Source organism: Haemaphysalis longicornis, unplaced genomic scaffold (assembly GCF_048455015.1).
Source record: "Haemaphysalis longicornis isolate Haplotype H1 unplaced genomic scaffold, Haemaphysalis longicornis Haplotype H1 scaffold_303, whole genome shotgun sequence".
Classification (NCBI taxonomy): Eukaryota; Metazoa; Arthropoda; class Arachnida; order Ixodida; family Ixodidae; genus Haemaphysalis; species Haemaphysalis longicornis.
Genome location: NW_027526337.1, coordinates 86,994 through 159,082, shown reverse-complemented (window position 1 = coordinate 159,082; position 72,089 = coordinate 86,994). Strand labels below are relative to the sequence as shown.

General features: G+C 47.5%; 2 protein-coding genes across 4 annotated transcripts in view; both read left to right on the top strand.

Annotated features, from left to right (window-relative positions):
* Window positions 1-20,239, top strand: part of LOC144177765 (uncharacterized) — a 26,587-nt gene extending 6,348 nt beyond the window's left edge. For 2 of the 3 annotated variants that reach the window (XR_013323846.1, XM_077705335.1), the window contains 3 exons: window positions 4,455-4,584; window positions 11,336-11,717; window positions 18,734-20,239. Coding sequence is in view for 1 of the 3 variants with exons in the window: in XM_077705335.1 (XP_077561461.1) it covers window positions 4,455-4,584; window positions 11,336-11,717; window positions 18,734-19,021 (800 nt within the window). In the remaining 2 variants the exon portion in view is untranslated. The remainder of the gene's footprint in view (window positions 1-4,454; window positions 4,585-11,335; window positions 11,718-18,733) is intronic. The other variant, XR_013323847.1, reaches the window with a different exon arrangement.
* A 14,908-nt stretch (window positions 20,240-35,147) lies between these two features.
* Window positions 35,148-55,577, top strand: LOC144177763 (uncharacterized). The gene is made up of 5 exons (XM_077705334.1): window positions 35,148-35,621; window positions 41,326-41,356; window positions 44,056-44,194; window positions 48,706-49,087; window positions 55,253-55,577. The coding sequence occupies exons 1-5, from the start codon at window positions 35,574-35,576 to the stop codon at window positions 55,547-55,549; spliced, it is 897 nt and encodes a 298-aa protein (XP_077561460.1). The 5' UTR covers window positions 35,148-35,573; the 3' UTR covers window positions 55,550-55,577.
* Window positions 55,578-72,089: the final 16,512 nt, after the last annotated feature.

Below are 72,089 nucleotides of genomic sequence, written 5' to 3'. Positions count from 1 at the left end.
ACGGAAGAGACGAGCCATACATTGCACCCTTCCAAGAGATACACAACGGACGCACGGGAACTATCCAGCTCCATCAAAGAACTTGTAGCTTTCCTATACAAAAGGGTGTCCGGGCCGGGGACACAATATCCCATCCATTTATTCACAGCCTGTCTGGAGAATGTGTTCAGAAACATTAGGTGGATGACAGAAGGGGTCAGAATTAATGGGGAATATCTCAGCCCCCTACGGCTTGCAGATGACATTGTACTGTTCATTCAAAGCAGCAGAGATCTGCAGAGCATGCTTTGCCAATTGTACTCGAAAAGTATGGCCGCAGGCTTGAAAATCAACACACACAAATCGAAAGTAATGTTCAGTCAGTATGCAAAAACACGAGACTTTAAGGTAGGCAATCAAGTGCTAGAAACAGTAGGCGAGTACGTGTACCTCGGGGAAATCATGTCTTCTGATTCAGACCATCACAAAAAGGTTACCCACTCAATTTGCATAGGGTGGGCGGCTTTCGGTAAGAATTCAGATATCCTAACTAGCAAGCTCCCTCTGTTCTTCAAAAAGATGGTATTTAACCAGTGCGTTCTTTAGTAATGACGTACGGGACACAACCGTGAGGTCTCACTGAAACTTTAAAGAAAACTTAGATCGGCCCAACGGGCTATGGATACAATAATGCTATGGGTCACGCTGAGGGATAGGAAACCAGCCGTGTGGATTAGGGAATAGACTAGGGTGGAAGACATTCTAGTTCAATTTAAACAAAGGAAATGGGCTTGAGTGGGGCATGTCATGTGCATCGGGGACAATAGGCGGATCATCCGTTTAACAGAGTGGCTGCCAGTAGACCGTAAACGCAGTGGGGGTCGGCCAAGAACTCGATGGAGGGATGAGGTAAGAAAACTTGGGGGGGAAAGCGTGGACTCAGCTAGCACCCTACAGGCGTGGTTGGAGATCTTTGAGAGAAGCTTTCCTCCTGCAGTGGACACAACCAGGCTGATGATGATGATGACTATCCATTCCCCCAAAGCACTGGAAGAGCGGGCTGACCAGCTCGCGGCTTGGGTACCAGGAATTCATGCTCAATCGGGCGCAAGCCTCAACGGCCCCCGCGGCTTTCTGGAATGGGAAGATGCCACCCACTTTTTTTTCCTTCATTATCAGCTCGAATATGGTCACGTGGGCGTGTTCTTTTTCTATTTATATGTCCCTTCCTTGACAGTAAAATTCAGTTGAAACTATCGCCGGTCTTTGTCTAGTACGTCCTTCGTCTTCTTTACGCGCTTAACGGTGATCTAAATAGAGTACCAAGTATCTCATACCCATACGTTGTCAAATAGAAGTTTTTCCTCCTCTTCCTTCTCGTCCTCTGACGCACTAGGCACTCATTAGTTGCTGCGTGCGCAAGCCCCTGTTCAAAATTTACCTTCGCAAAGACTGATTTGCCCGTAAATGCCGCAACACAGTAGCAAAAAAGAAACTTTTCCTGACCACGGAGGTAGCCTAATGGCGTGCAAGTTTGAGCGAGGTATAGGCGCAAAGGGGACTAGGGCGAACGAAAAAACAGCCCCAAGTATGTGTGATTCCGTTCGGCCTAGTCCTTTTGGCGTTGTGCAAGATGCGAAACCACAGTCCGCAGATAAGGTGTAAAGACAAATGGTCGACCATTAATTTATTTTTGGTGAGTTCCCAACCCACCACAAATTTCAAGTAACTCTATATAGTGCAATAATAGACCTCTCTACCATATGAGATACCTTCACCCGTTCGGGGTTTTCATAGATCATGCAACGAATAACGGCGATTAGGTATACACATGAGTGTCATTAAAAAAGGTGGCCTTGCTCTAGCTTTTTTAATATCGTAGGAAAACGGAAAAAAGCTTAGCTTGATCGGGGAGGCTAACACAAACAATTGATGCCACCTCTCCCTCCCACCCCTAAGCAAAACAGCACAGCTCGGAAAGAAATACAGTGGAACCCCGATAATACGACTTTCAAAGGACCGCGAGAAAGCGTCGTATGACCGGGATGCCGTACGACCGGGGTGCGGGTATATGCCAGCCTAGTAGACGATCTCACGCGACAGGTAGGCTAAGAACTTATTTAAATTACTATATGTTGTGCATTCTCACGTGATTTGCGAAACTTTAGCTGAAATCCCAAGTTAAAAAAAATTCCCCCGCATTTCCCCGAGGGGGAGAATGTGAAAGTGCGAATGCACGGTTGTCGGCCCGCTTGCGGCGCTTGCGCTCGGCCCCCGCAGCCCACCGCCTCGCCGCCTTCTCTTCCATCTCTTCCATCGGGTTTGTAGTATCACGTGTACACCACGCAGTTATCAAGCCGCTATAACGCCGCTGAGTCGCCAACGCACGCCGCTGACGACGTAGTTTGAATGCGTTAAAGATATAAGGCGCGTTACTCACACTGATATCAGCGTGGCGTCCGTGGCTTAGTCGGTAGAGCGTCGCGCTGCGGCCGCACAGTCCTCTGATCGAAACCTGGCGCCGGATGCTGTTTCTTTTTTAAATATAAAGGAGCACTGCGGACGCCGCCGCCGGCGGTGGATGGTTTGGGGTCGCTTATAAAGTGCATTCGCACTTAAAAGGCAGTGCCTATGTTGCGCCCCCCTCTCTTCCATGCGTCCGAGCTAGCCCGCCAGCGAAGCGCCGCGCACTAAGCGATACCTGTGCCGTCCGGCGCTATTTTTAACCCACCAGCCCAGCGCCTTGCGCGCGCGAGCTAAGGCCGACATGTCGAGCAAATTAAGAGGAGAAAAGGAGAGTGTGAAACTGCCAACGCCAAGCGAAACGAACAATAGTACAAGGCGGAGATGGAAAAAAACGGCATTCTCCTAGAGGGTGGAGACACCCTTTGAGGGGTCCCGTGCGTGCTATTGGTTCAAAGTGTTCAACACATAGCTGTTTTCGTTTCCTTGAAGATCCATCAACGCGAAATGGATGATTCAAACTTCGCGAGCAAACCGTGTTGCGGCGAAAAATATAGCGCGGTCTTGCTAGAGGGACTTGCTCTGGCGGCTAGCGATTCACCCAAAACGGCGGTGTCACGCGCGTGAATTGAGACACTGTACCAAAGAAAGGAGCGGAGTGACAACACGGCTCTGAAAGGCACTGATAAGCATAGAGCAGAGTAGGGAGAAAGAGCGTCGTGAAAGGAAGGAGCTGGATCGAACGGAAAGTGGGGGGGGACACCGGCTGTTCGGTCTTCGCCGTGGGGCTGCATCCTAAGTGTTTTCGCGTTCGTCGGTGGCTCGATGGGAGCTTCAAATTCGCGGTCCGCCTGCAACCTGAACTTTGACTTGTCGCGGTTGGCGCGTTGGCGTAGTGCTGCCGGTGGGGCCGTCGAAGGTTAACTCCCGCTCACGAGTTGCCGCCTGCTTGCTTGCGTCTGTTCAGCAAGGGGTCTGGCCCGCATGCGGACCTTTGCACATCAAGCAGCGTCAAGCGGGGGTTAATAATAAAGAATGTGGGGACGAGGCGGTGAAGTGGTGTAAAAGATGGGGAAAACGCCGGTTAATCTGTGCCATGGTCCGTCGTATGAAGCGGACCGCATGCACCCGGGCGTCATATCATCGGGGTTTTTAATGCATTATTTCTATAGGGAGTTTGCCGGGACCGGTGTGATCCGTCGTAAGAATCGGGTCGTCGTAAGCCCGGGGGACGTACCAGCGGGGTTCCACTGCATCTGCAGAAATTCAGAGAATTGTCCACTAATGCGTAGATTCTTACGCCGCTTGTCTGAGTTCTTTACAGCCAAATATGGCTATGAGTAACGAAAGACGTTCCATTTCTTTATTCTTTTTAACTTATGTTTTTTTGACAATGATGTAAATTTACACCATTATAGGCGATAAAGTGTCTTTACTTCGCCAATGACGATTTTTTTGGAAATGGAAGGGAACAGAAACAGAAACGGAAACAGAGTTCGTCCGTTTACGATATTTTTTTAATATATTTTGAACCTGATTTTGCGAACTGTTTTCGTTTATCTTCAGTTTATGGGGAGAGATGTATAAGTTGCATATTTTTTATTTTGTCAGATCATTTCTGTGAAAATTCTGTTCCGCAATTCTTTTAAATTTCTTTTTCTTTCGAAATTCTGTCTGACCAATTATATCCATTTATGCTACTATAAGAATGAACGGTGTTACCTCCACCAAATCTGAATTTTTGTTGAAATGCAGGGCTTTAAACGGTCCTGGCTGTGCGGGGAAATCGGCAAAAAATGCTACGCTTTAAAAGTGGTGCCAGCGCTCTTTTTTCGGATTTCTCGAAAACGAAAATTAAAGCGAGGAAAACTGCCGTGTGGAGCGAACGTTTCACTTATAGTCGCCATTCGAGCTGCAGCCATAGCCGTCAAAGCCGGCCACGTGCCAGCTCTGTACACAGACAGGCTTCCAATACCACCAATTTATGTGGAAGACGTTTCTTTCGCTTGCAGAAATTTTCAACCTGGACGATGCAATCCAGCGGTATGCTAAAAACCAAGCGAAAATCCGGGGCCTGAGGTTGGACTGGGTAGAGTGCTGGTACAACAACTCATTTATGAAATCAAAACCGGTTCTGAAACCGTGAGTATGGCTAAAAGAAAATGCCAAATCACTGCTCTTTTAGTACTGAACAACCGCGGAGATCAGTTTTAACAGACGCTCCTAATTGACGAACACGTAATTTTTCGGACACCTTTCAGGCGATGGGACTCTTATTGACACGTCGGCAACCATTTTTAACTGCGGAGCTGTGTCAGGGCAAGTTCCATTCATGCCCAGCGTCGCTCAGAACTCGGCGCAGCGAAGTGGACAGGAGGAAAGTGATAGGACAAGGAGTGTGAGGAAAACTGGAAAAGAGGCTAGCAGCCGACGAAACCGTGTTGGGAGCGCGCGCCTCAAGGGAAAAAAAAAAAAAAAAAGAAAGAAGGAAAAAAAAAAAAAAAAAAGAAAACGCGCTTCCCGTAGTCGGAATCGAACCGGGGCCTCTCGCGTTATGAAATCGGCGTCTATCCGATTGGCTGTAATTTTTAAAGACGAGAGTCTTGCTCCGGCTACTTCAAACCCAGAAATTTTCGTCTGTCTGTATGTCTGCCTGTCTGCGACTCAATTCAGCCACCCGACCAAAGCAAAATGGACACTGCGCAATAGTCTTATATACTCACAGCCAAATGTAAATGTCCAAGCTCGGTTTATATGTTCATACTTGTCAACTTTGTTGAACAAGAACAAGAGATTGCGCAAATATAAGACAGGAAAGTAGTACACAAGGGATATTTACACTGTTTCTTTATTTAAAAAATTCATGAAAGCTTCGTTTTTCGATAGCAAATGATAAAACCGCCGCCTGCTGTTACCCACGCCATCTCCCGGAGTCATATGAGAAATCACGCGGCAACAGCAACGAAATGTTCCACTAGCTAGGTGCCACGTTCTGCTTGGAACGCACGTGGAGCACGGCAACGCGGTTCTATGAACCTTAAAATCGGCCGCCTCGATTCCCGGGCGTCTCCGCCGTACTGCAGCGCTGGCATCGAGGAAGGCTGCCTGTAGCAGTGGAATGCGGTAAATTCATATCGCCTTGAGCAAAACCTTTAGTGTGTTTACCTTGGGATGAGCGTGGCGGAACAGGAACAGCATGAGAGGTGAGCGGGAAAGCAAAGGGGGGCATATCCTTGGCGAATGTCTACAGACTATCGTCTTTTGACGACATTTTCAACGAAAGGAGCAAATACGCGCCCAATTTTTTTCTTTATTACATGGAAGGCTAGGCCAATAAACTTTAAAGTCACACCCTAACTACAATAACAGCACGTTCACTGACATATATTTTAAAAGTCAGGCAGGCACACACACGCCTCAAGAAGATGGAACCAGTCCGGCGGCTGCGATTGTGCCACATATATACTTGCAAGCGCATTCAGGCCGATTTAGAGATGTGCAAGAGAAATCCGAGCAGGAAAAGAAAACATTTATCAACTTGATGTGAAAATGAATAGTGCTGTTACGTTATACAGTGCATTTTATATGTTTAGTAAAGGGGTGTGGGCACGTTTAGCACCGACGGTTCCGCTCGTCCATGCTGTTGGCATCGCTGACATGTGTCTACCAGGTGTCTATTGTCGGCGGAGAGCGCGCGGGTTGGCAGAGACCGCGCGAGCGCGCACGCGCTGCTCCCTTCAAAATACTCGCAGTTGCAACTAGCGCCTCCTCGAGGCTGTGTAAGAAACTTTCATTGTGACAACACCTTGGGGCTCTCATTGGCTGCGGCCACACGATGATCGCAACGACCGTACGATTGCATCTTGCTCGCCAGTCGTACGTCGTGAGCCTCCTACGACGAGCGTACCACGCCAAAACCGGTCCTAACGATCAGTCGTAACGATCAGTCGCATGCCAATCGCATGCCCTAGTCGTGCATGTGCCTTGCGCTTTACGTCCCCTGAAACAATCTATAAACGCAAATAGGGCGATTGTAATGATTATGATGACGGCACGCAAAAAATTTGTCTACCTCCTGCAGAAAAATTGGCGACGAATTATATTTAAGGCTGTGTCTAGAGTGCCGTCCAACGGTACTTTAAGCACTCCACTATATCGACATCCACCGGCGTTTCATAAGAAAAATGCCGCATTTGGCGCTACGTCGCTCTACCTGACGTAAAGCAAGGTAACCTAACCTAGACTAACACAAGGGAATCACTTAAATCACCAAAAGATAACTTAAACCGTGAAAATTATATTCAATTTTATGCTGAAAAAAAAAACATTGAAGAGGCAAGAGCCGGCCTCGAACCACCGTCCTTGGCATCAAAACGCCCAGACGGAACCCTTACACCAGAACCACTTTTTTTTTCTTTATTGCAACACCAGAACGACATACGCTTCGGGCCGTGCCTAGTCCAAAATATTCGAATGACGTCGGACGACAGTATAGCCATGCCTTCAGCGCTGAGCTAGAGCGCCGTCGGACGGCACTCTTGACACTGCGTTTATTTAATAAAGAAGGTCTTGGGTTCGGGCTAGTTGATATTCCATAATTTACAGCTACAGCGCACGAAAAAAGGAAATAGACAAAGGACAAGAACAAGCGCTAAATGATAGTGCTTGCGTGTTCTTTTTTCGTGCGCTGTAGCTGCAAATTACATTCTATCAATCGCAGTGCTCAGAGTGCCGGCTGGCCGCCCTACAGCTCAATGCTGAAGCCATGCCTGGGGTTCCGTCTGACAGAATTCTTATTTTTAAGGCTGGGTTGGCACCATGAGGAATGTATGGTATAGTTGTGAAGGGGAAACGACGTAGCTTCGCATCACAAAGGGTAGTGCAGCGTGTTGGTAAAACTAGAAAGCGCTTTTAATGACTAAGCTCCACTGAGTACACGGAGAGTCAAAAATGGCGACAAAGCTGGGGCAAAAGTATACCGGCATAAGGGCCTCCGTCCATCTCTTCTTTCAGTCCTCTCTCGCGCTAACGTTAGCGGGATTGACCACACAGTCATTGTAATTAGAGAGCCTGTGGCTTTCGCCACTGGAGTGCTGGAAATATGGTTCCACCGTTCCACCCTTAACTCTACCCCCTCCCCCTCCACCTTTGTTGCGAATAAAGTTTACTACTACTACTACTACTACTACTACTACTACTACTACTACTACTACTACTACTACTACTACTACTACTACTACTACTACAGTCAAACCCGTTTATAGCGAACTGCAATATGCACCACGATTAGTTCGATATATCCAATAGTTCGATATAGCCGAACCCACCTATAACGAGCTTATTGTTACGAGTTCGCAATCCGCAGGAGCTCCCCCCCCCCCCCTCACTAACTCCGCCATCCGTGTATGCAGAAACGAACACAGTACAGTAGCCGTTACCATACCAAAATAATCCATTTATTGCAAGTAATAAAGCTACCTTCCGCCTTAACTGCCCACGTTGCAAAAAAAAGCGGTGATTTTTGTTTTCACTTTCGTTTTGGCGGCTTCAAATAGCCTAAATTCTCTACAGGAAACATTGTTTGCACCAGTTTGAGTCCGCGTCCTCTAAAAATCTAAGAAGCATTGGCGGAGCACATCGACTGCCGAAAGCGCTTCATTATAAGCGTCGGACGGATTTCACTCGCGACATCATCGGGAACGCTGGCGAGCTCTTCCCACAGTTTACCGATGCTGCTGTCTTGGTCCGGACTCGGTGACAGGGCGGGTTTCGCCGTGAGTCCCTCGCGTCGGAAACAGTTACGGAAAGTATTGGGCGTCACGTCGCTCCGTGCGCGGCGCAATGCCTCAGTCGCGGCTCTTGCTTCGTGGTCGCGGCCAATCCACATCTCAATCGCCGCTACGAGATCATGCATTTCAAAGGCGGCCATTCTAGGCGCCCAGAGTTCGATATATCGGATGTGAACTTCGTTATAAGGAATATGTTTCCCATGTATTTCCGTAACTGAATTATTTTTGTTCGATATATACCATAATTCGCTCTGTCCGGGTTCGCTATAGCCGGGTTTGACTGTACTACCACCACTACTACTATTACTACTGCTGCTACTACTACTACTACTACTACGACTACTACTGCTACTACTACTACTATTACTACTACTGCTACTACTACTACTACTACTACTACTACTACTACTACTACTACTACTACTACTACTACTACTACTACTACTACTACTGCTGCTCCAATGGTCCTGGGACCTCTGTGGTTGCCTTTTTCTAGCTTTGATTAATATTTTGGTGCTTTCGGGTGGTTTGTAGCTCTCGGAGATCTAAATTATTGGTTCTGTTCGTTAGTGTGATTAGATCACGTTAGTATGGGAAGGTCGAATCATTGTAAGACGCAGAGTTGTGCAAGAACACATAGCCAGACGTCATTTAATCACAGTGAGTAACGTGTCGTTGAATGGCGATCTAAACACAGCGCTTATAACTTAGTAACAAACATGAAAGCGGTCTGCATACACATGAAGCCACCCGGTTCCAACAACGTGCAGACTAAGTTCTTCATATTCGTTAATTTATTATTACAAGAAGTACAGGGTGAACCATCAGTGATTAACTAAAAAAAGCAATTACTTAAATACACGCTTACGAATTTATATGCGTTGCATAAATTGCTAGCAAGCGTGAGTAGGCTGGATCATATTTCATAAAGTAATGGCATCTACTCACGCCAATAGTAAGCAACTGCACAGTAGCAGACAAGGTATTTGAACGCTGCGACAGGGCAGTGTTCGTCAAAACCGCGAAACGAATAACTCTTTTGTATAGATGGTACCCACAAAAACAAGACTAGCGTGCGGGCCGAAGTTTTCGATTTCGCACTTAAAGGGGCCCTGAAACGCATTTTGAGCACACTAAATGAAGTAGCGCAATCGTTAGATTGGGTCGTCAAGGTCATCTGGGCCAAGTTTTACTCTTTTACGCGCAGCGGACACCTCACACTTTTGTTGCAAAGTTTGTCGCTTTTTTCTCACCCTTTCCTTCGTGTTTTTGGACGCCGCCATCTTCACATGTCTACATCATCGATTCCCAGATGTTCGTCATGAGCTAGACATCCTGCTATTGGGCGGCTTTTTCACGCACTTCCGGCAAAGAGATGAGTCGTCTGCTCAGCGTCGACTCGCCGGCTGATCTGCCAGGGGAGTGTCGGAGTGCTTGAACATTTTACGACAAACGAAACAAGTGTAAACAAGCGCTTAACCGTTCGTATTGAATGCAACACGGCCATAACACGACATGGATATTCTCTTACCAGAGTACGTTCCCTAAAGAAAGCGTTGAAGCCCCGTGGCACTTCTTTCGTGCAATCGCAGAGAACGCCCTGAGCCGAATGCCCGGGTTTGACGGATACATTTTTTTCCACTTCAAAACAATCCAGAGATGCGTTTCGAACGAACACAACGTCACAACATGCGTTGCAAGTCTGAACCGCGATTGACAGACGATGGGTTGCCTCCTCCTGCCCGCCGTAAATTCGGCACTCACCTCGCGCGCGGTTTGCGGGGACGAACAGCAAGTCACTTAACTCTGGCGCGCAAGCCGAGATGGCTTTTAGCCACGCACACTGCACATACCCCATGCGAGGTTGAGTCGTACGTCGCTCGAGAAAGATAATCCAGACCATGGGAAGCCCTATCCACCCGCAGAAGCACAACGTCGCATTTCATCGCGAAACAAAGGCGTCCACAACACACACACCATCGCCTCCTGTAATGCCAAACGCATCTCACACTTCCTAATGAGAGTGAGTGGTACGCCTGCAGTGCCCACATGTCGCGAGGTGGGGCCCCGAGCTGAACCGGGATCACGCAACCGTAACTGACTTCTGGGGCAGTTTGTGCCTTGTTGCCAAGGCAACCGATGTTTGAGATCGTCAAAGAAAGGCGCTCGCTCCAGCGCTAGAAAGCTCAGAGCCGCGCCGGAGCATGTTTTGCCAACGTTGCCGCTCTCCACCACGCGTCGCCCCAAGCTGAACTGGTCCCATGATTGAAGCGTTTTGTGCACGGGTTCTGTATCGGTTTAAAATGTCTTTTTCACATGGCGCCGGCAGGAATTACCACCACCGCAAAATAAGACCCGGCACCAGCGGGGCCACATCTGATACGGCGCTTTTTGGATAAACAGTGCGCGGTGCATGAAAGGGACCGAGCGCAAGATCCTCCCCAGCGGCTGCGAGTTAGCCGCCGATTAAAAGTCACGTGCTGCACTGCAGCAACGCACACCGCGAAAGGGCAAGGCCAGGCCACCGCACACATGCGGCCAGATTTTTCGTTCGCTTATCCATCCTTGAGCGGAGTGCGGAATTCATGGTGTCAACAAAACTTGCCCGTAGCAGACGGCAGTCGGAGGAGCGTAATGCGGAAGTACGTCACCACTGACTAGCGCAGCATTATCGGAGGGAGTGCTTGCGCGCCGTCAACAGTTGAAAAGAGGAGGAAACGCGGCGCGACGATAATGCGCGGTTTTTGATTTACGATTTCTCAGCTAATACTCATCGCTTTAACAAAATTCTTGCGGGAGGAGATTGCTAAAACATTGTCTTATTTAGTTACATGTACATCCATGCATCGGCGGAAGGTATTTCAGGACCCCTTTAAGGGCTAAACGGTTATTCCTGCGTATTGTAGGATTTTAACGAAGCTGGAAGCTGTCTTAGTAAGATTAGTACAATGGAGCACGAGATGTTTAGAATGAAGGAATTAGTTTAACTGCCGCCACATACCCTAGCGCAATGACAAAGTAAATTTCGCGTTTAGTTATACCTTATGGTGGCTCAATTCCTTACCACGAAGGTGAAAAACACTGTGCAACCAAACCATTCGCAGGTATCAGCTACGAGTCCGACCGGGTAAATTTGAGCTACTTGACGTCAACACTGAAACACAAAACCCTGAGGTCGTGTACACGAGTACAATAAAAAATGAAGGGGATGACGACATAACCGCCACCATAAAGGAATCCAGGGAAGTCATGGAAACCAAGACCATCACCACAACCAGAGGATTGGAGTTCAACGTTTCCGGATCCTCAACGGCGACCGTCAAAGGCGCCGTAGGGATAGGCGGAGGCTTCTCGGCTAATTTCATGGTCCACAGGACTGAAACGAACAGTAACTTCACAAAGAAGACAATTGACATCGAAATGAAGGTGACCGTACGACCGAAGAGAGAGGTTCGAGTTGTGTGGAAAGTCACCCGTATACGAAAGGTGAGCCCTGTCTTTAAAACCTAGTGTGTAAATGGTGGTACCGCTCCGGTGGTACCGCTGAAATGACATGGTCTATTCAAATTCTCTCGTTAGCTATTACGCTTAAGAAACCACGGCAAAGTTATTCGAGACATAGAGTTTCATACAATAATACTAGAGAAGAATCTTGCGCTAGTGTCAACACCAACTCGGAGACGCCGCTTGCCCTTCGACGGGAACGAGGGGTATAAAAGTGGAACCAAAGTGCGTAGGATTGAAATGTGGCCACGTGCGGATATCAAGTTTTTCTACGAGAGAAAACACTCATTGTTCGGTTCCCTGTTTACGAATTACACAGGGCACAAGAAAATTAGTATCTAAAAATTGGTGGTGCACGAAACGGCGCGTTTAAATAAAAAGAAGACGCGGAGTCGTAGAGTTTTTCAATATCCAGTTTTCGGAACTATCCTTGCTTCAGAGTCCAGGCGTCGCGAGCACCCCTGTAGCATTGAAGCTGGGGGCAAGTGTACTGGCACGTTGGGGACAAGACCTAAACTTTGCTGAACATTAGCATAGCAACACAATGTAACGAAATACGCTTGCTTTTTAAGATAACAAATATTAGAAATGAAAGCCCCTTTTATATAACGAGAATGATGGTTGAAACGCGAACTTTTCTTTGTGCGAAAATAAGAAAGAGGGAATTTGCGATCGATTTGTTCGAATCCGTTTCGTTTAGAAGGTCGAGCAGCTTAGTGTGCGAGTAGATGCTTACAAAATTCAAACTGCTTCGATCGTGTCGTAATGGTGCAGTCGGGTAGACATCGGATTCATAACCCTAATTCCGTCCACGGCAAGCGGCGTTTTTTTTTCTTGTTTATTCACCATCGTCAACATCACCACGTGCCCTCCCATTGTGAAAAGTTTGCTCTTCTGCGGTGCCTCATGATTACGACACCGCCATCAGTAAGATCAAGAAAGTTTCGCGTTAAAATTAGGTAATGTTCGCTTATGTTTCCATATTTTTTTTCTTATATGAATATATGGCAGCTGCCGCAGGGACTTGAGCACTGCCGGCAGATGAAAGGCTAGTCAACTTGCACCATGCCCCGGCGCAAGGGGAGGAGGGAGGGGGCCGCAGCAGAACTTAACAACAGAGCTGTTTAATCGTGAGCCTGGCCCGGCAGCGTTTGCAAAAAAAATTTCAAGAAAAATACCGAGCGCACGTGAACGTGCGCCTCGTGAGAAGTGGCCGGCGTCAGCCAGCTCGAACTTCGAGAACACCCTGCCCAGATTTCGTGGCGTGATCTCTCGCGTGCCGTTCTCCTCGCCAGTTCACGTGCGTTCGCGCCTGAAGTGGGGAGCACAGACGCCGGGTTCGCGCAGCCGGTTGCAGCAAGTTCTAGCGCGCGCCGTTCATGGATAGCTTTGAGTGGCAAGTTCGGAAATCCATGTGGGATGCAAAAGCCGGTTCTCCGACAAAGGAGAGGGGTAGCCAGCTCTGCTGTCTCTCCAGCCTTGCATGCACCACAAGGGCAAGCTGCGCCAATTTTTTTGCTACATGGGGCCCGTGCGGAGTTTCGCAACTGGTGCATATTGAGTAACTCTTGCGCAGTCATGGAGGTTTGCGGGGTACGTCCGCCGTTTACTGCGAGAGAAAGCGGGACAAGGGCTTTTTCAAAAACTATTTGTAAATGTCCCGGTACTGGTAGATTTTGTTCAAGAAAGGTTCTGTGCTAACAAAAGACGCGTCTTAATTTCGCAGAAGTTATTTTAGCGTGAACCCAGGGCATTCGCCATGTCGGCCTCCAATTCAAAATTCAAATGCAGGATTCAAATGCAGCATTCAACTGCAGTTGAAACGTTACATCAACTGACCATGCAGGGTTAAACGAAAGTCGTGCCTAAATATCCCCAGGCCAGGGCGCTTCCGTGGGCGTCGTCCATGATGTCGACGTCTCCATTTCAGATGCCGACTTACTTATTCTCATCAAACCGGCGACAGAAGGCGCGACCATCAAGTTGGTCACTCGTCTGGGAAAATCACGCTGCGTTAAGCTTGTGTTTCAAGGTGACTGCACACCGGCACACGTGAAGGTTGGCCACCATCGGCACGCAGTTCGACGTTTCGTGCCGAAACCATTACAGTGCCGCAAATGCCTGAAAGTCGGCCATGTAAGCAGCATTTGTGGAGGCGCCACTGTGTGCTTAAAATGTTCTGGGCGTCACGATGCCAAACCTTGCACCGTAGGTGTCCTTAAATGTGCCAACTGTCAAGGCGCACACGACGCCTCTTAGAAGACCTCCTCTCGCTTAAAAGAGGAGCAGAAGGTTCTGAAGCAGATGGTAAAAAAAACACTCGTCCCATAAAGACGCATCTGCAAATGTGCGACGACGCCGACGATCGCGACGGTGTACGTCCTCGAGCGCTGTCGTGATAAAGGACGGCCACGACCTCGCACGGGAGGATTCCCCAGCGTCACAGGCATTGCCCCCGCCACCACTCCAGTCGATACCTCCACCTGCATCAACATAACCAGCGAAGTCAACAAGCTGCTTGGCCACAGCTTCAACTGGGAAAGCCAACCTAACTGGAAAGTCGTCCCTACCGGCGGAGGATTGGCCCAGGCTGCCGTCTCTGTCACCTGCAGAGCCCCGACAAGAGGATGCTGTCTCAGCAGGCTTCGAATGCCTCTTCGAAGAAATGAGATATGCAAGTCATTGCAGTGCTGAGGGCGCTCATCAACGCCCCCCGCAAGCTTCTTCATACTCTGAAAACGCCAACCACCTCATGCGCTATGGAAGGTCTGGACGCCCTGGATCCACTACTTGCTAGCCTCGAGTGAAATTATGGCCCACGTGTCTTCAACAGTAGGTCAGAAAATACGTGGAGCTTCCATTTTACAACAGGAATGCCAGAAGCCTGAAACCTCGAATTTCTGATTTTCACCAGTTTGTGCTTACAAATCTCTTCCCAATAGTGATATGTGAACAAAACCCACCCACACCCATTAGGCTGTCCAGCTAGCAAAGCATCGAATCCTTTCAGTGGTAAACGCAGCAAAGTAATGTTATTCGTCCGCCGAAAATTCAACTGTACCCTGCATTCACTACGGCTGCATGACACCAACCAATATGTGTGCCTAACTTTAAAGAAACACAAGCTCTCCTTCACCCTTCTGCGTGCGTACATTTCCCCATCAGCTAATATTGACGGCCAGAGATTTGAGTATCTCTTCAGAACAGCACCCGGCCCTTGCAATCATCACCGGAAACTTCAACGCCCACCACCCACCCTGGTGAAGCTCCAAGATGAACCACTGGGGCCGAAGACTCGCATCGTTGGCGTCTCAATATGGCCTGTGCATACTGGATGGCAGCCCTACGTTTCCCCGTTGCACATCATACGGGAGCTCTCTCGATCTTACCGTGGCTTCAGCGCGTTTGGCTGGCCATCCACGCGGGTTTACTGATATTTAAACTCACAGCAGCGACCATATATCGACATACACCAATATTATGGAATTCCATCACTCTTTCTCGTCCACTGTGACCACTAATGTTGACTGGGCAAAATCCGAATCCATGATGGAGGACGCCTGCCGAGATGGGCTTTCAACAAGCCTAGAGGTTGCTATCAGTAATACAACCCAATCATCCAGGAGAGATAACGCGCTACCTGCAAGAGTCACGGATTTTGACATCGAACTCGAACGCCTGCGAGAAATTCGACGGCGCGCCGAGCGACGGTACAGGCGTACAAAATCCGTGCCCGACTTAAGGGCTGCCAGACGCACACAGAAGCAACTACAGCGACGCATCGCGCAGGTCCAGGCACACCGGTGGAAATCGTTTTGTGAGTCCCTCAACCCTCGGAAAACTCTGTCTTCCATATGGAGAACAGTCCGTAGATTCGCCACTTCTGTGCAGCAGCGATTCCCGTTCAAGGCACTGGCACTCCATGAAAATCGTCGGGAGTTAAAGTTGAGGAGGATTTCTGCGTGAGAGTTGCTTCTACAACCGATTACGTTGGTTCTGCGAGGAACAGCCAAGCCCTCCTCTCCGTGATGAACGTATGGGCGTTCTCTTTTCAGTAGAATAGTTCGAGGCCGCCCTGGCATCCTGCAGGCGTCGTTATTCACCGGGTCATGATCGAGTAACGTACCCCACCGTATACCACCTTGGCCCTGGAACCCGACAAGCACTTCTAAACCTTTTTGACCAGACATGGACAGATGGTGTCGTACCCCACAGTGGAAAACAAGCCGTCTCCTGCCATTGCTAAAGCCTAGCAAAACTCCTGTTGGCATGGCATCGTACCGTCCTATTGCCCTGGCAAGCTGCCTTGGCAAGGTCATGGAAAGAATAATCCTCACGCGGCTGCAGTGGTACCTCGAATACCACAATGCATAACCGGAGGCTATGGCCGGCTTTCGATGAGCGCGTTCTTCTATTGACTCTGTGGTAGATTTAGTAACGATTGTACAGCACGAGAAAAACCGCAAGCACCTCTATCAGCAGCCCTCTTTCTTGACGTCAAGGGGGCCTATGATAATGTGCTTCACGAGGCAGCGCTAGACGCCCTTGAGCACTTTGGACTCGGTGGCCGAATTTACACACGGATACGCGGCTTGTTGTCCGGAAGATCATTTTTTAATGGCCGAATACGGCCCAACGTCGCAGCACATCATTCAACGTGGTGCTCCTCAAGGTGGGGTGCTAAGCCCAACCCTTTTCAACCTAGCTATAATCGGGCTTGTACACACTCTACCAAAGACTGTCTGTGTATCCATTTACGCCGATGACATCTGTCTCTGGGCTTCGGGTGTTAATCGACCTCAGGTGCGAGCACGGCTTCAAAAAGCAGCCAATGTGACGAGGGTATACCTCCGAAAGCAAGGACTGAGTATTTTTAGTAACAAGTGCGCGGTGGTTGCATTTACCCGCAATACCATGTCCCATATCCCATAACCACAACAGAAAGTCGATACGTTACCCCAGACATCACGAATTTCTTGCCTTGGTCATCGACAGAGACATGTCATGGAGCGCACCTATGTCTTTTTTTACGAAGAAACTCACCGCCATCACCCACATTTGCATATTTCTCGCTGGAAAGACGTGTGGAACATCGGTCATAAGAATGCTGCAGCTGTACCCGGCCCTTTTTATTGGAGTTTTGCGCTAGCTTGCCAACAGTATCTAGTACATGTTCCAATAACCTTCGGGCGATACGGAGCATCCAAGCGCAGGCTCTTCGCACGTGTCTTGGTTTGCTACAATGTGCGTCAACAGCGGGAACAATATACATTGCCCAAGACTATCCTACAGCAACTTAAGTGACCACTAAGACGCTACGCCTACACATCAGGCTCCTCACGAGGCTACCTTGCGCAGCTTCCTCGAAGTCGCCCACGCTCTTATTTGCAGCCATTGTCGTAGGGCAGAGGGCTGAAGTACCATGGAGTTACACGCCTGCGGTAACACCGTTAACCCCGTTGTGGTGCCTGGAAGCACCGGAGATTTGTCTCCATGTTCCGGTCATTGGAAAAAGGCCGACTTGCCACCATTGGCCCTCAGAGTTTTCCATGCAGTTACTGCACGAACAACACAATATCCGGAAGCATATATACACAGATGGTTCTGTGACGTCCTCGAGCTCGGCAGGTGCAGTGGTTATACCATCAGAATCAACCAAAATTCGATTCCGTCTTGCTCATCCCACGAGCTCGACGGCTACTGAACTTGCAGCTATCCGTGAAGCTGTTCAAAACATTATGGAAACGCCTCCCCAAAAATGCCTTACCAATTCGGCCAAATGGCTAAGGCATTCGAGATCAAATGGAAAGGCGTGGGTTCGGTCCCCACTCTGGGCGCGTGTTTTTCTTTTTTGTTTCTTACATATATTTTAAACTTCACTAACCGTAGTAAAAAAGAGCCTAACAACACCCCTATGCCTCCTTTGGTGTTGCAGGCTGCCGACCTATCTTTCTGTATATATATATATATATATATATATATATATATATATATATATATATATATATATATATATATATATATATATATATATATATATATATATATATATATATATATATATATATATATATATATATAGGAAATGAGGGGCTCGTTGAAAATAACACAGAAATAAGGGTTGGCAGTCGAGAAAACTTCGGAAAGCAAGGGGGAGGATGTGGTAGATCATTGAAACAGATTAAGAATTTGGAAAGAAAGAAAGAAAGTGAAGAAAAAATGCCCGCCAGGTGGGATCCGAACCCACGACCTCCAGAATACCGGTCTGGTGCGATACAGTATCGCACCAGACCGGTATTCTGGAGGTCGTGGGTTCGGATCCCACCTGGCGGGCATTTTTTCTTCACTTTCTTTCTTTCTTTCCAAATTCTTAATCTGTTTCAATGATCTACCACATCCTCCCCCTTGCTTTCCGAGGTTTTCTCGACTGCCAACCCTTATATATATATATATATATATATATATATATATATATATATATATATATATATATATATATATATATATATATATATATATATATATATATATATATATATATATATATATATATATGATGTCCAGGTCTGTGCCCTGCATGTGTAGCTTGCTGCGTCCACACAGGGCTGACGAGGAACTTGTGCGCTTGGACTTTCAACTGCTGCTTGTGGCACGGGGGTATATGCACAGTGCCCAATGCAATTTGTAGTTTGTACCCGGTTTTAATAGTTTATAGAACACTAACTGCCACGCAGCAGTGCAAACGTTTGGCAATGAACAGACATGACATGCGGAACTAGAACTTGTGTGAGAAACGTTTAAGCTATGCCGCATGTTCTTATGAGAAAAAAAAAAAACATTAAGGATTGCACAATGTAGAGCCCCCTGACTGAATTTTGTTTGTGTAGTGTTTCTGTTCTTTTGAACAAGACTTCTTAACACTTTCGATCAATGGAGATACCTTGCTTCAGTAAGCCCGATGCTTATAATTCTTCTTGTCCTTCCTTTCTCGTGCCCAGGATTACAACTGGACCATGGATGTTTACCTTACTGGATATTGTGCTCTGTACTACGACAGAACGTGGAATGGAGACCGCTTACAAATAATTCCTGTTAAGTTTCTCGGGTACGAGCCCACTATACCCGAGCTCCAATTGGAGAGCCCAAAACACTCAGGCATCGTAAAATACCGGACCAGCGGCGTCATGACATCAGTAGAGACTCTGAAGCACAATATTGTTGTCACAGAGAAAAAAATATCGGGTACTACAAAAAACCTAAAAAAACCGGGCAAAAAAGTTGGGTAACAAACCTGTCCTCAAGCCACCTCGTGAAGATGGCTGTCGCTCGAGCAATAACAAAGGCAGAACACTATAAACAATGATACTATGAGCACAACTTTTCGGGACAAATCATTCTAGCACTGAAACGATAGTTTTGGGGATAATTGCAAATGGTGCTACATACAAAATATAATTAAAATGTATTCCCGAAATAGGGTGCACTCTAGTGTAATATTGAAAAGATGCGAAAACTTTCTAGGGAAGGATAAAAAAAATGTCCCCGAAAAGGCATGCTTCCTTCGCGCATTCAATATAAGCAGTTAGCTTTTATCCAATCTTCCAGACGTGGAAAAAAGACGGTTTCAATTGGTAAACGAACAAAGCCCGCGATTCACGCCCGGAATTCGCAGAAAAAACTCACATAAAACTTACAATAATGCATTGCTTTGCAATACCTCCCGCAAGAGCAAACATTCCGAACATGATGAGGAGGGTGCATTAACGATTCTCCGTCACTTATTTCTCTTGAAATAATGATTTATATACTGTGCTGTGCTGTACAAGCGTTCACCTAACCAATGCAGTCAGTAGCTGTTCAACGATCACCAAAGCCCAGGAGGGCTGACTGAGTAGCATTTGGAGGGAGTCCCCATAACGAACACCGACACCGTATACAGCATAAACTAGGTGTTTGGATTACTGCCTCGTCCGGCTAAAAGAATATATCCTGTCACCGGTGAAGCTGAACTGTCTAGGTGTAACCATACAAGAACTTCTTCCTGCGGGACACAAGAAAACCAGCAGATGACCTGGCTACCCTGAAGTAGCATTTATCCGGAGCCTTCGGATGAATCAGACTCAGCTCAGTAAAAACACACGCATGAACAAGCAAGAAACATACGTATACGTGCAGGCGTCTAACTGAATGTTTAATATCGCGGAAAACCTTTATATGCACGTAAAATGTCACAACACGAAAGAAAAACAGCTAAGCAACAGATAGAAACGCAGCACACTTACTCCGTCTGCTGATTCCCTTGTGCGTCCACACACGCTTCGTTCAAGTATAAAAAGAAAGCTGCAGCTTCTAGCCGTTACATTCCATAGGGGAGAGAGTGAGGCGTCATTAATAAAGCTCGCCATAGGAACGGAGAATTTCTTCTGCTTTAATAATTTCTCGTGTCGTCTGATTTACACTTCTGCCCAACACTGTGCTCATATGAAACATTGGAATTGAGCGTATCGAACATAGCTTCACATGGTTCACATGTGAATTATGAGAATTTTAACTGTGTTATTAACATTCTGTTCAAAATCAACGCTGTTCTTTTCCCCTTTGTGGTCCTTGTGTGTGTTTTTCTCCACTGTAGTCTGAGTCACGTTAAACCAACTGGACCAAACTTCAACCTTCCCATGAAACTAATTACTTCGGTACTCTGAATACCACCTCCACTCAAGCTTCGAGTCGAGGAGATACTTGAAAGAGATTTTCGCAACAAAAGTATTGCGGTTTCCTCCGCTCAGCCAAGTCGAGGAAGCACATGGAGCGGACGACAGACACAGACTATGCTGCCATCCTACAGTCGTGGCCGAGAGCATAGAATTCGCGCTTCAGAGGCAGAGGCGGCTGGGTTTGATCATTACAGCTTAAAAACTGCCAAAGGCTTTTGTTTTTCATAATAAGTCCTCGGCAGCGCATGCATCGTGATGCCTGCGACGGTCGCACGGCGAAGGCCACACGACTATGTACACACGCCTAAAACCGACCGCCTAGAAAAAAGTACCCCCTATAATAGCTGTTGACAGTTGTCGCTGGAAAAGCGTTTCGTGCAGAGTAAACTGTCATTCCGACAATAAGTTGCGCCATCAGTAATATCATCACTGCAACTGATGCTACCCCCAACTGCAAGCGTGGGTTTGTCTGAAACCCTGCCGCAGCCATGTCACCACCTCAGACCAAGAGTGCCCCGGCACCCACAAGTAAGCCTTCCGTCAGGCCTAAACCACTGCACAAGGACGATTTCAAACTACTATTGCGTCCCCAGGGCGGACTCCCGCTTGGCAACATTCAATACTCTGATCTCTTCCTGGAACTATTGAACACCATCAAGGTCACGTGGCGCCAAGCAAATCTGCGCTTCCGAGTGCACGTAACTAAAAACACTGCCACCATCAGTGGCAGTGTTTTGAGACACGAGCTCTCAGTCAAGTCAAACATCTAACCCTGGAAAAGAAGCAGTACCCCGTCCAACTTTACGGCCTGGCCCCCGACGACTTTGTCCAAGGCGTCATCCGTGGTGTTCCGGTCATACTCACTGAAGCAGACATTCTCGACAACATTTATTAGTCCTTGGATGAAGTCTACACAGTTAGAAGACTTGGCACCTCATCTACAATGGTTATGACCTTAGCAGGGCCCAGGGTTCCTTACAAAGTCCGGCTGTACGGCGCCGAATACCCATGCTCCATCTAAAGGAAAACTATCCCAGTCTGCTCTACATGTCACACCGTCGGGCACAGAGCCACGGCTTGTCCTCGCCCAACCACTCCCGTCTGCCATCATTGCGGGATCAAGGAGCCTTAACCAAACCACCCATGCTCGCCTACCTGTGACCTTTGTGCTGGCGCCCACCTGTTCGGGGCACCTGGCTGTCCTAAGCGTTATGCCGAACAGTTCGTTCTTCGGCACAGACGACTCAGACAAGCCCATGCCAGCACATCTGACACTTCTCGAGCCTCCTCCCCATTTCGTGGCCATCATCGAGACCGTTCAACAACTCCTTCAGCACAGAGACGCAGCCATTCTCGAAGCAAGCAAGTCGCCCAATCCCGGGATTCAAAGCCTTCACCCGAGACCGAGTCCAACCAGCCAAAACAAGTAAGCTGGGCCCAACGGGTCTGTCCCACAGCTCAACCCCAGTACCTATCTACACCCCCTCAACAACAATCCGAGCACCCAACTGCCTGTGTTGAATGTAAGCGCCTTACTCAAATTTTGGAAGAGCAAAACACTTTAATAGCCTCGCCCCAAGCTCGCCTTGATGCCCTCGAGAAAGCTGACTCCACTGCTAGCGAAAAGCGCAAGAAACCTAACCTTCCTAGTCCAACGCCAGAACCGTGTATCTCACCCCCCCTCCCCCCCCCCCCCCCCCCAAAAAAAAAATAAAACAGACCCAACAGCCACCGCCACCACCGCAAATCTAATACATGTAGGACAGTTCCAAGTTGGGCGAGTTGGTACGTGTTCATAGTTGGTACTGGACAGCGCCTGTCCAGTGGTTGATCTTTCTGTCTGTTCGGTCCTTCGCGCTGTGATTAAGTATGAATCTAATACATGTTTGCTACACTCGCTACACAGCTGGCCACCATAAACCAAGACCTTCAGAATATTCGGGAAGAAAATCAGAAATTACAGCAAGAAATTGCACCACTTCGCACGAAATGTAACACATTCAGGAAAGACGTCACCTAAATCAGCACTCAATCCAGTTCACTCGAGCACAACTATGAGCTCGGCCCCATCCGGCAGGACAGGACTACAAAAGGTTTTTTAAGGATCCACACCCGCGCTGTTCCACACGCCCGAAACGCCGACAATGCCATCCCAGCGTCCTTACCTGATGGCGCGGAGACAGCCTAACCCACCTTCAACGACACGCCTACAATGAAATTGCAGAAGCTTCAAACAAAAAGCTGCGGCCCTTACTCAATACATCACCACCCTTGATTCTAAACCAGCAGTCATTGTCCTCCAGGAGGCGAATTATCACATCAAGATCCCCGGGGATCTCCCCTACGGTCCGCCAAATAATTGCTCCACTCTCACACTTATTCGTAACACCATATATGCAGTTGCACACGTCGCCCCACAACGGGGATGTAATCATGTGTTCACCGAGCTCATATCTCCATCGACCAAACGTAAATCAAGCCTCTACGTTCTGAACATTTATTGCCGCCCTACCTAAAATGCCCCCGATATTTCATCCACAATACGCGATGCCATCGCTATCGCTAAAACCGGGCCCCTCCTTATTCTCAGCGATTTCAATGCTGCCCATCCCCAATGGGGTTACACGTACAAAACAAAAAGGGGCGTCTTTCTGGCGCAAGCAGTTGATGATTTTCAATTCCTGCTGATTAATCAGCCCGGCTTACCAACAAGAACGGGAACCAGCACAGCGAGGGACACTTCTCCAGACCTCTCTTTCCTCAAGGGCACCTTGGATGTACTATGGTAATCAACTCACGAGAACCTAGTATCTGACCATGACATTATCCAACTCACCATTCGCAACCATAATTACAACGTCAAGACAGGGGTCATCCGCCTCACCAACTGGGAAGCTTTTCGCTAAGCCAATTCGTCGCACACCATAGACCCGGACCAATCTTTGGCCGACGGGATTGATGACATAATTCAAATAGTCCAAATGAATACAAAAACCCTAGCCACTTCTTTCCAGACCTCTAGCGTGGATGCTAAACTTCTACATCTCTGGGAGGCCCGTCGAAGCTTAAAGGGAAAGACAACCGATTTTTGTCGGGTATATAATCTCTATCGCAAATGGAAGGACATCAGTTAAAGCACCTTGACGAGAAACGGTTTTGCTGATAACGCCCTAGAACTTTTTAAATAGAATTTTTTAGATTTACGAGCCGTATGTGTCCCTCCCAAAAATAATGCTGGCAACCATGACATAGAGTAGCTCAGCAACATACTTTTGTCAGTATGCGAAATAAAAAACGATATTTAAAAACTTGTTCCCAGCTAAAAAAGTTTGAATCGCAGGCTTTCCTGTTCCGTTATGTGTTTTTTAAATTCAACAGTCTATTTTGCACGAATGCGCCATCTATTGGGATAGACAATAGGTAGAATCTGCTTCACGTTGTGGAGATGGGAAGTTCGATTCTCCCGGGCGCGACGTTTTTTTTTTTTTTTTTTTTTTTTAAGCTGCTGTTGGCGTATTTGGAAACTGAAATCAAATATTTTGGCGGAACAAACGCCTCTGCCTGAGGCAGAATCGTCGAAGCTCCTTCACTGGGTCTGTGTACTGAACTCTACCGTTGATTCTGGGCATGGTGGCTCAGTTAGCCACACTGGGAGCAACCCAGCGGCGGCGGGCGGCGTGTCTAGAATTTTCAAAATAATGTTTAGAAATACATATACAATTTAACCTCGTACAAATACTTGTGTCAAAAGGTTTTCAATACGTAAATAAACGTTTCAGCAGTAACAGTGCTGCTTGGTTTGCAGGTCAAGTGACAGTGACACATATTGTAGTGTCAAGTTTCGACACTACGAACCGCCACCCTTCCGATTTCAGGAAGTTTGCTGCCAAATTAAAATTATTCCCGCCGATTTGTTTAGAAATTGCTTGTGGTTACCGGGCTATATAAAACGCTGGCTTTCATATGAGCTAGCGAACATATACGCGACAAAAATCAGTTGTCTGTCCCTTTAACAAAACGATAAAAACGGCAAAGACATAACCTCAAACTCCGCCTCAGAATTGCAACACTTAACAAGGAAGCCACTGAATACGCCAAACACCTCTCCAAAGACAATTGGCTTCAATTATGCGACAGCCTCCAAGGTACCCTCACCACTCGCCGAACATGGTATTTGCTGAGGTATCTTATGGACCCGCTTTCCAGCAAGAATGAAACTCGGCGCTCTATTACCCGCACCCTACACTCATTCAACGGATCGGCCCACGACCTCATACAAGCGCTCACGGCTACGTACCTCAACACCTCCCGCCACTTCCCCCCACCCCCCCACACGGGATCGACAAACAATGACCTGGATAAGGACTTCCAACTGTACGAACTAGAAGCAGCTCTTTCCGAGCGCAACAAAAATAGCGCTCCCGGTCCAGACCAAGCCACTTACCGGCTTCTTGCCAATCTGGATGGCGACTCTCTCGATCATCTGCTCCACCACATCAATTTATGCTGGGGCTCAGGCCAACTCCCTCCCCAGAGGAAGACAGCTGAGATCCGGTTCGTACCCAAGCCTAATAGATAACCTTCAGCCCATTTCTCTAACCCCCTGTGTGGGTAAATTGGTTAAACGATTATTACTGAAGCGCCTTCAAACCTTCCTTGAAAACAAGGGTCTCATTCCCAACACCATGTATGGGTTCAGGAAGCATCTGAGTACCCAGGACATTCTCCTTCGAATTAAAGAAGAGGTCCTTGCTCCGGCTACCCGTCACTCCCCGCGAGCCGTTCTTGCCTTAGATTTGAAAGGCGCATTCGACAATGTCTCGCATTCATCCATACTATCCCGTCTAAATCAAACAGGCTGCGGCCACCGCACGTACTCATACATTGCTGACTTCTTAACTCAACGCCAAGCTATTATCCGGATAGGAGACGTTCAATCTCAGCCTATTGCACTGGGTGATCGGGACACGCCTCAAGGTTCCGCCCTCTCTCTACTACTTTTCAATCTGGCCCTCCTGGACTTACCCCGTCAACTCGTCGCCATCCCGCACGTTCATCACGCGCTTTACGCCGATGACATCACAATATGGACAGACACTGATTCCATAGGAAAAATCCAAGACTCACTTCAACAGGCTACGGATGTCGTTAACAAATATGCCTCATCAGTTGGGCGTGAATGCTCACCACAAAAAACGGAACTTATCGTCGTACGCAAACATCCCCCTGCTTCACACATAGAACCGATTTGTATCCACCTCGACGGCCATACCATACGACCCAGCTCCTCACTTCGAATTTTAGGCCTTATCCAGGCCAACACGGGTAATGATCAAATTTTATTGAAGCTCTCCAAGGCGTTTCAGCAAGTCTCCAACATGCTTCGACGCATTTCGAACCGCTGCCGGGGCATGAATGAGAAAGATCTCATTCGACTGGTTCAAGCTCTCCTGATTTCGCGAGTAACCTATGTAACACCTTACCTTACCCTCACCAAAAGTGCCCCAGAAAGCATTGATCGATTAATCCGCAAAGCTTTTAAGCAAGTCTTAAATCTACCTATGAACACTTCGACGGCCCCTCTCCTACAACTTGGCCTCCACAATACGGTATCCGAGCTTATTGAAGGCCACCTATCAAGCCAACAGCTCCGTTTAACACAAACACCTGCAGGGCTGGCCCTCCTAAACAGCCTCCATATCACATGCCCGCAATCAGCCCCTGTCAGCCCCTCCCTGACCATTGGAGAAGTAACATCCAGGTTCGCCCTTTACCCCAAAAATATGCACCTTGACCTCTATCCCGGTCGTCGAAAAGCCCGACGCCAAGCACATGAGAATATTTATGGAAAAAGAACAGATGTCGCCTATACGGATGCTAGTACCTACTTTAATGGTCAACACAAAGTAACCGCAGCCACCACAAAGGGCACCCTCATTACCTGTGCATCAATCAAGACATCATCAACCTCGGTTGCCGAGGAGCTAGCTATAGCCTTAGCCCTCATACACACGAAGTACCCAATCATTCTCACGGATTCCCAAGCTGCCTGCCGAAGCTTCTTAGCCGGGAGGGTGGCCCCTTCTACTTTAAAGCTACAATTACCCCATCAACACCGCCAGAAAGTTATTATCATCTGGACTCCTGGCCATTCCTCCCTGACGGGCAACAACTTTGCTCATCAGCAAGCCTGCGCCCTCTCTCCCCAGGCTTCCGAGGAGACCACATCGTCAATCCCGCTGGTAACGTATCAAAACATCACGCAATATTACCGGCCCGACAGACAACTCTTTTCTCACCCTCACCCTGTACTATCCAAGGAAGAAGAATCGCTGCTCCGCAGACTACAAACCAATTCCTTTCCTCACCCAGTTCGCCTGCATCGTACGTTTCCAGGTCAATACTCTGCTGTATGCCACTTTTGTTCACAACCCGGAACTCTACCTCATATTATAATACAGTGTGGGTGCAATCCCAAACTTCCACCTCTCCGATCCCCTCTTCCCACCCCTGAGCTGTGGGAGAACCTGGTGACCAGCGACCAGCTGGACGTAGAGCAGCTCCTGGCATCCAGAGCGAAGGCTCTCTGCCCACCTCATGGATTCCCGGACTAGGGAACCACTCCCACTTTAGAAAGCTCGAATAAACGTTTCTCTCTCTCTCTCTCTCTCTCTCTCTCTCTCTCTCTCTCTCTCTCTCTCTCTCTCTCTCTCTCTCTCTCTCTCTCTCTCTCTCTGAAGAAAAAAAGACGATGAGAGAAAGATCGCTATAGTTACATACATACGTGCATACATACATACGTACGTACATGCGTTCATACGTACATACATACGTATCTACATACATTTGTACGTGCGTGCGTGCCGGCGTGCATGTGTGTTTGTGCGTGAAGCTACAACATTCTTTTCCACGTCAGGAAAAAACTGCGGGACCAGTTTTGGCGCGAACTTACGAATGTTAACGCTGGTTGACGGAAAGCGGAACGGTACGGTAGGTGCCATCGCTGTTACACTTTTAGGCACACAAAGTACGGTCGAGCAGCTGCTCCGACAAGCGAAACCTGGTTTTTCTACGATTGTAACACAAAACGGTAAGTGCCGCCATTAACCCTGACGTAAATTGAAGACCTTGAATAGTATATTTTTTTTTCGGTGAGACCAGTACGCCAGTACAGAGGAAAGAAGCGATGCTGTGGCGTGTAAACGAGATCGGCCACGCCTGTGGCTTCCATGGTACCAGTGCTCTGTAGATAGCGAAACACTCAGTTCGTAAAGCTGGGCTATCTCTGAAAACAAAATACAACTTCATTTAATTCCACATAACTAGGCTTCAGTACCTCATTCAGCTCCACTCCCGCCACTAAAGACGTTTCTAAATAATAAAACGCAAGAGGCATCGAAAGCCTTCCAAATTCCAGCTACAGTGACGTGTTATGGGCAGGAGTGACGTCACATGGACCAGCACTAGAAACAGTTTTCAGTGTGTTAACTGCATGTTATAATTCAAGTGTTGCGATCAAACGCAATTAGAGGCCCCACTGAAATAGCCCAGCGATGTGTGCTAGCAGTGGTTTAGGTCGGTGACCGCCACTCGCCCGAACAAGATTCGGTGACGTCATAGCAAAGTTCCCGGAAAGTGTTTTCGGAGCCGCCACTGCTTCACATGTTTCCTTTAATTTCCCCATCGTTTGTCTGAAGTTGGCTATAAGATTGGTATCATTGTTATCGGGACAAATCAGTCTTTCTGATGAACCAAACTTTTTATTTTGTCTTTGTTGGGACGCGCTGCTCGGCAGAGCAGCGCAAGTGAACAACGCGCGTCCCAAACAACAACTGAACTTTTATTATCAGCCTTTCCCTCGAAGTTAACTTTCTCTTGCGTGCGCATGCGCTCTTTGCACCACACACGGAAGCGCCGCTTTGCGTCGCCACCGTATATTGTGCGCTAACCAAGGAAGGGGCGTTGGGACCAACGTTTATAGTATCTACAAACGTTGGTTGGGACGACGTACCAGGTGTGCTCGCCACCTCAGTGTCAGGGAGAGCCCCATCTTTTGTCCCAAGCCGCATGCGGCCTTTCTCGCCTCGGGATTTGCGTCGTAGAGGGCGCAAACAGTACAAAAATCGAACCACGACCGTTCATGCCCAAACCTTACACGTTGCCTCGAAAATCGTCTGTCATATACCAGAACGATGCGATGAGACCATTTATCCGCAAAAGAGACTTGCCAACCGTAAGCGATATCTTCATGGACGCCACGGCAGAAAGTAACGCCACTTCCGGCCGCAACGCCACATCTTTTACGGTGACACCCTCAACCACGACGTAAACGCAGTGCAGTGTAGCGAGCAGCAGATGGTGCGGAACTGGTGTCTCTACTTTTGAACGCACTTTTCATCCTGAAACGACGCATTTAAATCGACCGATAAAACCCTGAACGTGGCTTACGCGCTCCACGCATAACACTGATGAAGCAATTAGAAAGCATTCAAAACTCTCTGCGCCGCCTTTATAAAGATCAAGGCCCCTTTCTTAAGAGAAAGATGGTTAAAACGTGAAGCTTTTCTCCCCTGCTACCTGAGTTAGTCTAAGTCCACAATCCAAATCGTTTCGACCGTATCGGAATGGCGCAGTCGGATAGACGTCAGCTTCATAACGCGAGGGACCCAGGTTCGAATCCTACTAAGCGGATATTTTTTTCCTCTTGAGGAGCTTGATGTGCTTTTGCTTATTGAATGAAGTTCTACCATCTACGGCGCAAGTGAGGCATAGAAAGCTTCGCGTAAAAAAATTCTTCGTTCAAATAGGCCATTTCAGTTGCTAAGGCCCATTTTCGATATGGGCCATGTCACCTATATAGTACGTTATGCAACGGGACAGATGAAGGTGGGCCCAACACAGAAGAATCCCGATTCTGTTCAGCGCAATGTACCCATCGGGGCACCAGTCAGAGACCGGATAACATTGAATGGTGGCACAATACCGATGACCCGCCGCGGCGGCTTATTGGCTATGGCGTTGTGCTGCTGAGCCGAAGGACACGGGCTCGAGTACAGGCCACGGCGGCCGTCCTCCTGATGGAGGCCAGAAGCGAAAACGCCCGTGTGCGAGGTTTCGGCACACGTTAAAGATCCCCGGGTGGTCAAAAGTAATCCGGAGCCCTCAACTACGGCTCGCCTTGAAGCTCAGGTGTAGCTTCGGCGCGTTAAAAACCTGCAGTCAATCAATCAATCAATCAATCAATCAATCAATCAATCAATCAATCAATCAATCAATCAATCAATCAATCAATCAGTCAATCAATCAATCACAATATCGACGACAGCGGCACCAGAAAGACTCCAGTGGCTACAGAAGTAAGCGTAACCGAAAGGCTACAGAAGAAGGTCCAGGATAGCATCACTGCAAATCACAGAACCTATGCACAGATCGCAGTTGTTGGTCATTGTCTGCCAATAATATCATAGCACTGCACGTCTGCCGAGACGTACGTAGATTAAACGAATCTGAAAGTGCAAACGGTAGTACATCCTTACTGGAGACACACGTTCTATACAAGCGGCGGAAAAATACTTGATCTTGCGGGAGGCCAAGTGCACATTGCGGTAGCTTACAACAGACAAGCGAAGCTCGAAGATATGCCTATAGCTACACCACGGACAAACACAGATATTTAAGCTTGCCTTTCGGCATTAATGCTCCCGAGCTCTTCCCGATTGAAATAGAGACCACCTTCCAGGGAATCCAGAATTCCCTCTTATTTTTCGATAATCTTACAATACTCCGAGCGCAGCGCGCAAACACCGCTAAAAAACCACAACCAACATATAGGCTATATGTCTCCACAATCATGTACCTTCATAACGTTCTGTCGAGGAAATGGACTGCACGCATGTAGGCCTAAGCCAATGCCGCGGTGAACGCCTTGACAACAAAACAAGAACTGTAACAGTTGCATCTCATAGTGTCATTTCTGTCAGCATTTGTCCCTAGCGTGTCTGAAGAGACATAGCAGCTGCGCACGTTCCACAGCATAAACAACGTACCCCAGATTTTTGACGAAAACATTGGAAAGTGCTCTAACCACCTAAAAAATTCTTGAGACACCAGTTGTCAGGTTCTTGAGATTATATTATCGAATAATATAATACTGTTGGCATACGCCCACAAATCCAAATTTTCGACATATACGCAGGCAAAAAAAAAAAAAGGAAGTGGGGAAGCATGGCCACGGAAAACACAATATGGTCAGTTCCAAAATGCCATTTTGAGTTCGCTGGTTGTCGGTAGCAACAATATAGCTCCGTCAATATTTATTATTTTTCTACCGCGGAAATCTCTTGCAAGATGCTTTAGGGGCTAGCGTTAAAGGGGCCCTGACACAAAAATTTTGCATCTTGTTTTTTTTGTTGCGATAAGTAGCTAGTGACCTACTTATATCGTGTAGAAACCTAATTTGCTTCAGCGTGCGACGGTTGTTTAATTAGAGGCATTTTCAATGCGGCCAGTCGCAGTTTCGGTTTCAGCGAGTGCCGCGAAACGATGGATTTTGTGTGAACAAAGCTGACCACGTGACCGTCGGAGGGATATCACAGAGCAGAGCCGCCGTAGCACTGTCGAATCCGCATCGACGGCAGTTTCTGCGAATGCCCCCACGTACTGATCTCGTGAGGCGCTTAATTAAAAACTCCCACCTCCCCTCGCGGGAACCCCTGTGTAGATGCGACGCATAGGCGGAGCGGCGAAGGGAACGCGTTGTATAGCGCGCATAACGTTGAGGGGACTGCGTAAGCTGGTCCCAGTCGATGACGACGTTGGCGTACTTGTAAAGCGGCGTGGACTAGGTGTTTGAGCCAAGCGTGGATGTTGCTTCGCCGGAGAACGGCACACCGGTTATATGCGCAGCGCGCCCGAAGGAGAGGAAACCGCGGAAGAGAGAGTACTGCACATGCGCCGGCCCCAGCGCGTCTGCCGCGGCTATGACGCAACGTGCCGCGGCTATGACGCAACACAATCCAACACAATCCACTTTAATCCAATCCAATCCAAATCCAATCCAACCGAATCCAAGCCAAGCCAAGCCAATCCAAGCCAATCAAATCAAATCAAATCAAATCAAATCCAATCCAATGCCCCTCGCGAGAGAGTGTTCGTTATCGGAGAGGAGAGGGGGTGAGCGGCGGAGAGCGGCGGAGAGCGCAGCTCGCGCGGCGAGGAGAATGGCAGAGGGGTGGACAACGCCGACAACAACGACGACGACGCCGGAGGGACAAGGCGAGTGAATCAGATGCTCTGCATCTAAAAGCGACCGTGGATGTGACGCAGGCGCTGCGAGTGCAAATGCTACCGCGGCTAAAGAACGACGCGCGACGCTCGAGACGGTGGGTGGCAAGACGCGCGCTGGGAGCAGCCAGCCGGTCTGCCTACAGGTCCGCCTACAGATGTGTTCGGCTTAGCACTGTGGCGGATATTCGAGTGCCGCTCTCGTAAGCGGTGCAGATGACAATTTTTAATGCAACCCACCATCGCATCATTAACTCCTTTCTCATGTAAGCCACCATGGTCGGGACTTGGGGAAAATTTCGTGCAGCGGTAACAAGCTATCACTCGAGCTACCTGCGCCGGCCTGGGCCACTTCGCGGACGTGGCCGCCACCTGCACAGTGACCGTGCGGCTAGCTCAGTGGGCTTTTCGTGCCTCAGGCGCGTTTTCGCATCCAATGGTAATAAACAGTAATAGAAACAGAGTGCCTGGAATCGCTGTAGAACTTTGGTCGCGGCCAGCTGTCCGATGAGCTCACGAAATCACGGCGACGGCGCCTCCGCCGCCAACGATCGGGTCGTTCGTTCTCGAGAGCAGAAGCTCCGCCCTCCGGCCCTCCGATTGGAGCGGCGAGCCGGGCGAGCCGGCGAAAAACGCTGGCAGTGCGGAAGCGGCAAACACAAACTCGTGACGTGTTTGGATGTTGTTTATTTACACATTATCCTCGGAATGTCGATTGCGCGTGGTCCTCTGCTGGCTGCTCGGTTGCGTTTCGCACACTTTAAAATTGATTTTAAATATGTTCTAGGCTGTATTCGCCGCTGATATTTTGCAGATGATGTATATGTGTTCCCACCAATCTATCTTCGAAGTTATCTCGCCTTCAAAATTTTGTGTCAGTGCCCCTTTAACGCATTTACGCGCTTTGAAAGTTCCGGAATCTTCTCGAGCGTAGAAGAAATGGGATGAACAGGTTCAGTTCATTTGTTGATGTTCAATTCATTTATTTATAGCTACGGTCAGGTCTTGTTTTTTCACAAAATTTAATTTCATGCTACGGCGCCAGGTTTCGATCATTAGAATGTCCAGGGCAAATTTTCGACCAGAAATGAGGTGTGATAAACGTTTTTAGCAGGGCCTTTCTAGTTCAAATAAGAGGACGGCGAGGGTGGTGCGGGGTAATATTGGGTTCCTTACGCGAAATCGATGTACTGTGGGCATAGCGTAGAGTGGGCCCCGCGGCCCAAAAGCTACATGCTACTTTTGTAAAATTGATAAATAGCATTGAAGGAGCCCATAAGCACCCTTAATAAGTGCGCAACTAACAGCTACAAAAATCAGAGGTTGTATCCATTAGTTCCAAAATCACCACGGTGAACTACGCGGCGGGCAGAACTGTTTGCTCGCAAATGGTAACCACTAGAAGCCTGTTGTAGACATGGTATGTATTTTCGCGCAGCGATCTTGCGCACAATATTTTGATTGTTCCTAATTATTGAAGCCATTACTAATGGTGAACACAAGTGAAAATAAAAAAAGAAGGTTTGACGAGCGGTTTACCCCAAGCCGAAAAATGGCTACACATGTACCTTTTCTTCGTCTTGTGGGGGAAAATAATAAAAATCCGGCAACAGATGCGTTCGTCTTTTATCAATAATGTAGAAAGCAGCGTTAACGTTTCCTTTGCAACTTGCACTTGGTGACAGAATGTACTGCCCGCGCCAGGAAACAAAGGTATCGAAGTTTTTTTTTTTTTTTTTTTACTTTTAGAGCTCTACTGCCATATGCCGTCTACTCAGACAGTAGCTTCAAATTTGAAGCTGTGCGTTGAACTCGTCGACACTAACCACTGCCTTAACGTCATGTTATCACTCCTGGACATCACTGGTAGTAGTACCTAATTATGCAGCATGCCGCAACGTGAAATGAATTGTCCGCAGAACACAGCCTCCGAATGGCGTTTCGTATGAGAAAACACCAAAAACAAAAGATTGGTTAGTCATTCTCCAAAACAGAACTAAGACTGACCTCATTTACTACCAGGGAAACCAGCAATAAGCGTTTCCAAGCTAATCAGTTGATGGCGCCGTTTCCGTGTTGTTTGGGATGTCGCCCGAGGCCCTAGAAAACGGCGGTAAAACATGATGCAATACGGATAATCCAAAAAAAGTGTAGTTAGTTATTTTCGAAGCATTCCTGGGCTACGTAGAGGTGGAATTCCGGGGTTGAGGGAAGGCCGGTGCGATACCCTCTCGTGTTGCTGGTGGTTTCATCACGATGCATAAGAAGGCTCGTGGTATGCGTGTATATATAGGTACATACACAGATACATACATACATACTTACGCATATATACGCAAGTATGCATGCATATATACATAAATACACACACACAAACGTGCATGCATGCATACATGCGTACACGCAAACACAGATGCACAAATACATACATACATACATACATACATACATACATACATACATACATACATACATACATACATACATACATACATACATACATACATACATACATACATGCACAAATCCATACATGCATGCCTGCACACATACAAGGACACATACACACATGCGTGCATGCACACATACATACATACACTTTCACGCGAAAATAAACACATGCATGCACACATACATACATGCATGCATGCATGCAAGCATACATATGTACACACCTAAAGACATACCTACATACAAGATGCATGAATTGAGGAGAGAGACCACGTTTGAACTTACGTCTGACCCCGTGTGCATGTTGTATGTACGCATGAAGCAGTGCCATGCGCACGTGTTTTAGTTGAACTTAGGTTTCTCTCAATAATGTCGTCACTCATTCCCCGTGCACAAGAGATACAAATCATAAAATTGGTGATTGTTGGCAGTAGTAGTACAGGGAAAGAAGTGCTCTACATGCCTGGAAGATAATACCACCAGATAAAACAGGCGATAGTAACAGCACGCGCAACGAGCTAGACGATATTCTGAAGTGAAAGGGCAACGAATTCAAGTGAAATAAAACAGGCGCTCGCGAAAGAGTACAGACATGACAAGTTAAACTTGCAGATGGCTCAAACTTGGAAACCTTGACCTAAAGTTCTATGATAGCCTTAAGCTATTACTCAAAGCCCAGGAGTTGAGGCGAGACGTAGTTCGTGTTATGCCATTCAAAATTTGAGAACAATTTTGAATGTACCTCATACAGCATCATCCCGACTAGAACTAGAAAAAACAAAAGCATACCTTTATATGCAAACTTTCCGTGGTGATAAAATAAGCTGGGGTGTTTGCAGAGGAACAATAACTAATATGCTGTACAGTGTGGCAAGACCTTCGAATTGTTCGCCTTATTTTTTTAGCACGATCAAACTTCCTTCTGCTTTCAGCATCTGCTTTTATTTCATTGTCCAGCGACCTTTGCGACTGACATATTTTTCTGCAGCTCAGGTGGCAGATTTGGAAGTCAACCAAGTGCATTGCATAGACAACACACACAAAAAAAAACCTACAGCCTCCGCTATTCCTAGTAACACCCGCCCGTCGCGACACCTAAAGTTACTTGTCTAAATTATCCTGTGCATGTCCCCGCAACAGAGAGGCAGCTAGGAAATTCCCGTGGAGAAAAATATGCGTTGATCCCCACGCGAAAAAGTTAAAATTGCAAGCTATCTCGGGTCTCTTTTTTGCAACGAGGCAAAGCTCACCACGACTTCGATATCTGGATGCGCGAGACAAGAATAACTATGCGTCACATTATGAGTGACTGGATGAAGTGAAGAGCCAGGTACCAACGCCAAAAGCACGAAGATTAAGACACCGAGAGTGGGACAAGGTGTCCAAAGCCATGATAGAAAAATCAATTCGGACAGTGACTGCGGCTGCGATTGCTCTGGTAAGAGGCTCATTTCATTCATGCAAACTTTGCATAGAGAGATTTAAAATAATTGCGCGCTCACGCAGCGTTTAAAACGTGCCGGGACTGTTTCGTGCTAGTGAGACATATTCTGCGCGCGTGTAATGCGGATGTGAATCGATTAGCACAATCTCAGCCAAATGCAGCGAGAAAAGCGGGGAACATATATGGCAGAGAGGTGTGGCAAAGGGGTGATTTAAAGGGACACTGACGTGATTTGTAAACATTGCGGTATTACTAGCGCAAATTGCAGTCCGGAGTTTCTAGGACATGTTTAGACCACTATGGGTGCGTTTACGCGGATATATTTAGTAGAAAAATCAATTAGAAAATGCTGTCCCCCTCTCTGCATCCTCACCCATTTTCTGTGGCGTTTTCGTGCGACGTCAGGAAAAAATGACTGGGCTTAACTGCACTACTGCACGGCTCGCCAACCTTCCGACAGAGAAAGTCGGACCAGTGTTTAGGCCGGCCGCCGACAGGTCGTCACAATTCGTTCGCTCAGTTGAAACGAAGCCAGGACACGTTTGTGAATGGAAGAATGTGCCTTTCGTTATTTTCTTAGCTTGTACACTGTATCTAGCTCCAAGTCAAGGTTGCTCCACACAAGCGCTGCACAAGCGCACATGCGACGCTTCGCTGACTGGTACGCTAGTAGGAAAATCTAAGGCCATTTGAAGACGGGAGAAGATTCAGCGAAGTCAATATAGGTGCTAAGGAAATAAAATCAACTGATACTTTTACCGTACAGCGTAAAACTAGGGAGCACGAAGCACTTTTTTGCGCTGGGAGAACAAGCAGAGCGGTCAGCAGCACGACCACACATCTGCGAACGCTTTTCCGCCTAAGAAATGCAATTGCTAAACCTGAGATATTGTGGAAATTTGGGGGACGCTTACTGCACGAGCGCTATACAACAAATAGTCACCTAAGCTGCTTGAAATGCGAAAACTAAATAAAAATGTAAACTGGTTATACATTATATACCTTATATGTCCAACATCGGCAGCGCTGGCTCGTGGCTCAGTGGTCTGAGCGCTAGGTATGTAGTTCGGATCCTCGAGGGTGCATCCTTTTTTTTTTTGTAAGTTGATTTCTTCAGTTCCCGCCGATGTTTTCTATACTGAATTTACCATTTTTGGGCCGTAACGTTCAGTGCTCCACGAGCGAGTTCGCAGAACGCGCGCGGACTGACCTGGCGCGCTAGCGACTTCCCGTTGGCGTGCTGTTGACATAAGTATCGACTGCTTGCCGGCAGTGGGCACAGGCCAGAATCAGCAGACCCTTGGCCTCGTGCGAACACGCTTTTTACGACACAGGCATGAGTGAGGCAAGCTCCGAATATGCGGGAAAAGCGCATGGCATTTGAGCGTCTGCAGTGACGCGGCGGGCGTTCATCCCCTGCGTAGGCCTCGGCTAGTGCTTGCTACGATTCCAAGCCGTTCTAGTAGGCTTATCTGAGGCATTTTACAGCCAACTACATGACAGAAGCGCGGTATGGCGATGAGATATCGAGAATGCCCATCCAACGATAACGTCGGATGCCAAGCATGTTGTTTCACAGAACCGAAACCGAAACTTGTTTGAATGCTAATCTTGGACATCGTCCAATCACGTAGGACCTTTACCTGACGTCACTACGGTTAGTTGGTGCAGCCGCCGCCAACTGCACATGATAGTTTTTCTTCTTACCGGATTCATAAAATAAATACAGCCGTATCGCCCGGATAAACGATGAAAAGGCTGTTCATTTGAGCTGATATACCCAGTGCAAGAAAAAACCGGAGCTTGATAAATTCACTTCAATGTCCCTTTAAAGAGCCATGAAGACCAAACACAAGTTTGGTTCATTCAAAAGACGGCCTCGTGAGAATTATACTGACACCAGTTTTAACGCAAACTTCGCTCAAATAAGCTATATAATTAGGGAAAAAGGAAATGGCCATGCGACCCACTCGCTCGTTTCCCGCAACAGAGCCTATGATGTCATACCAGCCTGCTCTGCGATTGGCGGAGGCCGGCAAAAGCAAACGCAAATCAGGCTGAGCTTATAAGCTTGCAGAACGAGCGATTTGTGCTTAAATTTAGGGCTCATTCTTTTTAAAGCAATAAGAATGGTGGGACAAACAGTGAAAGTTACGAAAGCACACGTAAACATAGAAGTACTGATGCGTACTGCTGTTCGTACTGCACGCACTATGCTTGGTTTAGCTGCACAGCACTGCGGGGCTTTGGGGTTGTCTCAGACGACACTGGCCGATTGACTCAAGCAACGGTGTCTTACGTGGCCATATTTGTCGAGCGAGCACTATGTTTCACGAAAGGATTATTTTCTCCCAGAACAAAAACAAGCCAGGTTTAAATACGGTCAAAAACAAACCAAAGGCCGAAAACCGCTTGCTACGGTATGGTGGCGCCATCTAGGTTCAGTAACGTAAACAAACACGCGAACGCCGCCGTAGGATACCTCGAAGCCAGCGCCGCCGTACAGGGTGGAGACACCCTTTGAACGATCCCGTGCCGCCGCAATGGGGTCAACGTGCTCAACGCGTTGTTCTTTTCGTTTCCCACGATTCCCAGCAACACGAAACAGAGAAGATGATTCAAACTTCGCAGTAAACCGCCTTGCGGCGATAATTTTAGCGCGGTTTTGATACAATGACTTGCTTCGGCGACGAGCGAGTGACCCAAAATGGCGGCGCCAGCGTACACGTGTCTCCACCCTGTACTGCGGACGCGTTAATAAAGGCACCCTAGGCTGCAGAGCGGTTGGTTCCTGTGATGTCATTGCAGACCACGAAAACACGCGATTTAGCGGGAAAATCAGAATTTTAACTTAAATTGATTGATGTATCAGTGAATAAAGCATCGTTTTTATCAGGACAAGCGCTGGGGGCACTATAAAAATCTTTCGAATAAAACAAACTTGTATTTTGTCTTCATGGCTCCTTTAAGTGTAGCAGCTAGAGGCTGGTAGGTGTCTCTAGCACGGACGCACGGACGCAGGAATATACTCATCACAGGCTAGAACTTTTGAATGAAACTTTTTGGAGCAGTTTAGGATAGCCAATGTCAGTTTCGTAAGGAACTGCGACTAGAAAAGCCATAGGCGGCTCCACTTAACAGTTGAGACGCAGTTTAAAATCATTTCTGCCTTTTTTGGTAAGAAATGAAACTTATCAAGTCTTGAACCAGAGGTGCAGACGATTGAAACGTCGCAGTCAGTATAGACATCGGAGACACATATGGGCGGCGCCAGTCTTCGTTGCCTACCTTTATCAAATCAAATCAAATCAATTTTATTTTCAACATTACAATGTTGAAGGTCACCCTCGCATAAAAGCTACTATACGCAGCTTGGCGGGGCCAGGGGGTCTAATATAAATTTCGATGGCACACATGAATACAGTGATAATTGAAAAAATAAAAAAAATATAATATACAATCACGTGATACAAGAAGTATATTTTTACAAAAAACATATGTACAACAGCAGCATTGGTTTACAACAAAAGCGGAGAAGACAATGGCAGACAAAACTTTTCCCGCACTTTACGCTTCTTAATTACTAAAGGAATTCAACCCAACAGACCGAAAAAATATGCAAATAAAAAAACTGTACACAACATTTACCAATTGACGTAAGCATCACAAGGGCATGTCGCGTAGACCTCCGTCCTCAAAATTCGACGCTGTTTCTGTTTAACATGAAGGAATGTTATGTGCCAATGTTTGGAAGAAGGAGTTAGTTGAGGGAAATGGAACTAACCACATATCAGGTGTGCGAGTTAAATAATTGTGGAACCGGGTTGTCAGGCAGGATAATCGTTTCAGGAAATGCTGGTAGATAGCATCAGAGAAGTGGAATTGGAAGAGCAAGCGGTAATCATTTAGATGGGGACCACGTTTCCAAAGATCTGAATTATGCTGACGTTCAGGGGGAAAGAGAATGTTGAAATGACAAAGAATCGTCAGAAAAGGGCAAAATTTCTGGACCCAGCGTTTCCACAAGACGACTTGTCTTCAGACAAGCCTCCTTGTTCAAATGATGGCTCCAGCGACCGGCATTTTTTTCTTATACAATTTGTCATAATTGTTTGTTAAAGTCACACAAATTCACATTTTTCATGAGTAACAAAACGCAAATTTTATTTGCTAACGACGACCAACCAAGCAACACGCATTCAATCATCCGTAGACTCTTATTGCTCTTATGCTTGTTCAAAAAAATTCCAGAAATTCAAGGATTTTCAAGGGTCCGCAAAAATTCTCACAACATTAAATATCCAAAAAGAACGTTTTCAAATTCAAGGGTTTTCAAGGACCCGATGACACCGCTTCTGGAACAGAAAAAAAAAACCTATTCGATGCGCTCAGCTGAGTTTACAAGATGGAACCTGTCAAGAATTTGAAACTCTAAGACCAAATGACATAACCAGGCAAATTTGGCCAGGAGGCCTTAAAATGTGTTGCATATCCCGATTGATATCAAATGTGCGACTGCGTATCAAATGTGCCTTATGTGTTTCCTTTCTTTAATGCTGTATCTTTTGTACTTTTGAACTGTATTTTTGTACTGTAATTTTGTATTTGCTGCTATTATTGCTGTACCTTTGTCACTTGTTCTTTTTTCTTCTTTGTTGCCTTGTAATTTTTTTAGCGCTGTGTCATACCTTTCTGCACGCCCCCCCTTATGTAATGCCCTCAGGGCCCTTAAGGTGGAAATAAATGAAATGAAATGAAATGATATGCAACTGGTAACATATGTGCTTTCAATATGTAAACTACATTATAATATTCTTGATTTTTTTAGTATACAAACAGCCTTCAGCTTCTACGATTCCCTTATCATTCTTTTCCTGAAAGGCTATAGTTGAAGACGCAGAATATGGTGGTGTTTCGATGCAAAAGGGGCGCCCGTTATATTGTGTATTAAACTGGCTTTCACACCTTATGTTCGGGACCATGAGCTAAAAATAGCTTATTTAACTTTGAAACGTTTGCCAATGTGTGGTAATACGTGTTACGCAATTATCTGAAGAAAAAAAGAAAACCGGAGACAAATATGCTTCCTTCCAGATACACAGTAATTTTGGTGCATTTATATAGATGAATGGGAGGCTGGTACGCAGGAGATACCAGAAATTGAAACCCTGCAAAAACAAAAAAGCTTAGAAAGAAACAATGTATCTTCTTTTTAGATAGGTCGCGGGTTCGATTCCCGGCCGCGGCGGCCGCTTTTCTGATGGAGGCGAAAAGCATAAACGCCCGTGTGTGCGAGATTTCGGCGCACGTTAAAGATCCCCAGGTGATCGAAATCAATCCGGAGCCCTCCACTACGGCGCGCCTCATCGCCTGCGTTGCGTCGGCGCGTTAAACCCTACAATCAATCAATCAGTCAATCAATCAATCAATCAATCAATCAATCAATCAATCAATCAATCAATCAAATCTTTTTAGATTTCGATCTTATCTTGTCATAGTATCTTTTTACATCCCTTACTTTTTGTGCATGTTTGTGTGTTTGTAGACAAGCTACTTATACCCCTGTCTTTCCTCGGAATAAATAAGTTGTTAGTAGCGCATCTGTCTCGTCGTTCTTCGTTTTTTTTTTCTATCCTGGTTTTTAGCGCTCGTTTTCCTTAAGCAATGCTTCCATACTTTTGTCAAACTTTTCTTCTAGCTTATATGCGGCAACACGGCTCCGGCTATGGGTGAGTAACTGTTTAAATCCCTCCACGCCAAGGGAAAGGAGGCTAGTCATTGGTACTGGAGAGCATGCGCAAAAAAGACCACTGCGGTACTTCCACGTTGGGCTATTATTATGTTAATCAGGTGCCCCAGCAAGAAATTAATGGCTGCAAGTATAAAAATGAAGACGCCCTGTTTCCGAATCTCGGACGACAAAAGAGGGAACCAAAACTAAACAGACAAACGATCGCGCCGTTAGGACGAATATGCGCTACGCAGTGCCGTGAGGAATTACTAGGCTTTTTCAACAAGTCAGTATCTATTGCACGTTTTGATTACTCCTGCTTTTATTTCTGTAAACTAAAATTCACAAGCGTATGCACTGCCGCGTGGGATGTCTTAGAGCCAAACCGTACGCGCCAGGTACTTTCCCAGCGGACGCTGACGAACGTCGACCTAATTAAGCGGGGAGCGTGCAAGCCGGCGGGAACAATTGGACGCCGGGAGGGCGCAGGCCGGCCGGAGTTGAGGTACGTCGGTGGATGACGCAGACGGAAGTTCGCTAGGGGCGCTGTAGTATCGACACACCTCTACGGTTCGGTGGTTCCAGGATGGGGTGTTACCTTGTGCCGCTAGTGCATGCATGGCGGAAGAAAAATGAGGAAATTTTGAATTGTTTGACGAGAGGCATAAGCGAGTTCGAGGACTCGGGCGGGATTACTGGGTAGGAGATATGAACGCCCACAAGGAAGATTTCGATGGATAAACAGATCACAATTTGCTATACATGGATGAGGAAAACCAGCTATAGAAATAGTGAATCGAGAACGCAAGTTGGCCGGACAAAAAAACGGGGTGACCGCGGAAATAAACAGCCCAGCATAGACTGTAGTGCAGTCCTAGAAACCCTACAGTGTGTTGCGACGGTAATTGGAACACTTTAAAATATTTTCTGAGCGAACCACCGCTCTGTTCGCGCTCAAACTTCACACGAAGGTCGCATTTTGTGGTTTATTTTGTTTGACACCGGCAACAACGACGGTACTTACCTGTTTATCCTGAAAAATAAATAAAAACGATTTTCACCTATGGGAAAATGGCGTCTGATTTGACGTGCGAGCCCGAAAACCGTGTTTTCAGATCGTCTGCTAGCTCATTTATAGGTGCATTTTCTGATCGTCTGCTGCACCATTTGGCTCCGTACGTGAATCCCAAACGTGCGTTTCACTCTGCAGGTGGTTCCGTCGTTCCAACATCAACTTGCGCTGGCTCGCACGTCCAAATCAGCTGCCATTTTCCCATAGGCGAAAATCGTTTTTATTTATTGTCAGAATAGACAGGTAAGTACCATAGTTGTTCCCGATATCAAACAAAATAGACCACAAAATGCGACCTTCGTGGCAAGTTTGAGCAGGAACAGAGCGGCGGTTCGATCAGGTAAAATTTTTAAAGTGTCCCAATTATCGTCGCAACACCCTGTATGAAAGGCAGCGTGAGAGGAAGATCGGGGAAAAAGCAATAAACGGCTTAACAAAGGACCACACGCCGTTAGTCTTGCATATTGCAAGCGCAGCCAAGGCAAATTCAGCCGTAAGTACAGAAGGAGCAACTAATTTGAACAACAAACTAAGTGCAGTAACTGATACGGCGGATTATGACATTGAAAAGTAACTGGCTTTACAACAATTATGATAGATGAAGCCAAGCATGTAGACCGATGGAAAGTGAGGGGAAACCGAAAAGCTGGTGCAATAAGGAAGTAATATATGCTTTTGAACAGGAGAAGATTGCGCTGAATAAACCTAGAGTACAAAAAGAGCAGAAATTACATTTGATTAGATCTAGTTGGCCAGCGTTAAATGTTTAGCTTGTTGGTTTGCCATCAAAGCGTACACAAACAGCGCGTACAACGGGATAAAAATACTTACGAGGCGTTCCACTCTGTGAAGGTGAATGCCCAACGAAGTCCTGAATCTACGCTGCCTCCCCATTGCGACGACAGGAGAGAGGCGGCATTTATAATAGAGAACGGCAACTTGTCTTGACGACGGGACAGAGGCCCTGAATGCCTGGAGGAAACTATGCTTGCGAAGCGATTGGAACGGGAAGAGAGTTAGGGCGGTGCGAACGTTGACCTCCGCCCCCTGCAGGAACCGTAGGAAAGTAACAACGTAAGCGCTTGGAATGCCTGCAAACAGAGGCTGGTGCGAAGCGTAGACTCAAACGATTTCGCGCCACATCCGGGACCTGAGTTTGCGTGCACGCAGAAAGAAAACACGCGTAACCTCAGCCAAAACAGCTTCGCTCTAAAAGGCAACACAACTCTGCGTCGGGTCATCTGCACCCATTGTACGCGCTGTTTGCTTACGTTTAAATTGGTGAAATCAATTAAGATATATGGCAAACCCATCAGGAGTGTGCAAAGTGGCACACGCTTATGTAAAGAAAGTGACGTTAGCACGCAGATGCGCGAGCAATCTTAGAGCGAATATTCATAGAATTTCTCGCAATAAATCCCGAGTTCTTGCAAAAAAAAAAAAAAAAAAAAAAACAACATTTGAATGAAATTTATCCGAACGATATTTTTAGTAGCAAAGGTCGGTTGAATATCCTCCAGCGGACACGAGCCCTCTTCTTTTGTAAAGTTATAAGGCTGCATTCAAACCACAGTGCTCACGACTCTCTCGATATCACTGTCAAACCGGCGCTATTTGTTTAACAGGCGAATCAACAGTTTTCAACTTGGACAAGTATTTTGAAGAATACGCAAGAGACTTGGCAAGCGTAGACTACACTAAGGTCGGCTGGGTCGACTGCTGGTACAACACCACCCACATGACACAGCGCCGTGTATACAAGCCGTAAGTATGCGCACGACCTGCGTCATCTCCACAAACAGCGCGGGAGAAAAAACAGCCCTTTCGGTCGCACGTGTATACAGTTCCGCAGCCAGAACTATTTTCGCGGCGGTCGTTTTAGATGGTATAAAACCCCACCGCCAGCGATCCCTGTGACGTTGAGCTGTTAGGTACACCAGCAGTACCCGCCGCGGTGCTCAGTGGCTAAGGCGTTGGGCTGCTGAGCACGAGGACGTGGGTTCGACTCCCGGCTGCGGCGGCCGCTTTTCTGATGGAGGCGAAAAGCAAAAACGCCCGTGCGTACGAGATTTCGGCGCACGCTAAAGATCCCCAGGTGGTCAGAATTAATCCGTAGCCCTCAACTACGGGGCGCCTCATCGCCTGCGCTGCGTCGGCGCGTTAAACCCTACAATCAATCAACACAACAGCAGTAGACGAAGTAAATGAGTAGCATGGCACTTGCAGGCTTTCCCGCATGTTGCAGTCGGAGCTGTTCTGATGCGATCTGCTTTAAGCAGGAGAAGACAAGTAAATCAATGGAGAGATAAAATAAGAAATTCAGGGGCAAATATTGGATTCGGACACCAGAGGTAGACATAAGTAAAATTAGGCCGTGTCGAGAGTGCCGTACGACGGAGCAATAAGCGCTCCACTAAAGTAAAGTCCACGGGCGTTTCGCAAAAAAAAAAAAAAAAAAAAAAGCTCCGCATTTGGCACTGCTTCGCTATCCCTTCGGTAACGTAACGTAACGTAACGTAACGACACGTAACGCAACCTAACATTACCAAACGAATACAAAACAATAGTTTACAACAGCGAAAACTAAGCTAACCAGTAAAAATTATAACTTAAAACGAGGGTGTCAAAAAGGAATGGAGGTACGACCGCTACAACCATCTCCTTGATATGATGAGATGAAGCTAAGCCTAAACCTCCACACCACTACGGCAGATCCTCCGCCCTGTGCCAGCCTAGTGTCAAAAATTCGAATGTCGTCGTACGGTACTGCACGCATGGCTGCAGCGCTGAGCTGCAGCGCCAGGGAAAAAACACTCTGGACACCAGGATAAAACTATGATGGTGATTATTATGATGATGATAGTGGCAGCGGTAGTGGTGGTGGTGGTGATTAGTGTTTGTTGTAAACGTTGGTTGGGCCCCGGTGCTGTGATCTCGATGAGCAGGGTGTTGTGATCACCATTGGACGAATTCTGTGTGTTTGCACACCGAGGTCTCACAAATTGCCCGCAGAATGGGCGATTAGGATTCGTGCTCTTGACGAAGTCGCCTACCTGCACGTGTGTTCCGTGGTGCCGTTCATGATTGCGTATACCCTGCTTCTTGCACGGCGCAGGGAGCGCAGGAGGACAACTTCGGTGTGGCCTCATGTCACGTGCGCAGCACTGGTGTCCAGCCATCACATGCAAGAGTTTCCTTTTGGTTCGCATTTTAATGTCTTCTTTATTGCCTATTACGTCCAGATTACGTACGCTACGGGAAATGTCGAAAATCTTGTGAAGAAGAGATCATGATATCTGCCTGTGAATAGTACTGCGAGTCATTTGATTTTTGAGTATTTGATTTTTATTTCTTGGCAAAACCAGGGGATGCTGAGACTAAAGGCGGACGTGGCCTCACAGGGGCCTCAGCCATCCGATTTACAGCGTACATAACAGCACGTCTGTTCACAAATTTAAGCATAATAGCATAATCGTAATAGAGAGATAGCACAAAGCAAAGTCATTACTACATTTCCTATGTGTTATACAAAGCATAGGTCTTAAATTCACAGAAGGATAACAGTGTACGCATAAACGCAGTAATTCGCACGCACGAAGTTTCATCAGTTACACTACTATGTCACAATTACGTATGGCTGTATCTTTGTAATTGCTTTTAATTTCTACCTTTAGGGGAACATGTACACCTATATTTCAAACCCTTAATTATATATCAGTATTGCAAGCGTCTTGCTTAAGTAACACTTCTTTGACCTGTTTTTTAAACGTAAGTTCACAGGCATCGAAGTTTAATTTTTCTCCCAATTTATTTAATATTCATGACTGGTACAGGATTGCTCACCATCATCATCATAATAATCATCATCATCAGCAGCATCCTACACAGGGTCACTGCAGGACGAAGGCCTCTCCCATTGACCTCCAACCGATCCTGTCCTGCGCTGCTCGAGTCCACAGTTTACCCCCCAAATTCCATCTCCCCACCGGGTTAATGGCCTTCCCCTTCTCTAAAACCTTCCTTGGTATCCACCCTGTTACCCTGGTTGTCCATCGGTTGTTGGTTTGTCGCACTACATGGCCAGCCCAAGTCCACTTCTTGTTCTTTACTTGAACTATACTTGAAGTATACTTGAACTTGAAGTATAATTGAAGTATACTTGAACTATACTTAAACTTTACTTGAAGCCCAGCTTGTTCTCTCATCCAGGTAGCTCGATGTGTCCCTGAGTGTTATTCCTAACATTATTCGTTCCGTGGACCGTTGTTGCCGGTCTAGGTTTGCTTTCCAATTGTGTAGTAAGGTGCCAAGTTTCAGCTCCGTACATCATCACCAGCAGTATGCATTGGTTATAGATTTTTCTTTTGAGTGATAGAGGTAGCTTACGTTAAAATTTTGGTCGGTCACCCCGTCTTTATGTTACTCGACTCAGCCACCCCTCCAAAAAAATTACGCCCACCTCCCCTCGCGGGAACCCTGGTGTGATGCGACGCTGAGGGGGGTTCAAGCGCAAGCGGAGAGCAACCGTCGACCGAAAGGCCGCCGGAGAGCGGTACACCGGTTATATGCGCAGCGCGCCCGAAGGAGAGGAGACTGCGGAGAGAGAGAGTACTGCACATGCGCAGCACCGCCCACCGGCGGAGTGAGAGCGCGCTGGGCCGCACACCCGCAGATGTTGAGAGAGAGTGAATTCGCTCTCACCTGGGCACGCGCCGGCGCCAGTGCGTCTGCCGCGGCTATGACGCAACACAATCTAACACAATCCACTTTAATCCAATACAACCCAATCCAAGCCAAGCCAATCGGATCCAATCCAATGCCCCATTGCGAGAGAGTGTTCCCTATCGGAGAGGAGAGGGAGTGAGCGGAGGAGAGTGCGGACGCCGACGACGACGGACGCACGCAGGAAGGACAGGGCCGCCGACAAGAGATGCTCTCAGCGTCGCATCTAAAACCATTGAAGAACACTTGAGCAGGGAGTATACTCGGTGTCCCAGCTATCATGCACCAAGAATAAAAAAAAAAGGCAATGGCGTTACTCGAAAGAATAAAAAAAAAGGCAATGGCGTTACTCGAAAAAAAAAAACCTAGTGCATAATGTTTTCTGTACTGTGGAGAAGCGGACAGTAATTTTTCACTACTGTGACTTAATTAATTGATTGTAATTAATTATATAACTTGAGAACTACTGTCCTGCTCATGAAATTGTCACTGAGACACTTGTAGGTACGCACAAGAGGCATGTAACTGCGGTATTTTCAGCGATGAACTAATTCCGTACTCATTTATTCTGACTGAAAGAGTTTTATTCTGGGAGAGTGTTCGTGACAGGTTCGGCAGAGTACTATCGTCTTCAGACGACATTCGCGGCAAAGCAAGGTGATACGCGGCCAATTCAATCTTTTTGTTTTCTTGTTCTCCCGTCATATGGCTGGCTTCCACTTCTTTTATGAACGCGGACACCACGGAAAATCCCGAGGGTAACAGTTTTGGTGCAAAATACGCGTGCGTGTGTTCATACGTTTGTGTGTGCTTGCATGTTTCGTCATAGTTTTCGTTATCTGTGCACGCGTTGCTAAATGCAAGACCAAATGTGTACTTCATTTTTAATTCAAAGTGTGCTCTCCTGCCCAGTTAGCCAATATCGTAAACGTTTGGCTAGCTTTGTTTTGTTGCCGCAACCATGACCGTCGGTAAAAGCACATGATCTTGAATCGATCGTTAACAGCTGGAGTTGGCGAGAGCTTTTTCTTACTGCTGTGGTCGAAAAACGATGCGTTATTTGCACTTGTTTCACATCAAGCTGAACATTTCAGCGAAATTTCAGCCCAGAAAATAGTGCACACCCATGAATTATCCCTGCTCTCTTGCCCAATGTTGTGAACTGCCAGCTTAATCCTAACAGAATTAGCGGGATGCGTACGTTCAAAATTTTATCGCCGCAAGAATACTGCGGCCCACTTCTCCCACCTTCAAAACTTGTTTTTATGTTCCCCTTTATCCCTGACATACAACGATAGCAGAGAAAGTGCGCCTCGAACTATGTCGGTAGCAACAAATTTAATTTGACTTGGCACCAAACCCCTGTACACGAAACATTCCCGTGCGTCTATGAAACAGGTACAATTTTGCGAATATGCTTTCTTCGCCCAGTAAGCGATAAAAAAAGAAACGGCACATGGCCTCAAAACGTAGGTTCCCACTTCGCACATTCAAAGTCCGCGTGACAGTCGCCATTCGGACCGAATAATCATGTGCAAAATAATCCTTCACAGGTACAAGGTAACCCTTCAGGTCGGCCGGTTCGAAATGACACCGGGCGCTACTACCTTGCAGCAGCCGAGCGTCGTCTACAGGCACAAGTACGTCAACAAGCAGAAAACGGAGATCACGGCCTGGATAGACAAAGAAGTCGAGCGGGAGGAGGTCAACGAGGTGACCACCACCAAAGGGTTCGAATGCAACATAACCATGAGCCTGACCGCGACCATCAAGGGCGTCGTCGACATAGGTGGAGGCGTGTCCGTCAACATGCTGCTCCACAAGACCAGGACCGAGACGACGGCCACGGAGAAGACCATCAAAATTGTGATGAAGGTGACAGTACCGCCGATGACCGAGGTCACCGTAGAGTGGCACATGAGCGACGTCAAAAGGGTTGGTTCAAGTTTTTCCATACTTTTAACGAACATACTCGAGCACTATCTGCAGTTAAATATGTGAAATTTCCATCTTTCTGCGTGTGTACAGGAAAGAAGGCGGATAAACGTGCGTTACTTCCCCCATACACATTTCGGATATTACAGAATTGTTTGAAATGTGTGGGCTAAAACCTACTGCAAAGGGCGACTTTTCGAATTTCACCAATTAAGTGCGGAGTACCTTAGGACCACCCAATGTCCGTCCGCGTCCGTGCGCATAGCATTTGCAATCGCAAAAAAAAAAAAAATCACACAGGCGCCGGCAGGATTCGACCCTGTGTCTGGTAGACCCGACAGAGCTAGTGCAGTCATCCTACTCCTACCCATTGAGCTACGACCGTTTTTTTTTTCTTTATTACCTTTTTGACTTGGGCTACGACCGTGAGTCGGTACCCGAGAGTCAAACGGCATATTCCCTCGCCTGTAACGGTGCGGAATACCTTAGGACCTCCCAATGTCCGTCCTCGTCCATGCGTGCGCACACCACCATCAAGCGAAAATCAAGCGAAATTCGATTTGAGCCGCGAGTTGCAGTTTCATTTAGGGAATAATCAAGGTGCAACTCACGGCTCAAATCGAATGACGGTAGGGGCGCAAATGGGATGTCACTCGGGGCGGAACCTGGATGTCATTTTGAGTCCCCGTACTCCGCACCCTCGCCATCATCAACGGAGTGTAGATGCTGCCATTTTTGTCTATATTTTAGCGGTTTACTAACCGTATCTTTTTCCCTCTGATGCTTGTTGTGGTCTTTATAATATTTATCTAATTCAAAATACTGCAGGCCAAAATGGTCTTAACCGGGGGGGGGGGGGGGCAGGGGGGCAAGTGAAGAATACATAGATCATTGGTCGGTATCACCAACAAACAAACAAACGCAACACTATCTGTAAAACAACGTAAGGCAAAACAGCACATGGAAATTATGAGTCACGAAGCCGAACTGAATGTAACATCAATCATACCCACACTGATATGAAACTAGATATCAAGCACTGAATTACGTCAATACTATCGGTTCAACAAGACAAGTGTTGCTCCAATGCTCTAACAAAATTGTCAGCTGCTAGAATTGACTCGGGAAGTAAATTCCAGTCTCCTATGTTACGTGGAAAAAAGCTGTTTTGAAAAGAACAAGTCCCTGCGGAAATAGGCTGTAAAGCGTGTTCTCGGGTGTGAAGCGTTCTTCTCGTGGTTAGTGGCTTAAGGATGCAGGTATAGGTAGCGAAACTTTTTTATACAGTATATTGTGAAGAGCAATAGACGGGTTAGTCTCCTTCTGGTGGAGGTATTATTGTCGGTGGTGAGCTGGGTGGGCGAGTCCTATTATCTGGGTTAGACCGTTGATACGTGCGGTATACCACGCGAGCAACTAAAGTGCACTATTCGGGTAACGCTACTAGTTACACACAGTTCGCGCAGACGTACCGAAATCCTGTTCTCGCCGTTTCTTTACATGGGGTAAATAGTAGCAGCGACAGCACGCTGGAACGATTCACACCACAACGGCTGGGTCATCAACATCGGAGATGACTTGGCATCGCGCATGTATCGAATCACAGGTAATTGTATAGCGCACTGAGGGCTTCTAGCAATATTTATGTAGTACACAGCGGGTCTCAAAGGGGTGGCCGTATTTGTAATGGGTGTCGTCGCACAATTTATAGGCAAGCTGTTGCTGAATTAGCGTGTTGAACCCCTTGTGAGAAAAGGACAATAAAATGGTTATTAATTACGTAAAGGAAAATGGGACCAGAGCGCAGTTGAATTCTTGGTATCGTGGCGCAGTGAATTTGCTTTACGCAGTCACAACGCATGCAGCACTGTTAAATATACGAAGTTTGAAGCAAACATTAATCGCGTGGTCATCATTAATGACGATACTACTATGTAATGCTTATAATCTGCAACCGTGTCCACTGCGCGAAGAAAACTGCGCGGGAAATTGAGTACGGTGCTAGGCTAGGCTTTCGAGCAGTCGGCGATAAGAGAAAGCGTTGTGCGTAGAAAGACCCCTGCCGCATGGTTCGTTTACTGCAGGTCGATGAAAGAATAAACTAAGAGTATAAGATCATTGAGTCGGTTGGTGCAGGCACCTGATCGTCCGAACGTCAATGGCGAACCACAAGCGATCCCACACAGAGCACGACGCTACGAAGGGCTTCCTCAAGGGCTTCCCGAGCCTTCTCGTTTTGAAGAGAAGGCTCGGGAAGAGAAGGGCTTCCCGAGCCTTCTCGTTTTGAAGAGAAGGCACGGCAAAGCCCAGATTCCCTGCATACATACATATATAGAGCAACCATAGGCATGCCGTCACCGTCCCGACATGTATCAGCCACTCCGTGACACGGCACATGAACACTTCTGGGATGCCTCCCCTTTGCTCAAAGCGCTGCCAGCACGGCTGGCATGACTCTGACACATAGTTCCGCTGTCTTTCATGCGTTCGGCTTGTACGCTGGCTTCAACTTCCTCGCCGCTTGTCTCCAAGCTTTTCCGGAACTTGACCGCCGGTAGGAAAAGCGTCACCCCGGTGGTGAGGAGCACGAAGACGGCTCCGGACGTTGTAAGGCTTTAGGCGACCGACATATACAACGTCCCTTTATCGGCGACTAGAGGACGCCTAAAGAATCCGTACAGAAACCTTGTAGCGTCTGTGACCTAGCGCAGTATACGGTAGCAGCCGGTGCAGCAGGAAAAGGTTTCTTCCACAGCTCTGGTTGCCGACAGGCAGACCACAAAACGACGAGGTCAATAGATAAGCCGACGCTGCGGTGGCGACAATCACACGGCGTTTTTTGGTGGGTTTGGGACGTTGACGGTTTATCTTGAGCGACCTGACGTGCGAGTTTCGCCCGTGTGGTAGCGTCATTGGCATAATCTGTAGTAGCAGATGACGGTAACAAAGTGTATACCGGCAAAGTGGTTTAGCGACCGTGTATAGGAGATATAGAAGCGATGAGAGAGAGAGAGAGAGAGAGAGAGAGAGAGAGAGAGAGAGAGAGAGAGAGAGAGAGAGAGAGAGAGAGAGAGAGAGAGAGAGAGAGAGAGAGAGAGAGAGAGAGAGAGAGAGAGAGGCTGGCTCTTTAATGTGAACTGGTGAAGTAAACCCTGCTAGTGACAGTGACAGGGCTTGCTACACCAGATGGGGCGGTGACTACAGTGATGAGTGGTGAACTTTGGACACTACAAGTACATGAGCGAAAGGGAAAACAAGAACCATCAAAAACGAGAAACAAGGAATAGCTGCTAGCAAAGTCCGGTCAGAAACGAAATTTGGAAAAGGAATCGTTAAGGTAAACTATGAACCCAAATACAAAGTAAACGGTGCAAAAAAAAAAAAAAAGAACAGCAAACCAAGAAAAAGAAAAATATAACCCCACAGCGCGAACGAGTACGTATCTTGAGACACTTGCATTGTTTACAGTCTAACGAGATTTTAGATTAAAGGGTCCCGTAGTAAGCCAATTCGTTGGAGGGTGGTAGGTACTGGAAAGTTTGTGTGGGGTGGAGCAAGCTTAAGCTAAGGATGTCGTTAACTTCGGATGAAAAGAAGCGATCTCGGTTGTTGAAGTTTCCCGGGAGCGCCGTGCTGCAAATAGACGTGACGCAGGAAAAAAATCAGCGATGTCGGTGGCACAACTTGTTGGAAGGAAACCAGCGATGACGAAAGGTGTTGCATAACTGTATCAACCGCAATCTACTTCTCCGATGTAGATTTGGGGAAAGGGCCAACTCAAGCAAGCCGACGCCGACCCGATAAAACGGTTCAGTCGGAACGTCTAACGGTTCAAGACCACCAGCTGGGAGGACGGGTGGGATACTCCGCCGTTTGCAAGAATCACTTGCGCTGACGTGTCGCCGAGCTGGTTGGCAGGCACCGGGCGAGTAAAAGGTACGTCGTGGGCGGTCGCAGGTGCGCGTCAACCGAGTAGGCCCACTGTTGTCCCATTGGGACCAAATGGAGCCGGTGTAGCATCGAGAACAGCATGTGCTCGGGCGTGAGCAGTACCAGGTCCAGCCCGCTTATAACGAACACAACGGGAAACCGAAATCACTTCGTTATATATGCTTTTCGCTATATCTGGACAGAAGATCTATGTATGCTAATGGTAACGGGAAACGAATATTTGTTCGCTATAGCCGCTATTTCGTTAAAAACGGGTTCTCAACAAGTGGGCTATACTGTACCGTCAGAGCGGAAGTTGCGGCGGTACAGCACACCATCCTGTAGCAAGAAGGCGTGCAGCGCGGGGTCGGGAGTAGCCGAGTCAATACTTTCAATTATGGCTCTCAAGGAAGGGTCGCGGTATTGTTCATCACCTATTCGCAGTAGGTCAGATATTACAAGAATGCACGTTTCGCAGTCCCGCGCAGACAGTCCAGGTGAGTAGACGGAATTGCGAGAGAGGAAATCCGCTTCTTGGTGCGAACGACAAGACTTGTATACATATAGGTGACTGAGAAAGTGTAGTCTCGGAGGCTCAACGCCCGGCGGACAAGTCGTCCCGTTAGTCTTCATATGAGCAGAGCAAGCACAGAGGGCGTGCGTGGTGATCCGTCACAACGGAAGAAGGCCGGCCACAGAGGTAGGAGAGTTTGGCGGGGAAAACACGTATGCACCGTCAGGAAGAGGAAGACACGGTTTCAACGGCGCGCAGGTGCCAGAGCGGTAACCGAGTGTGGCCATGGGAAAGGAATCGTGGCTCGCGGTCAGTTTCAACCACGGCAGCGTGAGAATAAGAAGGCTTAAGGCGGATTAGTTTCGCCCATAAATCAATCGAGGCAAATGGGAGACGAAAAAGTTGATCGCGAAAATTAGGTCGTATGGGCAGTGGTCCGACACAGTGACAAGTGCAACAGTTTGCTGGCCAGCAATGGCGAGGCGGGCGGCATACAGTAGTACCACAATTGAAGGCGTACCTCCAGCAGCGACACTCACAGCATAAGATGGCGCCGGGTAAGTACTTTTCGAGGACGACGGTGCAGTGCACCACTCCTATCAGAAATTTGCTCGCCAGCTGTCAATGAGGGCGCGCTGTCTAAGTGAACTTCGAGTAAGCTGCACTCAGACGGCTCGACAGATTATTTCGCGCATAGGTCAAAACTGCAACGCACCTCCGGGAGTTGAATTCTTAAACTTTACAAGAAAAAACGTCCATGTGGGTCGGCGACTGGGAATGGCGAGGTTGGGCGAGCGGGACTGGAGGCGCTGTGGCGATGGCGGACGGCTGAATCAGGGCATGTAGGCGGGGGAGTCAGCGTATTGCGACGTACTGGTTTTCTGAACGTTATTAAGCCACGGAAGGGTCGCCGAAGCGATTATACGCGTCCCTGGCATGCGGTGTGCAGTTAAGACAGCGGTTGTCTTTTCTCGCCACTGCTCTCACTTGTTGAGAAGGACGCTGTGGTGTTCGGAAGGACGCAATATAGACTTGAGTCGGCTTGTCGTATTTGATATTTAGCCAGCGCTCTGGCCTCCCGCGCTGCACGATTCCGCGTTACTCACGTTGACCATGACTTTCTTCGAAAGCAGCAGAAAATCCGCTCGTCTTACCTGATCCGCGGTTGCCTCTATAGCTCTAATTGCGAACCAAACGAAAAGGTTTGCGCCACTTGAGCTACTGTACTGGCCGCAATTGGTGAGCCCCTATCGACGTTGTGGGAGAACGCATTTAGAAGAGCTTAGAGTTTGCTTACGGTTATCCTTTCGAGAACAGCTGTGTTGCGAGCTCTTCGTGCTTCTATAAGTGAAACACACGGCAGCGAGACAGCCAACCAGACTACTTATGGCGAAATGGGCGTGCGGACGGAAGCAGACCGTGGTCAAGCTTTGGTCATTTCATCTTTGTGCCCCTGCCGCTTAGCACCGCGTTTTCCTACCGTATATGGATACTCGGTACCATGCACAAAGAATGCGGCCCCGTTGGGGAGCTCTGAACGTATGTCTCCTGTATGCGTTGTTACATAACTCGAGCGTGCGAGCTCCTCCCGCGAATCTCGGTCCGCTGAAACGTTGATTGTTATGGCCACTTTTTCTTCAAGTCGTTTACGGCTTGAATACAGGCGACGCTTTCGTAGCAAGCTCTTCCTTCCCACTGACGTTGTTTGTGTGTTTACGCAGACGTACAAGTGGACCATGGAGATGATCGCGTCTGGCTACTGCGCCGTCTGGTTCAACCGGAAGGTGGACAATGAACACCTGCACTTCGTACCGCTCAAGGATCTCGTCCATTGGAAGAAAGGGCCCCTCGTCCTTTTAAAAAATGGTAAAGTGCAGTACATGACCCAAGGCGAAATGGTTTTGACGTCTGTCATGGAGAACAACGTCTATGTCACCGAGACGAAGATTATCAAGGGAGGACGAGGGAAGCGAACGACGACGTGCCGGTTGACGACCCCGCGTCCCCCCGGAGGGTAAATTGACTCGCTAAGTCGCAGCACGTGCCGCAAATGCCTTGGAAATAAAACTCCCGGTTATTTTGTCCCACGCCCCATGTTGTTATTCGCATTTGTAATTGTTACGAATGAAGTGTACACCCGGATTCTCAACTGAAGTCGTAGGAACATTTAAGCTGGACGTAAACATTGCGTATTCATTATGTCAAGTGAAAGCACCAAATATTTGCCGCAAATTTACCCGGAAAATTTCCCTGCATTTTTTTTGTTGTTGTTTCGCAAAAATAAAAAAAGCGCATTTAAAGTCCTGTTCCACTTACAAGGTCACCCTGGCTGATTCTCTGCAGCAGACAGCGAAGATACGACCTCAAGTTGGTATAGTATTAAAAGACTGCTAGCACGCTTATTCAGCACTAATACTGCGTAAAATCCATACGTTAATCAAGAGAAAGCAAGCAACCCAAGGTTTCAAGGCTCAGATACCATGAAACAATAGATTGCAAACGAGTGTGACCGCATTGCAATATCGCTGATAAACTTAATGCTTCGATCGGAGTTTCTTTTCAGTAATCGCGCTGGTGTGTGAACCCCCTCTTTACTGTGGCCACTCACACAAACTCCTACACAGAAAATTTTTTGTGTACAAAGAACTTTCGAGCCGAAACCAAATCAAGTCAAGTTTTGTCAGCTTTTGTGACAGTTGAGACGTCTATACTTGTGTACTGTGAGTCAGAAACCAGTGCCCGGCAAAAATGTCAAAGGACTTTTTACGTCCGTAAGAAGGGAACAAGGAGCAACTGTCTACACGTCACTGCAGCTGGACATCCTTACAGCTGACACGTGAACTCGCTACAGCTAAGGAACGTTTTCAACAATACTCGGAATCGTTCAAAGGCCAAACAATATGACAGCCTAATACGAAAAAAAGTGAAAAGCGGAAGGGCTCGAAAACATCTGCACTTTGGTATACGAGGCAGATATGTAAAATACGCAATGCCTTGACCCTCCATGTGGGTGCTGTGACGGGATTAGTCGGGAGGCGGCGGTTAGCCTATCCCTTCGACGTTTGTCAGAGGGGTCTACGACGGTAAGGAAGCTGCAAGTAGCCCAGTGGTCTCTGCCCGGGCCCTTCGACAAACTACGCGGCGTATAGAAGAAAAGCAAATGACGAGCATGAAAACAAAATGAAACGGAAAGTCAGGCAACACTGTAGGCGAGAGGCTACTTGTTTGTATTTTATCGGAAAATAACACTTAAGGCAGTTTTTGTAAATTCTTGATTGAAATACAGATTCATATTTGCGCAGGGTTAACAAAACAGAGAAGAAACATCGTAAGGTATTTTCTCTCTTGGATGAAAATGTCGAGTGGCTGTCATTTAGTGCCACTATGTGCTTTTATTTAGTACTTCTTTGCAATAAACACTTTGTCTTGTGGGCCTCCATCATTGTAACCAAGCAGCAGTCAGTCACCTGCCTCAAAGGTACACGTCTACAACAGCACGTACAGATAGCGCTTCCTGGTGGAAACAGACGAGGCCCCTTATACGAGTATGTAGTTATGACGTTTCGAGAGCGGATACCTAGTCTCAAATACGCACCCCATGATATTGTCACTTAGTGAAGAAAGAAGCGAGGATCCTGGAGAAATTAAAGGGACCCTGCAACACTTTTAAGAGCGAAGCTGTTTAGCGAATCGTTATTTTTCGCGCCCACAGTTAAGAATACACTCTTAGGCAAAAAGGACTAAAAGTTCGTCCTTTCGGGGACTAACGGCCTCTGCCACAATCATTAGTCCCTTTGGGGACTAACTGCGAGGGGACGAACGGTTAGTCCCCCACCCGGATGGTCCGTTCCGATACTCCCCAAGGACGAACTGCGTAGAGTGCAGAAAAAAGAAAAAAACGCCACCACCGGCAGCGATCGAACCCCTGACGCCCGGAATTATACACAAGGACACCGACGCGCTACCCGCTAGACCACGCTGCCGGATGGTTCCTGCAGCAGATAATATTCAAGTGTACACATAGTATTCAAGTGTTCTGTGCATAACGCAACAGATTCATTGCAACTGGTGCCCGAATTTCTATCTGTGCAAGCGAACGTGACCGCGTTTTGCGCCTTGCGCTTAGCGCTTTGCTAGGTTTAGGGACTATTGCTCAGTTCGATTCGAAGTAGAGCCTCACAACCATAGGTTTTTCGTAAATAACAATCAACTCGTCGTCGCCTAGTTGAGATAGGTAGCTGGGCGATCGGACGACTCATTTGTTTCCGCACAAATTAGCGCAAGCTAAGTGCTTTCTTAGTGTTCGATACATATGTTAAGTGCTCTATGTAACGTATGTGAAAGCTGTCGTCTGTGTGAGTGTCAGAATAAGGAAACATGCCATATTTTCCTGCATCGGCGAAAGAGAATTTGGTGTTGCTTAGCCTGAATTCTTCAAATTCGCGTCGCTAGACTATTGCGACTGCGAAATGCAAGCGGGTTTTACAGCAGTTGCAGCATTGTCATAGCTTTGGTGCCCAAGGCCATTATGTACCGAGTGTAAAAGATAACTTCGAGACGCTTACCTGTAGCGAGCATTTTTGTTTTGCAGTTGTCATCAGCAACATGCGTTTTTTTCTAGTCTGTTAAACATATACATATTCATTACGCTCAGGAATCCACTTTTGCTACTGCCACTAATTTTTGAGTTACTGTTAAGGCGCTTGAAAGCTTTCATTGGCCGTTATTATCTCGCACGAATCGAATGCAACACAGCGTATCAACATAACCTCGCCGAGAAGCGTATGACAATCGCGCTTCGCCGCTCCTTGCCATTACCCGCCGCTCTACTAACCCTAGGCGATTTTCTTATAACTAGCATCAATATTTTCTCCCGTGGCACCATCTAAAGCACCCAGTGACTGCAATGCCTTGTGTTTTGGAAATATAAAACTGTTCGCAGACATATGGCGAAAGGGCAACGACGACGCCATTAGGGGATTAACGACGCAGCAAAGAGACTAACTGCATGCGTTTCGTCTTCCCGTTACTCCTTATAGATCGGCGGGGACGAACAGTTAGTCCGAATTTATGCACACGGCACGTACTCTGCCGCAGATACTCCCTTTGAAGATGAACGGTCGCCCGCGAAGACTAACGGCTGTATTTTAGTCCCTATTTTAGTCCTTTTTGCCTAAGAGTGTTGTACGAAGAAAATGCCTAGCGTAAGGGATTGGCCAATAATGCCGAGCATACCCACTAAGGAGACAAGCCAAGATTGGCCAAAACGAGCATGCCCACTTAGAGATATTGGTCAAGGTTGGCAAAAAAAAAAAAATCCAGCGTTCAATGTAATAGTGGCAACACTTGCTGGGAACGAGAGACACGGCATAGCGCACGCCCCTCCAAGGAGATGTCCAATGATTATCACTCCCCCCAAAAATGAAGTAAGATCACACTCATAGGAACAATGATGGAGTGAAGGTCGTTGCGGCAGCGAAGAAGAAGCAAATCTGCTGTAATTGTGGACTTAAACCGTCGCGATGGTCGTGGAGGTTGCGTACAGCTTCACTATATCTTCGAGTCATACGCGTTAGTGTGAGCTTCCTTCATTTTTTTTTTACTTTTTTATGTCTTAAACGCTTGCAGAACGTAGTCAACCAACACATCCAGTACTTAGGTTAGGGGGTCGCAAAGTATCTCGGCCAGAAATTGCTGCTCTATGCCCATGAGATGACTTAAAAACTTGCTCAAAATTCATTTCCGTCTTTTCCGAGTATTGAAGTTCTCCGAGCGCTCAAATTACGTCATTGGCCGACTTTTTTTTCAGTTGCAGCAATGCACGCATTCGATAGCCACTTTAAAGGGACCGTGCAACACTTTAATTAAGCGCTTTCACTCTTTCCTTCGCGTCTGGAAGCACTGCGAAAGCTATAGTTATCGGCAGCACAGAGCGGCGCAGCGTGATTTGCTCGTAGCGCCAGATTCGCCTTCCTTTTGTGCTTTGTTTTTGAGGCTTTTTTTTTAGAGTTGCTATCGAAAAGCGTTCATTGCTGCAACTGAAGGAAAACCGGCCAACAGCCGCTGCATGGCCTTAGTGACGTAATTCGAGCCGTCGAAGAACGTCAAGACCGGGAAAGACAGGAAAATCTTTTGAGCGAGTTTACAAGTTATCTGATGAGCATAGAGCGGTAATTTGTGCCTAACGTACTTTGCGACCCCCTAACCTAAGTACTGGGTGTGTTGGGTGACTGTGTTCTGCAAGCATTTAAAATCTAAAAGAAAAGTTGAAGAAAGTCTTGCAGGGTCCCTTTAAAAAGAACGCCAGGAAAGCAAATCAGAAACGGAAGGCGTATCTGGTGCGACGAGCAAATCTCGCAGTGCCGCTCCGTGCTGGCAATCACTGCAGCTTTCGCAGTGCTTCCCGACGCGAAGGAAAGAGTGAAAGCGCTTATCGAAAGTATTGCAGGGTCCCTTTAATGTTGATTGGAGCGAACTCGAGCTCCGCAATAACCCAACGAAAATACCAGTAGCGAAGGCACAGTCCACAAAGTGGCGTGCACAGACAAAAGTCGGCGAATCGAATGGCGCGGTGCTTGCTTTCTATGCATTTATCTGTTTTGGGCTCGTTTCTGGAAGCATCAGGCAATAGGTCAAAAATATTGTCGATCAGACAGAGCAGTCTACAAAAGGGACTGGACAGCTCCACCCTTTGCTCATCGAACTTGCCGATACGGCATGCGAAACAAGGATATGTTCGCTTCGCTTGTAACTCAAGATAAGGTAGCCGAGGACGGCCACACGCCAGCCACAAACATAAAGAAACAAATATGAAGGCATAGTTCGCGGCACTACGGTCCGCGCCTGGTTCACGGAGGAAGAACAATATACACTCTTGCTCCGTGGCCTGGTTGGACTATAGGAAATTTGCCTGTACTTACGTACAAGTACGGACAAATGAAGTACGAAGAGAAAAATATCAACCGGACACGATAAATTGAAAAGTACTATTCGTGGAGGTCAAATAATGGCGCGCTATCGGTATATTTGGACACACATTTCCCTACTTTGTTACAGCAACTATGTCCCGCGTCAACTATACCTGCATGGAAAGTAATCGCGCCCTGGTTCATATGTTCCTATGACAGTACGTACATTCGTCGCGATGGATCGACATAATTGTCGATTGCGCTCTTCGCAATGGTGAGTACAGCAGTGATCGTAACAGACAGCAGAGAGTTGTCGCCCTCTTCAAAAGCTGCTACTCTGGACAATAATGAAGTGTATTTCAAAATACTGCCTGCTTTTCTGTTGAGTTTATTTACATTCGACCATTGCCCCGCTTCGGCAGAGTTCATATGCGCAACGGTCACGGGTATGCGACGACGCAACAGTGGCACCAGACTCAAGTGACATTTCCCGGTTACAATAGACTAAGCCCTAAAACAGAACTAGCACAGGATCAGGTGCCATGTGTTCAGATGGCTCGATGATTAATAACGCGAAAGCAATAAGTGGCCCACTGTGCCAAAAACCGGCCCTGTCGTTGTTGTCCAATGCAGAAAATGACCACAGCTGTAAACAGTACAAAATGACACACAAAATGTCGGAATTTGCGCCAAAGTATGTACAAAGAATGACTTCCCTCAATGCAATCAACTAGTTTGAAGGTAAAATTCTGCACACAACCAGCCGCGGTCTCAGTGGCTAAGGCGTTGCGCTGCTGAGCACGAGGACGCGGGTTCGATTGCCGGCCGCGGCGGCCGCTTTTCTGATGAAGGCGAAAAGCAAAAACGCCTCCCGGGTGTACGATATTTCGGTGCACGTTAAAGATCCCCAGATGGTCAAAATTAACCCGGAGCCCTCCACTACGGCGCGCCTCATCGCCTGCGTAGCGCCGGCGCGTTAAACCCTACAATCCATCAAATCAATCAAAACTGTGCACACTGTAGTTCGCACGGTAATCGAACCCAGGTCTCCAGAGGAGGACCCGAGTGTATCACCACAACGAGATGTCAGCACGTCGGCTGCAGCGGAGACAAAGAGCAAGTGCGTGCGGCGCTGAAGTCATGTCGCTTGACAGGTGAAAATGACGGCATGCGCACGTGGCAGAACGTGAAGAGAACATGGGCACGCCTGCCAGGGAAAGCGCTGATTGTGGGTAAGTATTGCTCTCGTAATAAAAGGTAGTGAACTGTCGCCTGCCTTCCCAATATGCTAGCAGCGCGCGCCAGAGTGTTTAATGTGTTCTCCGCGTCTATTTCAACAGGAACAGAAAAATGCTTTCGAATTCCCACATGTAAGCAGTCTTAGGTGTCTCTCAAAATTTCAGTGCTGCTTATCCGAAAAACAACCTACAAAGGGGCGAAGGTCTCATTTTCGCGTCTGAAATTCTTGACCGGACAGGACAGGAGTAGTTGGAGGAACAAGTGATGCAGTGGACATAGGCTGATGCCGATGATGACGATGGCGAAACAAAGCAGAAAAGTCTCAATTTCTTTGCTGATATTCTGGAAAATCACGACCTATAATTCCTGTTTCTTTCAAAAAGATTCTAAACGAAACATGCCTTCTAGTCGTATTACCCGGATCCGTAAAAACCATTTTCTAATTTATCAAGCTGCTCCCTCGAGGATTGTTAAAAGCAAGGTCATAGACCCCGTCGTGTTTTACTTAGCGCTGACGAAACCACTGTGCACAAGTAGCAGGAAATTTTGATGAGAAACGTTTTAAAACTGGAAGCAGCACGTTTATCGCTTTCTTCGTTCATTTTGTTTCAAAACGGGTGGAAAGACAACTAACACAGAAATGAGTTTTTCATACCGAGGCATCGCCCCAAGATAGGCGGGAAAAATTACGGTTATTCATTAGGTGTATTTTGTGTCTCGCCAGCTGACAGCCGTCGTCGTCCTCATGCTGTCGATGTTGTCTTTCGTGTTGGCAAGAAGCTCGGGGGTGCGTGCGAAACTATTGGCAAAAAGTTGCAGAAAGAAGTTCTTGTGGGGACGTGGTGACTACGAAGAAAGCCAGGAGTGACAGCGATTGCACCTGCGCCATGGTGCCCTTCAGTCCTTTGTGGTACTGAAGCACGTACAATGACCACACGGGAAGTTACCTCAACGTCCGCTTGAAAAAGCAGGCTAGCTCTTTGAAAGGTGTGCCTTCGGGTCGCTTATAGGTCCACTGTCACCACTGACACTGCGTACTTGACCTTACTGCTGTAAGGAGGCCCAAATATCAGTGTACCCGGGACATTGCCGTGCTGTTCAAAATTCAAGAGACCAAACAATTGCGCGAGCCAACGTCGGATTACATAGGCGGATGCTGAAGTGACTTTTCTTGACAAGTTCGATTCCCGGCCGCGGCGGCCGCTTTTCTGATGGAGGCGAAAAGCAAAAACGCCCGTGTGTACGAGATTTCGGCGCACGATAAAGATCCCCAGGTGGTCAAAATTAATCCGGAGCCCTCCACTACGGCGCGCCTCATCGCCTGCGTTGCGTCGGCGCGTTAAACCCCACAATCAATCAATCAATTTCTTGACAAGTGCTAAGAGTGACGGTGCTTGTTTGTAGTTTATGTTTCGTTACACATGGGCTGATTCAGTATTTAGCTGCAATAAGTTTTCATACTAATACTATTTCTAATAAACAGTACTATGCCTTTCGAATAAACAAACATACAGTTGCTCGAGAGAACTCGTGTCATTCCCACTGTTATCCCTGCCCCTCAAAGCGCTGGGGAGTATTATGGATTCTTCCTGTAAAACAGCGACAATGACGGCGCGTTCACACGCATGCACTGTTTTGTGATATAACATCGGGACACTCACGTTGTGATCAGCCGATTGCCTCGGCACACCCCTATCCACAGTTAAGAGCAATCCCCCTGCCACCAATCTCATCAACCATCGAAGAGGTCAAAGCACAGGCATCCTTCAAGCTGCCACTGATCCACCAAAGGCTTATGCCCATTGCATGGGAAGGACGCAAACGTACCACAAAATGCACATTTGTAGTGCCCCTCGCACCATGGACACGACCTGAGTGTGTGTTGTCCGTGACGATGTCGTTATCTGTGGGCGCTCTGTGCGCGGCAGTGTGTAACAGCCCCGCACACCAGTGTACACAGAGACCCTCAGTTGCGTAGACGACGCATTCTGCAGATGCAGTCGGCGCAGCAGGACAGAGCAATCGACATATACACCGATGCCAGCGCGGCGCTTCAATGTGTCGGACCTGCATGGATGTGCCGCGAATTCCCTGCTCTGTCGGTGTATCGCACCATGGTGGATCCGACCTTAAGTCTTGAAGCAGAGCAGCACGCTTTCAACGCCGCTGTACCATCCTCGTGTACGACTTTAATACGGTTCCCCCCCCCCCCACCTTCGCTTCGACTCATCGCGGACTCTTACGAGGCCAGACAGGCACTTTGCCCCACCCCACCAGAAACCCCGCTGGGCATAAAATTCTGTATCAAGTGCAAATTCTTCAAACGGGACAACATCGCTCTCAGCTTTGACTGGGTGCCTGGCCAAGGGCCGAACTCGACTGGTAACAAGCCAGCTCATGTGGCCGCACAGGACTACAACTCAGTCGGTCACTGCGCAGGAACCGCTTCGTTCGCCTACGCCACTTCCGTTGAAGCGGATTCATCGCTACAAATTCGGTATACCCAAACGACTAAAAAACCTTACTCGTACAAGCTACCTTAATTACCTTCCGCCCTTACCACGTAGTGGTCAGATCTTTAAAAAAATTATCGCAAACGCTGCATTGGACACGGGGAACAATTATTAAATGGTACACGCCTCACGTTCTTCCCCGATTCCCTCATTGTTACTCAAGCCTCCCAGCCGACCTCCCCCACCCCTTGGTCGGGGCTTGTCCAACCCTCAATTGCCACCGTACTTACACCGCCCCACACCCTCGACCCTACGAAACTCTACTAGCCACTCCCTTGCTCATGCAAATATCGACGCATTCGCTGAAAAGTGGCCTAGCACCACTGGTATGATAGCTCACATAGGTGGCTATCGTCCTGTGATTACTAAACAATGAACACGACTGAGACCCCGACCTATGACTGCCTTTACTAATGGGCATCATCGAGACCTCGATGTGAACAAGAGCAGCAGGGATCGCTCTCGTTTCCCTCCTTTCTTCCCTTACCCACGTTCGGACCCCTGGTCTTTCTCCCTTAGTAAAGGCTTTTCAATAAATCTGATATAACAGACCAGTTACTCGTCATTTTGTTCTGTTCATTCCTCGCTTGGCAGTTTTTGTATCTCCCATGGTGCCACAGGTGTAACGTTTGGAATGAGCAGCCTTGTACTCCCTGAAGTTGCTCCGCACGCCAGCATGGGTTGTCCTATTAGTTTGCCCGATCAGAACATGACCGGAAAAGAATACCTGTTCGGTACAAGGTTTTCAGAAGCTGTGCCGCGATGCGGTGCTTACATCGTTGACCATGGAGCGGAACGGGGCTTACCTGCATGAAAAAAGAGTAAAGAAAAACATTAGATAACCATCTCGATAACTAGGACTAGGTGTATATTCAATTACTCTAAAATGAGAACGTTCTAGCCAAACTCTCCGGTTGACACGGCTCGCATATTTCTATTAACACGTGGCAAAAGAAAATGTGTTCAAACATTTCCCAGAAGCGACACTTTTATGGTACAGTATATTTTAGACTCCCTACAAGAAGCGAGACACACATATTGAAGGTTTGAGTTATGCTTTTGCACGGCTCGGGTTGTGAACCATGAACACAAAAAACGATGGTCACCAAAAACGTGCCCTTTGTACAGTAAATTCCATCCGTTCGTAGTGACAAAACTCCGCCTTTCAGGTTTCTTGTTCAAGGCGAAAACGATTAGCTGGCATGGTCGCGACGTTTGTCCAGCTTGAATAGGATATGAAGCAGTGCACCTTAATGGGCGTTCCCAAAGGGTAACAGGTGATTCAGTTCATCTAAGGGGTACTAAATTAGTTTGCAAAAGTACTCCGTCACCCATCAGGTTTTTCCTTCCACAGGTTCTTATGGAATTCGAATCATCTGTATTAGTTTTAACAGAGGTGTGCGATACGTCAACCATCGTAAGTTTTTAAGTGTCACCTTCGGCTATCTCTTGACACGGACAGTGCGCGTTCAAAGCTGACAGCGACCTTCCGCACCGTGTGCTGCTAAACGCTGTTTCTGATTTTTATTGAGGCTCCCCGACCTTCTCTGCGAATATCTCCCTTTCTTCCATGAAAGAAAATAAACCTGAGAGGGAGGAAATGGAGCGCAAGTACCGTGTGTTTGCAGATGTGTTCAGTATATTTTCCCAGCTGGTCGACTGCTCTCGTGCATCTAGTTTCAGAGCAACGCCCACGAAGTGCACTGCTGTACTGCTGTACAGACGCTGTGAGCACTTCGTCGTGTTTAAGCGATCTTACAGCATGGCGAACCCTTTCATCTTGTGGCAGCAGTTTTGTCTTGACCAGAGAGAATCTGCTGAAGCTATCGTTCTAGTGGCACCGCTTATCCTGCGGCGGGCGAACTGTGGCATCCTCGCCTTCCGCGAAAAGAGTTTTTGGTGCACCTCAAAAACGCTCGTCCCTCTGCAATGGTTCCGACCTCCCAGACCTTGCCACTCGTCGAGTAGAGGTCTTCTCGCTCGAAAAAACCCTGGCAGGTGACACAGTCATACCGGCTACGCGAATGAGCTGGGAAACGAGTACCCGCCGCCACTCTTCGAGAGAGGGAATACAACCGAGCAGGCGACCAGACTTCCTCCAATGAACGCATGACGTTCCATTGCCAAAATCACCTGCGTTGACGGCAACGGAAAACACGGCAGCGGCAATGATGATGATCACTTAGGCGTGCAATTTTTCACAAGAGAGGAGTTAGCTTTCGCTGTCGCCGCGAAGCAGTTTTGTCTAGGATATGTTAATAGCTCAGCCCAAATATCCAGTCACTGCGTGCCCCCTCAACGAAGTTACTTGCACTCCTTTCTCTTCTATGGCGTTAAACTTTCCGTTCTAAACACAGCATATAGTCCTGATCTATATAGCTCTAATCCTCTAGTATTGCTGCTTACACTTTTTACGAGAGCGATTTCGTGGAGCTTATTTTATTGTCTGTGCATGCCTTTACGCTTGTACCATCATGACACGCAACGATACAGCCCCTGATCTTCGCTTTCCGAAGCACCCTACTGGCAGACTCTAGGCAACCTGACGTCATCTTTCCTCCCCTTCTCAATTTGACCAATGCGAAGAAAAATGTATATCAAGCCCCTTCTCCTAAACACACGCCCAGTCACGCGAGCTACTCCCTAAATGTGTCGTGCTAGGTCCCCGTCGTATAGCCCGGGCGAAGACCAACCATTCATCGTATTGTCGGCACCTGAAAATCGACACAGCTGCAAAACCTGTATTGCATCCGCTTTGAATGAACTCCTCCGCGTCTGTCGACGTTACGGAGAAAGTGATCACATGGCTTCCAAATAAAAGTTCGGAATCCTTAAACCGAGTGCTTTTCTTGGAAATCCACTGCGTAGGTGACACTATGGTGGGTTTATTGGGATTTGTGCATTTATATGTAGCGACTGATAACAGAATCAAAATGGGATTCATCGGCATTAGAATACACGTAGTGCCAGCGCGAAATCTTTTTTTTTTTTTTTTTTCAGGTAGTTTAGCCAACTGGTGGGCACAAGTATGCGCTGTCAGCATCACCGAAATTCCGGGAAGGCCACCGTATGAAATGGTGAGTTCGCGGACGCCTTAAATAAAAACCTACGCGAACAAAACAACAAAAGGCGTTCCGTTCATGGAAGTCCCACGCAAGAAACAAAAGCCAACGCCCGTTACGTGCACTCGACAAGCCTATGGATGGCGCCTAAAAGATGACGATGCACGGTCCAAAAATAAATAAAAAAAGAAACACGCCTGACGGTAAGGATGTGCGTGATAACAACTGTCTCTACTTTGTCTCAGGAACTCCCTCTGCAGCAGGTGATTGAACGGAAGCAAAGAAATTTGGAAGATGCGAGAAAACAATGACAACATTTTCCCCGCCCCGCGAGAAACGTTGCCGCAATGCAATACAAAAAATGGATATAAGTAGTAACACCGGCCGAGATATATACGCAGCCACTGGAACACTAAACGCTACGGAAGGGGAAAACAGTCTCGTAATGGCAGGAAGCCTACACAGTTGCGAGCAGTCCTTAAATCGGTGGCTCGAGTGACAAATCCTCCTTCAAAACTGCACCTTTGTATGGTAACTTAATATTGGAGCTCGGAACAACAATGGCGGATGTGCGTGCGAAGCGAGGCCATACGGGACCACCGACAAATGCTGCACGTAGGACGGCCGCCCGCGAGATGCCGCCAAGAATCGTCAAGTTGGCTTGTAGCATGGTGGAGTCCGTTAGCGGCAAAGCGCGACTACTCAGAACGCTGTGTGTGGCAGAACTTGCGACCGTGTGCCTTCTAGGGGTCATCACGACTTCACTGGTGAGTGGCAATAATTTTGTTTGTTTGCTCAGTGTTTAGGCATCGCCTTCCTCTACAGCCTTCCCTCTACATTTTGCGCACGCTACGTAGTTCACAGACACACACAACACTCTTTTCAGAGTTCGTAAGCAGTCGGTAGCCTCGGCGCACGTTGAGTCCGAGAGAGGGGAGAGAGGACTCCGCCGCGACTGCGGAGCCTCTCTGTCCTTGAACAAGTCTCGGCGCGCCTCGTCGCCAACTGCCGAAGTTTGAAACGCGTCGATAACGAGGTGTCCGACCCAAGCTTTTCCCGACGTGAATCATGAGTCACCGACATGGTGGCGCCTGACTGCCGAAAGGCGCACGCAGTGGCTTCGCCGCACAGCCGAGGAGTGATGCGGGAAAGTACGGCGGCGCGGGTCGATTCGTAACAGGAGTGGCAGTGAAAACACGCAGGTACAACTAACACTTATTCATCAACCGGGAAAGCCCTTTTTATTCAACAACCGAAGGCCCTTCTCCCTTAGCTGGCGTGTAGGGAAGCTTTTCCAGAAGTGTGGTTTTTCCCGTTTGAACCGTGTACCTTCAGGTTATACCCAATTCTTTCCCGACACCCTTTCCAGGCATACCACTTACGCCAGCCCATGCAGGACGTATCAGCTTAAGGAGGATGTCATTGGTGGTCCTATGGGCTGGCGGTCCAGACTAGAGCTGTTCTGAATCTGGGCTTCAGGGAATCTTTCGAAAATGTGTCCTACTGCTTTGTAATGGGCAACCTCATCTCGCCACAATGATAAATTCGCATTATGTAGCGGTCTTCCTCCCTGACCGCACGGGCACCACAGGCCTGGGCGAGCCCCGACATACCCTACATCTCACGGGAAGGGGAATGCCAAGGGAATCTTAAAGTCTGTCTTCAAAATGCCAAAGCGGGAAAGGCATGGCACCCAAGCTGACAGTGAAAAAGACGGCTGATAACACACGCGTTCTCTTAACTGGGCACGGTTGTGAAGACCCGCTTTTGCAGCCGCCCTCGTGCCAGCAATAACACCTCGTGTTCGCAGCTGTTACCATAAAAGCATTCGTTTTATCTGTTTGTGTATTGTACGATACAGATGCAATATGGCAGGGAAATGTACTCACATATACTTTGTGTTTTCCTGCAGGTGAAGGCGTCATCGTTATCACGTAAGTGAATATACTGCTGCATGCGCGGAACCTTTCCACACATAAGTCGACAATGGAAGTCAAACCAAAAGAGAGGTGTCCATTTGGGGGTTAAAGGTATAAATCACAGCTGTGAGACTTCTCTTGATAAAGCAAATCGAGGCAACCATAACGCAAGTACACCTTTACTGGATAAAGAAAATGGGGGAAACCATAACGCAAGTACACCTTTACTGGATGTTAAATTGCACCATGCATCCAACCATGTTAAACGCTACTGCGCTGTCAAAGACCTAATGTGTGAAGATTATGAATATTAAAATTCTGTCGTGAACGTATTGCAGTTTGGAGACCAGCTTCAATCGACAAAACTTGATCTAAGCGCACATTTTTATTCAGCACAAGCTTTAATATCTCTCGAAATCAGGACTAATTTATACTCCTGTGTTCCGATAGACTTTAGAAACAAATGTACAAAGTGGTGTCACTTTCATTTTAATACGGTAGCACAATCGACAGCTCCAAGAAAAACATAAACACTACACATATTAGGCATCAAACGAGAAAAGGAAATCCCGGAGGAAATAAATGAATAGACCCATACACATTAAAACAGTGAACCCTTGACGTGCCACGTATACAATCACGATACGTTCGAATTTGAACGGAGCGCGTGGCTCGCATTACATGTTACGCATCCTGGTGACGGGCCGCGCATGCGCAGTAGGAAAAGTTACGACAGTTAGTGTCCAACCCTGGTATGGAAACCCATCGTTGGACATCCGAACATTTTGATTCGCGTTTCAACGCGTTCGGAGTCCGTCCACGCAACTGTTATCCAACGTCGTCTGTGCCTGGGATGAAAACGGCGCACGAGTATATCGTCTTGTATTTTTTCTATCTTACGGCGAGCGCTCGACGCAGAATATACTTTGGCCAACGAAATGAGGCTTTTGTTCAATGGCTATTCCTTGGATTAACTCTGTGAATTAAAGGTACAAGGAAGTGAGACATGCGAGCTAACCAGCGAGACACATAATACATTGCTCCAAACCAATCATAAACACTCGTTGAGACATGCAAGCACTGTTTTTAGGAGTTCTACACGACGTTTATTTGTACTCCTCTGAAAGTTTCAAACACACGTTTTATACGTTCCAAAGCGGACCTCCTCGAAGTCAGCTTTGAAACGGACCGGAGACTGGCCGGATGGCAATACAACGCGCCCGTCCGGTAGATTAATGAAAAGGAAAACAAGGTACGGTGTATAGCGAAATTCCTTTTTTCTGTCTACTTCAGTTCTGGTAAGCATCGTCGAACCTCCATACTGAAATTCACTTTGAAGCAATATTCTGAAGCCTGAACTTTAAAACGAAAAAAAAAAAGTTTTTGAGTGCGGAAATTAATGACCACGTTGAAATTTTTGGCCTTGTTTGGAAACTGCTACTCAGTGTCCCATATTCTTCGAAATTTCTATATTCCACGAGGAAGGAGTTCCTTGCAGCGCCCCTATTCAACTCGAGCAAAGTCGTCCGTGAATGGCAGACTTACGAGGAGAGAGTGGATTTAACCATGCGTTTTTATAAATGTCGGTATCATTTCGACATTTTTACAAACGTCGTTATCGTGTTCATTGGTTTGTAACTTACTTATAAGAATATTGTAACGTGGCGGCAGGACAGACGACATGAACGATGAGACAGTCGAACGATCTATTTACAGATTATTTACATGGCGGCCAAGCCAGAGCCCGCGCAGGCCGAGCGCACAGACAGATCTTCGTCGTCGTCGTAGGCTGGGGTTACCGTGCCGCGTTACGTTGCCCTCTTCATCGTCTTCTCGTGACAATATTGTACAACCGGTACAACCTCCTCAAGGCACCGACGAAACGTCGAAGGTATCCGGAACCACGTCGGACTACTGGGCTGGGGACACGTCATCGTCGTCTGGTCACGTCTTCGGGTCTTGGCGGTTCTGAATCGGCTGGTCACGGGCTGGGGATACGGGGCGGAGGGAACGTCGTCGAGTGCTGGTAGCGGCGGGGCTGGGGCTGCCGACGTGGGTCACGCCCCCTCGAAGATCGCCACGATGCCGATGAGGTGTGCAGCTGCGGCCAGCATGGGGAGGGACCCGCACACTCCACCAAAATGTAACGTGGCGGCAGGACAGACGACATGAACGATGAGACAGTCGAACGATCTATTTACAGATTATTTACATGGCGGCCAAGCCAGAGCCCGCGCAGGCCGAGCGCACAGACAGATCTTCGTCGTCGTCGTAGGCTGGGGTTACCGTGCCGCGTTACGTTGCCCTCTTCATCGTCTTCTCGTGACAATATATAACATACAGGACTTATCAGCTACCACACTCGCGACAGATTTGTGACGTGCCACGTTGCCCCAAAATGGGGGAGGAGGAGGACGAGGGAGAAAAATATCCCACGTGTTTTGTTATTTATTAGTATCTCGTTTCGGATGCCAAAAGTGTCGAAAAAGTCGAGAAAGATGATACCTTAAAGTTAGAACAACAACAACAAAAAAAGAACATGACAATTAGATGCAGACTTGTCTATGTGCGCAGGCAGGCCGCATTTGATTCATCTGCATCATTAAGCGGGTACAAATGAATCTTGTATGTTCTACGTGTGAGCATCGGACTAGGCATAAGTCCCTACTGACAAAGTGTTGCTAGTACACATCTGCGGGAATGTGTTCGTGTATGGGTATGCAATGCTGGGTTCTAACTTCTAAGTGCTAGCGTGCAAACTGATTGATTGATTGATTGATTGATTGATTGATTGATTGATTGATTGATTGATTGATTGATTGATTGATTGATTGATTGATTGGGTTAGCAATTTCATAACGCGTTGTTTGATATACCTTTGTTGGTATGCGTGATAAGTCTATGCTATCAGCACGCG

Bases quoted from the DNA above. Each gene is read 5' to 3' on its own strand.
- LOC144177763 (XM_077705334.1), top strand. From the start codon at position 35,574: ATGATAGAAAAATCAATTCGGACAGTGACTGCGGCTGCGATTGCTCTG. The intron at 35,622-41,325 runs GTAAGAGGCTCA...CTTTTCTTCTAG, and splicing joins CTGCGGCTGCGATTGCTCTG to CTTATATGCGGCAACACGGC. The intron at 44,195-48,705 runs GTAAGTATGCGC...AATCCTTCACAG, and splicing joins CAGCGCCGTGTATACAAGCC to GTACAAGGTAACCCTTCAGG.